Source organism: Carassius carassius, chromosome 1 (assembly GCF_963082965.1).
Source record: "Carassius carassius chromosome 1, fCarCar2.1, whole genome shotgun sequence".
NCBI classification, from domain to species: Eukaryota; Metazoa; Chordata; class Actinopteri; order Cypriniformes; family Cyprinidae; genus Carassius; species Carassius carassius.
The window spans coordinates 39,297,679-39,358,626 of NC_081755.1; the positions used below are offsets into that span (position 1 = coordinate 39,297,679).

At 37.5% G+C, this 60,948-nt stretch overlaps 2 protein-coding genes, 1 long non-coding RNA gene and 1 other non-coding gene across 9 annotated transcripts in view; 2 read left to right on the top strand and 2 right to left on the bottom strand.

The window, feature by feature from the left end:
- Positions 1–17,008, bottom strand: part of LOC132149737 (axin-1) — a 47,582-nt gene extending 30,574 nt beyond the window's left edge. The window contains exons 1-2 of one of the 5 annotated variants that reach the window (XM_059559161.1): positions 16,818–17,008; positions 10,244–11,215 (exon numbers count right to left, since the gene is read on the bottom strand). In XM_059559161.1, the coding sequence (XP_059415144.1) occupies positions 10,244–11,121 (878 nt within the window). In that variant the 5' untranslated portion in view covers positions 11,122–11,215; positions 16,818–17,008. Of the gene's footprint in view, positions 1–10,243; positions 11,216–12,147; positions 12,931–13,157; positions 13,627–16,817 lie in introns of those variants that run through there. The other 4 variants (XM_059559167.1, XM_059559151.1, XM_059559146.1 and 1 more) reach the window with 4 other exon arrangements.
- Positions 17,009–35,588: 18,580 nt separating this feature from the next.
- On the top strand, positions 35,589–35,660 carry trnat-cgu (transfer RNA threonine (anticodon CGU)). Its single transcript has one exon. It is a non-coding gene; the product is annotated as a tRNA-Thr (tRNA).
- Positions 35,661–36,939: 1,279 nt separating this feature from the next.
- LOC132149770 (uncharacterized) lies at positions 36,940–53,755 on the top strand. Of its 2 annotated transcripts, none has more exons than XR_009435058.1 (2): positions 36,940–37,526; positions 52,919–53,755. It is a non-coding gene; the product is annotated as an uncharacterized LOC132149770 (long non-coding RNA). The 2 variants fall into 2 exon arrangements; XR_009435059.1 differs by lacking the exon at positions 36,940–37,526 and adding an exon at positions 49,862–51,941.
- A 2,785-nt stretch (positions 53,756–56,540) lies between these two features.
- Positions 56,541–59,291, bottom strand: LOC132122081 (phospholipase A2-like). Its single transcript, XM_059532002.1, has 4 exons — positions 59,031–59,291; positions 57,914–58,082; positions 57,288–57,394; positions 56,541–56,858 (listed from the first exon to the last, which is right to left on the bottom strand). The coding sequence occupies exons 1-4, from the start codon at positions 59,065–59,067 to the stop codon at positions 56,710–56,712; spliced, it is 462 nt and encodes a 153-aa protein (XP_059387985.1). The 5' UTR covers positions 59,068–59,291; the 3' UTR covers positions 56,541–56,709.
- Positions 59,292–60,948: the final 1,657 nt, after the last annotated feature.

The window sequence follows — 60,948 nt, forward strand, 5'->3', positions numbered from 1 at the left end:
TGTTCACTGCTCTGTGTGTGTGCATTTCGGATGGGTTAAATGCAGAGCACAAATTCTGAGTATGGGTCACCATACTTGGCTGAATGTCACTTCACTTCACTTCAACGTTGAAAGCTCAGCCAAGATGAAGGAACAGCTGATCATAGCTGTATATGGATTGCCATTTTGAAATAAATTTAGTAGCAGAGCTGTGCTGCAAATCTATTTATCCTTTGCTGAAATTTCCGCGTCTTCATGGAGAGAACGCGTCGCCTCAGGAGCGCTTCTGCCCAAAGGCTTTGGAAAGAAGGAGAAAGCGGCGCGCATAGCCTTTTCCACGCGTTATTAGGCGCAATATGTGAATGGCCCCTTAAACATTCATTAATTATTTTTTGTTTGCATACACCTTCAAATATGCCGTGGAGAATCACAGAAAGTGACCAAATTAGGTTTTATTGTGAACTTTTTTTGGGGGGGGAAATTCGAATATTTTTATTTATCGAATAATTAGAGCAGAACGAATATTCGAATGTTCGACTCTCCGTGCACACCCTTAGTTTTGAGACTCCTCTCTCTGCGTGAGCCCTGAACACCAGAACACAGAGGTGCTGAAGTGGGCTCTTACACATCCTTTTCTGTTTGTTTAAACTGCCATTTGTTTTTGTTCGTTGAGGTGCAGGAGGAACTTTAAGGAAAACTTTGCAAACGAGAGGTCGGTTCAGTGTTCCTGTGTGTGAGATGCGGCTCTCTCTCCACGTGCGCAGAGAGCACAGCGCGCGAGTAACCAGCTACTCAGTTAAGCTTTTGCGTGTCTTGTGTTTGACTGCTTTAAAGTCTTTTGAATGGTTACATTTGCAAGTGGCAAGGCTTAATAACACGTGAAAATGATACACTTTCGTGTCGACTCGCAGCAGCGTTCTGTCAACTGTCCTGAGATCGTCTATTAAAGGTGGGATATTTTTTCCTATTGAAAGAACGATCATAGCTCACTATCAGCAGTTATTTTATCTATGTTCGTAACATTTCTTACATATTGCTCTGTGTAAGAGATAAAGATTAAAGGTAAACAGTACCAGAGTGAATGCGTGTGTGAATTAGTCATACCGTCTCCATATTATTGTGAAGCTGGGGGTTGTAAATAGCCTAGTTCCTTCAAAAGTAGAAAAATATGCTATAATAAGTTTGGAGATTCTAAGATACTTTAGTGATAAATCACAGGACAGTGCTGACAACTGCGTTCCTGCGCGCGTGATCTTCACAGCTATGAGTTTTCGTGCCACAATGCAGCTGCGCGAACATGGTAGGTCGATATAATACTACACATCCGATCGTCTAATCGCTTGAACGTCCAAACCATAAAACAAATACAACTGAAAGTTTAGTGAAGACTCAAGGCTCACCGCTCGCGCGCCATGACTATGTGTTGAACCGGCGTTCACCTCCATGTTTTGCTTTTATGCCACTGACTGGCAGAATCATGTGGCTACACACGTGTAACGATAAAAACGATAAAAAAAGGAGGCGGGAAACGGCGGACGATCAACTGAAACTTTAATACTCAAAATAAACAAAATAGCGCAACAGCCCCTCGCGGACGACTGTTGCGCACAAATAAAAAGCAAACACAAAATAAAGTCCAGGCCTGGTCCTCTCTCGTCCTTCACTGTGGTCGCTCCAGTTTTATATCCTTCCATCTCCTTCGTGGGACTCGAGACTGGTGGGTCGAACAGGTGTCACTCATGTCCAATCACTCCACCAGCCTCGCTCCTATTCCCACGTCTCTCGGCCCCGCCCCACTCGTCACAACACGCTTTTAAGGGGGAAGTATTAACAGGAAATAACCGAAATAACCGACATGGGAAAATAACGTCGGTTAGAGGTTCTAAATTTCGGTTTCGATTACTTTGATTAATTGTTCAGCCTTAGTACAATGGCCAATTTGTTAGACATACATCGCCCAACTCTAATCGATGCATCGAGAAAACGAGTGAACCATTACAACCCTAAAAGAAGGTGCACTTGAAATTGAAAAAAAAAAAAAAAAACATTTCTTATGGCAGCTAATATAATGAATTAAAAAAAACTTTTGGCTTTTTCATTGAAGTGTTCAAAAGCACAGTACTTTTTCTGTGGTACTGAAAATGACATTAAGAATACGAATTTCTACGTCCCCTACACTATTTTAATATAAATGTAAGCATTCGCTGCTTCCCTCAGACTGAATTTACCCAGCTAACACACATCATGCCAACTGAGGCATGTAACAGAATCCAGGATGGCTAATATGAGCATGACACACAGATGATGAAAACAAGAGCAACAAAAAAAAAAAAAAACAATCTGTCAACCTTGCGATGCGGATTCCTTCCTGGAAGAACAGGTATGACACAAATTGAAATTCATTACTGCACGCATGTAATTTTTGAGCGACTACAAAAAGGAGCAGGAAGTGTTTTGAAATATGGTATTTTCTCTCTGTTTATACAAAGCTTGTTTATTGTGTGCCACTTGGGAACAGCTAGGCTCTGCTTGAACCTCTCACAAACCGAGACAGAAACATCTCTTTATGACCAGCCTAAGCAGAGGGACAGAAAGAAACAGACAGCGGCAGATAGAACAAGAAAAATAGAGAATATGATAGAGGAGGGGGGAGAAAAGAGAGATAGCGTGAGAGAGAGAGACCCAGGCTCTCTGCAGTCTCCAGTGATTATTCCTCGCTCTCAACCCATCCACGGTCTTCTAATGATACAAGCAGCAGCCATGTCAATATTCACCATATAAGAGAATACCCAGAAACCTTCAGAGACGATCCTGAGCCTTCAGCAGCTCTCTCCACAGGCCCAGCATTCACCATTCCATTTGATTCTTCACAAAACAAAGGCTCCAAAACAGGCAGGGGGCAACTGGAATCTCTGAATCATTACTGCGATTCAAAACGAATCGATCTGCTGCACTTCCCCCCAATAACATACACATGCCAACATCCAACTGAGCTAACACATTAATTACTGTGACATCTCCTGTGAAAAACAAACAAAGAAAAGCAAGCCCTCGCTAGAGTAAGAAATAAAAAGCACAGGCACGTTAGGATTTAACTGGCAGCCCATTACCACTTAAAAATCCTTGCATCCAAAGCAACTCCACTGGGACAAAAGCACGATGCACATTTGAAAGTAGCCATTACCTAGATGCAGGTAACATTGGTGTGCCCAAGATTTGTGCACCTCCCCACATTCAGAATAATTATGAGCTCTCTGTCATCCAATTTTACATGTGATCACAGCTGACTCCAGACTCCTACAGATTAATTAAACCCTCAAAGGCAGCTCTGCGCTCCAGAGCACAGGGAAAAGAGATTCACATTACACTCTACCTCAAAGAGAAAAACACTGACTGGCTACTGAACGACTATTATATCATGCCTTATTATTTAATACGGTCTTAACATTTAATAAGTTGCTATTTCTCTCTCAACATACAAAGAAATCCATACTTCATGCTCGCATAAAAACATCAACAGTGTGGAAAGATTTTAGCCTTCCACTTTACCATTTCATCTTGATACCAGAACTAGACAGAGTAAAATCATCCTCAACACATAAATTAACAAGAACTTTAGCTATGGTGGCCCTATTAATCATTGTAATTTAGACAATTAGATTTACCAATAGGAGTGCACCAATTCTACATTTTTAAACAACATGAACAAGTCAGTAAACATTTTCTTATGCAGTTCAAAAGATTTGAGTTGACAAAAAAAAAAATCTAAGAAATTAATACTTTTATTCAGCGAGGATGTGTTAAATTGATCAAAAGTGACAGGCAAGACTTGTATTTCAAATAAATGCTGTTCTTTCGACCTTTCTATTAATCACGGAATCCTGAAAATTCCAGTTTCTGCCAGAATGTTACAGTGTTTTAAACATTATAAGAACTTTTCTTGAGCACTATATGGGCATATTAAAATGATTTTTGAAAGATCATGACAACTAAGACTGCAGTAGGCCTAATGATGCAGATTACTTATTTCTAATTCATTCTTAAAATAAAGCTTTGCCATTACAGTAATAAATTATGTTACAATATATTAACAGAAAACAGTTGTAATAATTTGAAAATATTATTTTTACTGTATTATAAAAAAAAATGCAAGCCTTGGTGAGCATAAGATACTTGAAAAAAAACATCTTACTGACCCCAAACTATCGAATTAGAGTAAGACTGTAAGCAAAAGATAGATGACATTACAAATCTACATTAGTTTGAAAAACTCCAGGTGATTTAACATCATATAGTATAAAAAATTTAGATCTGAGCATTGGATTTCCTTATGAGTATTAGAGTTTAACGGTTTTTGTTAAAAGATAATCTACATAAATTATCAAGTAGCCTACAATTAAATACTAACTAAAAGGCCAATATATATTTCAGGTTAATATCTCCAAAATTTGCACAGAAAATTGTAATATATATATATATATATTAGGGGTGGCACGGTTCGCTGAAAAAAAAAAACCGTACCATTCGGTTCACCACGCACGGTTCGGCACACGCTGGGACCGCGGTTCAACTTAAATCCAAAGCATCTGTAATATGGTTAATATATGTTTTCTATTGGTTGTAATATATGTAGCACTTAATACGTTTCTGTTGATGGATGCACATTCTGGATTCCCAGACATTACAACCGATGAAAAAAAAAAAACCCTGGACAAACCATTCACTCTTGACTAATGTGAATGAATATGAGCAGTCATTTATTCTGTCATCACCCAGGTGCTGAAAGCGCACGCGCGCACAGATGAGACCTGAACAGCACACGTTAATATGTATTTAAACTAAACTCATTTAAGCTTTGTCAGCTTAAACATTTATGAGGCAAAGACACGAGAATTGTGAATGCGCTCACCCGAAGCACGAAAACCCACGCTTCAGAACGCACGCAAATGTAAGATCTCTCTGAAGTATTGTGTTTAAATGGACAAATTCAGACAAAAAAATCTCAAAATGCCCGTCTTGGTAAGTATCCTACAGCAGACATAGCCGGCTGAACGCAGGCCACTGTATCAGTGTATTCTCTTAAAGTGACAGTCTTTATATTAACAGAAACAGCAACAACAAAGAAATCACTCACTGCTCTTGATTAAAAAGATTTTATAACTTTAATAAAAGAATTATCTTTAATTTATATAGTCCAATATGCAATGCTGTTTTACAGGGGTAAAAAACATTTTCATACGTATTCCTGCTGGAATAAATTCCTCTTCTAGCATTACATTTACATTTACATTTAATCATTTAGCAGACGCTTTTATCCAAAGCGACTTACAAATGAGAACAATAGAAGCAGTCAGGTCAACAAGAGAACAACAACAGTATACAAGTGCCATGACCAAGTTAGTTAGTCTAGTATAGAACGCATAGGTAAGGTTTTTTTTATTTTTTTATTAGATTATTAGATTTATATTTTGACCACCACTCTTGGTAAAGCCTAGGATTTATTTCTAGACTTAAGAATACACATAGGCAGTCAGTGTGGCTTTATTACCAAACTAACTGTCAGTACATTTCCACACGGAGAAACTTCTGAATTCCCTCACTACCTTTTTTTCTGCAAGCAAATCAAAGACATATGACTCCTGCAAAATTTACATGCATGAGACCCCAAAGCATTTACCTGTAAGGCTATTTAAAAAATAAACGTGATGTCTTTCTGTAATTCCAGCCAAAGACTTCATGTAGGCCTAATGAAAAAATAATTTGAACACAAATGCCTCACAATGGCATTGCTCCCGCTAATTAAAAACACATCAGGTCCAGAGGCAATGGAACATACATTGAGCTGGGTGGAGAGTTTAGGGTGTTTCTGCGGTTTAACAATATCAATCTGTCATCGAATCTCCCCTTTGTCAGGTTAAAGCTTGTTAAAAGAGGTACCTTTTAACAACGTTCAAAAATTAAAATGCTACGCAAAGCCCTCCGCACGCTAAACAAACTGTCGGGAGAAGACGCGAGTCAAAAGGAGGAGAGGAAGAAGATGCAGCAAAACAATCTCAAAGAGAGGCGCATTTCCTTTCAGAACCCTCCTGGGGATGTTTCTCATCTTTATACCTCACCTGAACATCTAAAGCGCCAAGGTTTTGGACAGAACAGGGTTACTGCACCATCAACAGATGTCAAGGTTTGTCTCAGACAGTTGAGAGAAAACTGGGTCAACTTCTAGGGGTAGATTTCTGCAATTTTCAATCTCTTTGCGGGAGGAGTGCCAGCAGTGAGCACAGTGCAGTTGAGCACATCAGAGCACAATGTATGCTTGAGCATTTTACAGAGGCTAAATCAGGCTGTGTAAATTCTCCTCCCGCTCCTCCATGCCCACTTCGAATTTAAGCTTTAGCACCGAGAGAGGAAAAACATGCACTAATACAGAAGTTCACGTTAAGAAAATGATACTTCAGATTCTGATTGGACGATCTGCATTCAAAGCTGCTGTTAAAATGCCCTTTGAAATTGATATACACCACAGGTTGTGAATGGTCAATGGACTAATTGTTTATTCTGATTCGTGATTATTGACAAACTAGTGATATTGCCATTTGACTTAGGGCTGGGCGATATATAGAATATTAGCGATACTATCGGAATAATTTTGACGACGATGTACAATTTGAATATATCGGGAATATCGAATATTTCAAATTCAAGCATACTTTCCCAAAAGAACGCGCCGAATGTCCAAAAAAGGAACCTGTAACTGCTGACTGCTCTACGCCCCTCTACTACGAGAGCTGTAATGATAGCGGTTGCCAGATAACAAGAGTTTAAATCTCCGAATCAGAGCTCCACTGTTACAAGGATACATTTTCTTTCCGGTGTTTGCTTATTTTAAACAATCTGGCAACCATGCGCACGTGCTCACTCCTCATTGCGGAAGAGCCGCTGACGATAATCTGAAAACACTAACAAACTGGAATTGAGCGATCTAATTAAAGCGTCGTTCAGCCGGTCTGTGTTCTGTCGTGAGATCTCAACTGTATTGTTTGCATTTGTGATCGCAAAATGAATGCACTTACTCGACCGCTGATGTTTGAATAGAGAAACATAGGCTATGGCCATTTGGAATTACTATTGGGGAATTTCACTGATATGTTTACCAGTTTCCATAATATAGACAGAGAGAATGCAAAAGTCTTTGGTATTCATTTATATATATATTTATATATAAGAAATAGCTATGTGCTTCAGCAACTAGCTCCCCATCTAAGAGGGTTTTTAGTGTCAGTAGGAACAGTTTCATGCCACAGAGCTTCTCTTAAAACCACAGACAGTTGACAGACTTGTGTTCTTAGCTTAAAAACTTGTTAAAAAATTAAAATAAAATACTTATCCCAGTTGCATAGTTTAAATTGTGAATTGCATGCACTAAAAAGTTGACAGAATGCACTTTCTGTAACTGTTACTTAATTTGCACTGCTTCAGTTACATATAGGCCTACATGTATTCATTAATAAAAAGCAGTAAGTGATCTCTTGGTATAGATTTTTTAACTGCTTAAATTAGCTGTTTAATCTAAATGGTTTTTTTTTTAATGGGCAAAAGAAAATCATGTTTTATTTTTTATTATTTAAATGCAAAGCATTTTGACAATATCGAGATATAATTTTTTTTTGTATATCGCCCAGCCCTAATTTGACTTTTATAAAAGTTCAAAGTAAATACACTTGCGCCAGTGTTTCTGGTGGCCTCAACAAATATCTTAGAGGGACTGCAGATGACTTACAATTTAAAATAGGAAAAACAACCATTAACCAAAACATCTCAAAATCAATATTTCTTATTTAATTCATTTCGAAATTTTTCTTCAAATGAGGAACCAAATGGTCCTAAAAAAAAAAAAGGTGATTTCTGAACATTGAAAAGTAATGTATGTTAACAAAAATCTTCATGGATCTTCTTTTTTAGGAAATGTATGTGCATTTTGATAGATATGCCAAGCTCTAAAATATTTTTAGCTGGTATTAATGTAGAAAAATATTTTTTTTTCCAAGTAATTCTTAGTAAATTACAAATAACTGAAAAAAAAAAAAAAAATCAAATCACAGGACCTTTGAATATTGTTGTGAATGATGAGGGTCCTGAAGGCAAAAAGTTTGAGGGCCACAAATTTAAACACATTAAAAGTTAACTCAGACTAAAAATCACACCAATCCAGTTTTTCGAAGGTATGGTTCAGTCATTATTTACTCACCCTGACGTCATTTCAAAACCTGCGTCACTTACTTCTACAGATCACAAAAGATTTTTGTTCAACTCAAAATATCTTCTTTTGAGTTCCCCAGAAGAAAGTAATGATACGAGGGTGATTAAATGATTTAGAAGAAGACTATTAGACTAACAAAGACAGAACATTTAACAGATGTGGTATAGAGCTTAGATCGGGCCCAACAAATCAAGCCCGACCCTACCCGAGCACGTTGTGTCCGAGCCCGGCCCGGCCCGACACGTTCACTGTAATTATGAGCCCGAGCCCGATTTAAACCCGACCATTTTTAATATGTGGGGCGTTATAACCAGGGGCGGCGCCCGATTTTTTGCTTTTTTTTTTACCGCAGGTGCTGCTGTGCTAGATCATTTAGGCTACGGGGGAGCTGCGCAGTTATATATATATATATATATATATATATATATATATATATATATATATATATATATATATATATATATATATATATATATATATATATATATATATATATATATATATATATATGCGTGCCGCATTTAATCCACGAGACAAAGCCAACACATATGGTCACTCCCCACGACTAGTTTAAAATGTTTCCATACCTCCGATTTTCCTCCAAACTTGCTCAAAGTTAATTCTCCTGTTTTAATTTTTTTCTTTGCTTTTTTCCATGTTGCACTTATTCTACTGAATAGTACAGCACGCACAGCAGGTGTGATGCGTCACGCATGCGGGACTGCGAGTGGACGAGACACTGCGCATGACACGTGACGTGCTTTATCAAGGGCCCGACCCGGCCCGAGGATGGTGGCGGAAAATATCGGCCCGGTCGAGCCCGGGCTCGGGCAGAGAATCTAAGCTCTAATGTGGTAACATGCATTTAACCCTACAAATATTCGATTATACACACCACGTAATGTATACATGTGAGACAAATAAAGCTTGCAGCTTTAATGCACAAAAAGCTGCTGTCGCTTGAATATAACGGTGCTAAAGTAAAACGTGACCTTACTACAGTAATAGCTTATGAACGCCTCATACCTGGAGTGGCTTATTGCTTTTGATATGTCATTGTGAAAGCACCTGTCGATATTTGCTTTTAAATCTAGGATGAAAAGCTTTGTAATCTTCAGCAGAGTCTGTTCAAAGGCCCACATGCACCACTTTCTATTCCAGCAGGACAAGGATTAAAGTATTTAGCAGTCACATCTCTAAATCCCATTTTGCTCATATGCAGGGACTCGAGGCTCTGATGCATCAAGTGATTTGCTGTAATTTTCACAGCATGGCTTAAAAGCCATGTCTCACCAAATGAAATGATGTCGGTGCGATGCACAATACGAATGAGAAAGGACACGTGTGCTAAAAGAGCACAACAGGCCATCACAACCGGTGGCGAGGAATGCCTCGGGAATGTCAGAGCACAAAAAATTCATTACAAAACACAATACCTGAAGCATACATTCCAGTGCGCTCGCTCGGCGCGCAAACCATGGGTGGCATGAGATAGAGATCTGAAAACATTCAGATACAAACCAAATCTATACACAGCTGTGGGCTTCAAAGTGCATTAGATCAGATACGCAAAACGTCCCTGAACGCATCAGCTCAATCTATGCCACAAAACTTTGTTGGAGCGTGTGCATTCTTTCTTTCTCACAAAATATTCCATGCCGTTTCCTCCTTTGTGCACATTCTAAAGAGAATCCATGTTGTGGTTCTCGTGAAGAAACCTTTATTCTGCTGCGAAGCCTGCCATTCAAGAGACACCTGCATGGAGAACACAAAGAGGACCCACTTGCACCAACTCGCAGTAGGCAAAGACAACGCTGCGACCCACTATCTGTCTTGCTAACTCAGTCGCAGCTACTTAAAGGTTTCTGCCTATACTGCATTCCTCTCATCTCCTGTGGAAGGATGTGCTTAACTCCGATTCCCTTTTTATCTTTTTCTTCTGCACCGGGAGGGGGGAAGGGGGATGGAAGAAGAGAGAGAGAAGCATTTCAAAGCTGCAGGATTTACCTGTACTCACGGTTGTCCTGATATCTCTTACTGTTGGCCACCCGCTGAGGCACGGTTTCCATGAGCAGCTTCTGGGTCAGCCTGTTGCTGGGAGTGGGGTCGCTTTCGTGGTTCTGCCCCTGTTCCTGGTCGCAACGCCATTCCTCGTCTTCGTTCAGAGTTGGCAGGTAGCCCGGCAGGGCTTTGCCGTTGCCTGACACCGAGCTCTGGTCGCTGAACAGTTTGGGACTTTCTCCGCCCGTCCTGGTGTATTCCAAGTATATGTCGGACTTTAAAAACAAAGGGTAGGTGTTTTCTTCCATCATAGTCTGAATTTCGGTTTGCGCCTGGTCGAACATGGCGGGATCGATGTGAAGCTTCATCACACAGTCCTTGATGAAGCTCTTTGTGGCCGGTTTGATCTGCCGGGACACGATGCCGTTGTTATCCAAGATGTACTTTTTGTAAATGGCTTTGGCGAGCTTCAGCATCTTCTCATTGCCTTCGTTGGCCTCCTGCTTGCGGAAGCCGCTGCAGGCGAACCAGAAGTCCAGCATGTCGGCGCACTCCTCCTGTTTGAGGAAAGTCCTGAACAAGTGGATGCCATCTTGGTCGTCTAAGAGCGAGTGCAAGGACTCCGCCCACTTCAGGTAGGGGGGCGTCGGGGAAGCGCTACCCTCGGGCTCGTAGCCCAGGTCCAGGTCGGGTCTTCTGGGCGTAGCTATGGAGGTCTCGTTCTTGAGGCTCTCACTCTTAGACGAGTAAAAGCTGTGGCTGTATTGCCGTCCATCGCTGGACACCAGATCGCCCTCCTCCCCGGGGACCGGGGGTCTGGGGGCATCCTCAGTGAAGCTGCTGCCCACATCTGGCGGATAACAGGCCATCTCTTTTACGCTCATGCTCACAGTGTCCCTGCACCCTGTCCCAGTACAGCCCACAAGGCAGAAAGTTTATATCCAGACTTCTATTAATGCCACTGCGAAAGAATTCCTCCTATAAGAGAAAAGAGAGAGAAAGAGGCATGGGAAAAACCATTCAAAAACACTCAACACAATAAGCTTAAAAACAATGTGTAAAACAGTGCTGCCGATATGTTCAAGAACCAAATAACTGATGCAAAGACTTCTACCTTAATGTGTCTAACATTTCATACAAAAAAAAAATCCATAAGACAATAGCATTTTAAACAGGGCCAACAGAGTGCAACCAGTAACAAACTGATTTTAAATCATATTTCACTTTGACATACTGTAGCAGATGTATCAAGCAAAACAATCATTTTTGTACCACCACTTGTAACAAGAAGCAAAATAAGCATTTTCCCAATTTAAAACCTGTGCACTGCATAAAAGAATTGGACAAGGAGGTTATTTTATTTGGTTACACTTTATTTGAGGTGTCCTTGTTACAGTGAAGGCTAATTATACATGCAAGAACGGAGTAATATTCATGAACTGCATGTACTTATTATATGGTTAGTTATATGGTTAGGGCTTGGCTTGGGGTTACTTGCATGTAATTATGCATAGTTAATTGTAATTATAATAGTAAGAAAATGTAACGTGTAACAAAGAAAAATTAAAACGAAGTGTTACCTTTAATTTGAACAGTTACAACAGACAAATAATAATAAACAACATGTATTCATTATTAAGTTAGATGCTTGCAACTATGCATAATTTACTGTTAGTAAATGTAAAGTGTGACAAGGACACTGTTAAATAAGTAACGTTACTAAACATTTTCAATTAATGATACATCCCAATAATGGCTCGGTAAACCTTTTGGGCCATCTGTACAATCCAGGTTTAAATTAAACACTGCAGTGCTCTAAAATCCCATCAATCTTCCAGTGGCCTCAGGCATCTATCTTAAAGAGAGCAAAAAAATGGCAGCCATCATGGCACAAACACTCTTGAACTCACCGGTGACACGCTTTACGACACCAACCATAAACCCAACACTTTCAAGTTCCGACCTTAGAACCTGTGACTGACCGCCTGCCAACTAGACTTCGTCTGATGTTCTTGATAAGCGAGCTAAGGCAGAAAGAAACCTTGAGCTCTCCCAGTCAATAACTTGAACTTCAATGGCGATGAGCTAGCAGGCTAATCCAGCACAAGACGCCAATTCACAAATATTTAACGCGCACTGACGCCGTTAACTTAAAAACAAAACACCACAGGGGGTTAACCCGAGGAGCCTACTAACTAGCTACAAAACAAAACGCCACGATAAGTTAGAAACATAAATAGAGCGAACATCAACCGCTTCAAAGAACGCGACGCGCGAGGAGAGGAAGTACGTGCGGCGCGAGACCTTCCCAAACAAGTGAGCATAGACGGCCAGAAACACTTTCACCATCTTTGAGTGCCCTAGCCGATGTTTGCACCGAGCTTGTTTTGTGGATTCGACTCAACTAGTGCGAGAACACGTTGTCACAGCCATCTTTAACCACTACAAACGTCAATATATCAAATCATCCCACTTACGCACGGGAAAAAGAAAAAAGCGGCCATCTAAAAACGGCTCGCGCTCGATGCGTTTTTCCTTCGCTGACGACATTACAACACCCCTTTCGCTGCCCTCGCGCTTTCTGCTTTGAAGTGAGCCCCACATTCATCGCATTCATGTCTCGGCCTCAGCAGCAGCAGCAGGAGCGGATGGGGGAGGGGGGAAGTAAGAAACAAACTCCATACACACACACAGCCAGGCCCTTCCGCAGCCCAGGGACTAGTGTGCAACTTTGCAACACTGATTTTCGCACTCCACCACGCCGATAACACGCTTCACAAACGCGCACACGACCTCGCAGAGGATTGGGACGCGAGCGGCGAGAAAGCGACGGTGCATTTCATCTCTCCGCTACCGCAAACCCCCATTACACCCGAAGCCAGGAGGAGGAAAAGAAAAGTGTACCGTACTGTAACGTTACCTGTGAGAACCTACTTTCCGTTTCCGAGCGCATCGGGAAGAGCGTTGTATGCGGCGGGATGCGAATCGTGTCATCGATGCGGAGCTCGGAGTTTAAAAATAACAAAGAAAACAGTCGCTTCTCCACCTCTCCATTGCTGTCTCTCACACTCCTGAGCCCGTGTGCGAGTGAGAGTGTGTGTGTGTGAGAGAGAGAGAGAGATGTGCAGCGCCGCGCATGGACAGAAATCAGACTGCCGCCTGGAGAAGAAGAAAAAGATGAAGGCGAGGAAACCCTGGAGTGTGAGGAGCGCCTTCGCGAAGTCATTGACACTCACTACGCGGTGAAGGTTCGCTCAGAAACACGTTTAGACCATTTAGAGGCGATCAGCGCAACGAGGAGAATGATTAAAATGACATATGCATGAGGAGATGAGCTAAAAGTCTTCTGGAAAATGATGTTTTACTTTACATTGAGCAGGTCGCCCCCTCACGGACGCCGCCATGTTGACGTCACATGACCAGGCGTGTCATACAGCTCACCTGCTACTAGTTCTGCTTATAATATTGTTTAATTTGCACTTTATGATCTAAACCAAACAAGCATACTCTAATAATATAAAAACAAACTGTTGGAAGATGCACTGGTAGTGCTCTGTCAGGGGTGTTTTCTAGCCTTTCATCAGTGAAAATAAAAGTGTGGCCATATTTGGATGCTCTTTTTTTAATAGTGTTTTGGGTATAAATGGATATGAATCACTTTTCCCCAGCTCTTCACAAGTTGTCGATGCAATAAAGAACTGCTTTGTTGTTGACAAATGATAGAAGACATTTTCGAGTTTTGTTTCCTATCTGTTTTATTTTTCTCCTGTAAAATATCCCGTTATTTCTTGCGATGTTAGAAACCGCTGCAAGCGATTCAGTGAATGAGTAAACTGTCCTAATGAATAAAACTGAATCGCAAACCATTTTTAGAGCCTGTTTGACCTATTAGATCAAAACAGTGATTCATTCACTCATTCTGACTCTAAACTGCTTTGTCGGTGTAGGGTAATCATTATATAAGCATTTATCAATAATGTTTCTGGGGCACAGTGGTATTTTAAAAAGGCCAGGACAATTTTACAGACATTGTATTTAATCCTAAAGCAAAACACATAATGCGTAATTCAAAATACGGGTAAAACTCATGCATACTTCATATTTACACAGCAAACAGACCTTTAAATATTACATTGAAGCTGTGAGGCATAGAAGTACACTGGATTGGACTGTTATTCAACAACTTTTTTTTTTTTTACTTGTGAGTTTTAAAAATGATGTGTGATCTAGGACCTTTATACAAGGCATGGCACTGTAAAGACTGCTAGTGTTACAATGCAAGTATATAATGCACCCCCTTTTTATCCAGATAAAATTCAATATGGCATCTATAAGTTTATTGAGTCCTATTTTTACGGCTTTTTCTTAAAGTCTCAATATTAGAATGAAGCCTGAGTCAACAGCGTAGTCTTAAGTGATCAGCATGTGTGAAATCCACTAATTATAAAACATAAAAAAAATATCCAAACAAGCAATCATTCCCTGCTATAGTGATGAAACATAAGCAATGACCTCCGGCTTCAGTATATACAGACCAAGGATAAACAGCAGGACATCAAGCACAGAGTGCAAAATCACAACAGTCACAGCTGCCACACTGCAAAACGCCTCCAGAACCACCAACATGCAAAAAAAATCTTAAGAGTGAATGCAAGAATGTGCACAGTGCAAGACAAAAAAACACAGATGAAAAAGAACAAAACAAAAAAGAACTAAACAGCAATGCGAAGAGGCTTATCTAAACCGATAGGTCAAACCAAAACCACACTAAATGCTAACAAAACATACTGAGTGCACCTCTATTCATTTTGTAAGCATTCTGCACACGTGTCAGTCCGTTTGATTTAGACTCAGTAGTGTGCACACAGTCACTGTGGACTATAACCTTGAGGAAATTATCTCAGTTTTCTATCTGCAGTGTCATTGACACACATTTCATGGCTCTGCCGTGACAGCTTGGACATGCTATCTGTTTTTAATTCCTTCCAGCTATCAAGGTGCTGTAATCGAACCAAGTTTTTGAGAAGTTTGCCAGGTGTAAGTTAATCCCTTCCTTGTATGGTAGGTTCCTTTTGTGTGCAATGCACAAATATTATTTGCACATAAAGTTCTTCTTTAAATTTCAATGTAACATACCGAAAAATATATTACATTAAACCAAATCCTCAGCCTGAGCTTAGCACAATAAAACATGAGGAACCTGAGACCGAAAAAAGCCTCTGCATCTCTCTCAGAGAGAAAAGAGATTAGAATCAAGGTACATTTCCGATTGTATATCTCTCCATCTGACAAAAGATGAAAGCAATGTGGTAAAAGAAAGAATGCATGAGATTTAAACACCGTTCTTTTCTTTCAGTCATGCAGCAGGAAGTATGTGTCTTTATAATCCTGCTCAAGAATGGTTTTAAAGTCTTATAAACCGTACAGACATTACTGGAAATACAAATAACCCCTGTCCCATTTTTAGCCTATTGAAGGCTAAGAGCAGGAAATGTGTCATCAGACTGGACACAGACAGTTGAACATTGCACATCAGAGAGTCAAAACCTCTATGCAGAATGATATGCAGAAGATAATTCTGGATTTATGAGTTACTTCGGTGAAGGAATTCATGTCTTATGACTTAAAGCACCTGCCGTTGAAAAAATTAGCAGGCCTTAAAGACGAATTTTACTTTGTATGCACTGAACCTCTGAAGTTATGACTCAACACCTGGATATAATCTGGCATGTAATCTCATGGGTTCATTGCAATAAGATCAAAGGCTTTTGGAAATTGAAGTCCTGTTCCTCCTTTTTATGACTTTATTTGATTAGCTCATCTGAAAAAACGAAAGAGTGGGTTATGAAGAACCATGACTTTAATGACATATTACAAATTGCTCGTGGGAAATCAAGACTGGGTGTAGTTAGGCATTCGTCTCGGAATTTGACACACCTTAACTTTTTACAAAAGAACATTAAATGAATATTTGTCATGGTCTGCCTAGCCAAGGTCACCAAAAATTTGCTAAGAAGTTTTCATGACCATGCCAAATGAAACCTTAATTTGCTTTTTGAGTTGTGTACAATATTCAATAAAGTTATGTTTTATGCTCACTAAGTCTGCATTTACAGTTAAAACCATAATATGGAACCGTAATAATAAATGTAATTTATTCTTGATGTCATATGATTCTTCAGAAATCATTCTGATATGCTTATTTACTGTTCACGAAACATTTCTCTGTCATTAACAATGTTTAAAACAGTGTGCTGCTTAATATTTTTGTGGAAACTGTGATACATTCTTTTCAGAATAATTTTTTTTAATAAGTTTTGTAGCTCTTTAAATGCCACTATTTGATTTATAAAGTTTTATAACTTTAGAAATATCATTACTGTCACTTTTAACAAATTTAACATGTCCTTGCTGAAAAAAAACTATTACAAAATATCTATTATATATATATATATATATATATATATATATATGTATGTATGTATGTATGTGTACATATAGCCATTCATAACTATATATCTGCACTCAGTAAGTTTTGTTCCCATATGTCAGTTAGTTATTATGAATAAAAATGCATTACCTGAGGAAATCGGACGTTTCTGTCTTGTGTTTTCTGTCTTCCCCCAGCTCTCCCTCCACTGACAGAAGATTCCATTTCAGTACCATTGACTGTATCAAGTTCCAGTAAAAACGGCATCCTCCTCTTTTTCAGAGAAACCAAGGTGATTGTCCACAAAAAATCGGTCCATTCCAGGTTATCAACTGTGTCCATTAGAATCTGAAACACAGGTATGAAAAAAACTGTAATATCAAATATTTTTCAACAGAAATTTCCAACAATGTACTTCTTTAATTTTCTATTTTGGTTTATTTACACACACACACACACACACACACACACACACACACACACACACACCCAGTATATAAACCTTCCCCCTCAAACACTCTGTACTTTTCTATCATTTTTCTACTCTATCTACTTGTTTTGTATATATATAATGTGGAGGATTTCTATGTTTTCCAGTCAACAGACTATGCATGGACAAGTGAATACTGGGCCAGTGCTCAAATCAGATGGCATCAGCAGCTGCAAACTCAGATCTATCCTTGCCCTTCCTGAGGCCTGGCTTTGATTACTGGGCCCCCCACCACGAGCCAACACATGGCCATGAGCGCATACCAACTCAGTGCACAACCTCTGAGCAACCACTTGGAAACAATCAAGAGGTAAATAGCATGAAATAGAGGTGTTTGGAAACGGTTTGGAGAGATCGTGCAGATTAGGAGAGTATTTAGTAATTGCTCAAAGCCAGATTATTCTTGCCTTTGGAACTTTCACAAAGGGCGTTACAGTCGGAGGCGAGCAGGAATCATTGCCACAGAAAGTCATTTGGGAAACTGTAACCAGAGGTCGGAGTCACTTGGGTGAATGTCAGATTGTTTTATCGTTGTTCTTCTACGTATAGTGAAAGTCACAGTCCCGGAGGAAACTGTTGGAATCAGTTGACAGCTGTGTTTGGGAGCTTCTTTCATGAGTTTTGATGGAGGTTGTGACTTCTGCCACTCTGCTACCTGTTGAGTGGCCTTGGACTCAAAGACAAATGACATGACAGGTGCACTTCCAGCTTAAGTACCTGCTCCACTACAAAGCAGCTGTGGTGATTGCTGGTAGGTTGCACAAGACAAAGAAAACAATAGCAAGTCTGCTCTGAATTACACTATGTTTACTCATATTTTCCAGTTCTGCTCTCACCAGTGCAAAGCACAGCTTGTCCGAGGCTATCAAATAAACCCATTATCTTTTGAAGAATACTCAAATAAACTCAGGAAACTGTTACAGCTGCAAGGTCAGAATGAAGCACTTAAGGCATACATTTGGGATGTTTCCCAAGATGGATTTAGATCAATTAGATGCAGGCATGTGAAGAAAAAGAAATAGGTATAAATATAATGATAAACCAGTGCAACACCTGCAATTTGTTAATTCACAATGCACTCTTTGTAATGTTATCAGTAAATTTATGTTTTGACTATTAAGGTTTTTGTTAATATTTTCAATTCTACTTTATTTTTAGTTTTTTATCTATTTAGACTATATCTATAGTTTATTTTTATTTTATAATTAATGTTATTACACACACACACACACACACACACATATTTATTTATAAACACACACACACATACATATATATATATATATATATATATATATATATATATATATATATATAAATTTTCCTTAGTTTTAGTTGTTTCAATCACTCAACGTCAACCTGACGAAAATGTTTATTAAATGTTAAATGAGAAATTTTGCCTTTGGCAGCTGGCTTAAATAAAAGTCGTTTACACTTAAAGCAAAATCAGTTAATGTTTTTATTTTACATTTTTATGAATTTAGTTTTAGTGTACATTTTAGTTAACAATAATAATCCGGATGCAAATATAATTAAATTTTCTACTATCTACCATCATAATGCATAGTTAACTAAGGTGAATAAAACTTTGAAGTGAATTTAAATGTCTTAATTTAGTATAAAATTACTTATATCTCTTCCTTAATAGTTAGATATGTTTTGTTGTTTTTGGACTTGATTTGGTAACAAAATTACAATAAAATAAGTATTGTAATATTAAGGCTAGCATGTGGGTTCAGTCAGTGTTAGGCAGAAATCGTCACGTAACCTTGAAAAAAAAAAGAACAAAAAATTATATATATATATATATATATATATATATATATATATATGATTAACTTTTTATTTTACACAACAGTTGTATTTTAGTTGCTGTATTACAATAAAACAGTCCTAGCATTGTAGTAAATTAATCATATTTTTCATAAGTTGTGTGTCTTATGTATGATCAAAATAGGTATTTTCCACATGGCTGCCCCAATTTGATAATATGACTATGAATTTAACATTAGTCTATGATTGATAAGACATGACTGAGATATTTGAGGCAACAATTTAAAGCTTTAGGCTTATCAATTTCAAAATAAATGGGCAAAAGCTAAGAAGTGCTATCGTTTTCCCCCTTTTTTCACTATCATTGCACATATTTTGCAATATACAGTATTATTAAACATTACATTGCATTTTTTGAAAGTACATTTGTTTCGCAAAAACCTACTGGCATTACAAAAAGTAGTTTGATGGGCCTCCAGCTGAACACTGTAGATTCCAAAGGTTTTCAGGTCTGACTATGTCTCTTGTCTATATCAGCGAGAGTAATTCTCAGCTTCAAGGACTTCCCGCACCATAAACGCAACTCGGAAACTTTGTGGTACGTGACACACAGCATGATAGCAGGCCCATAAAAGTAATTACCTATGATTTTTAGCATTGCCAATGACATCAAAAACATTCTTCAAATGTCCCTTACATCAACATGTGACTTCCTGTAATCTCACGAATCTCAGTTCTCTCTGCAGGAAGTAATATTCAGTAAATAAATACATAAAGCAGGTTTATGTTTACATCTTTGTTGTTTAACATCTGAGATGTTAGATATAGTAAATTGGTTCAGCGTTGTCCAGAAATATTACAATAAATAAAAATCAGCTATAGTGCTGGGTAGATTACTTACAAACTGTTGTCCTTTACTGATTACAGATCGCATGATGAAAACTGTAGTTAGTAACATCATCTAAATGACTCAGTTTAGGTAATGTATTTGCACTATTTTTTTTATAGTTTTTAATTACCTTTTACCCTAACTTGTTTAAACCCTACCATTACTTTTCCCACAAAAAAAAAATAAAAAATAATCGTAAGCATGGATCACAAAATTATTTACATGGCCATTGTGTCTTCTGAATATTGTCACAGCTAAATGTAATGGCACACAGCAGTACTTTTGGAAAGGAAAGATTAAAAGAGAGAAAGAAGAATTAGAGAGAATCAATAAATTATGAATCATTTACTGCTTTTAAAAGAATATGTAATCATGTAATCCATAAAAAGTAACTGTAATCTGATTATGAGCATTTTAAAATATAATATAATCCAGTTATGAGTACTCGTAATCTTTTTGATTATGTAATCCAGATTACAAGCAATCAGTTACTACCCAGCATTGGCTATACCATACCATAAAATCATATGTGTACACTGAGGGCTAAATGTGATATAGATATGTGAGATAAAATATTACTGCATTGTGTTCATTCTAAGAGTTGTACAAGTTGCTAAAACCTTTTTTTTTTCTTTGCATGTTTTAACAGAAAACATATTACCAAGCAGAGCTTTCCAACAACATTTGGAAATGGTCAACGACACAAGGTAAAACCTCTCCTTTGACTGTCTATAAACAAAGATTAGATTGCAAAATCACAACACTTCGAGAACAGAGTAAAATAGACATACATTTACAGTCGTGTTAAAATCCTCATTATGTGAGCAGGTATACCGAATAGGAAAATGAAGCATGACAGTAAATGTGGCAGGAAACAGATAAGTTCTTGGCCTGCGGTCATTCATGTTCATTAAATCACCTCTGACTAAAACATGTGGTGGCTCCCATCCCATTGCGGCATCTTACATCTGGTGGGCTAAGCAGGATAAGCCAAGTCAAGCCCACAGCGCTCTTCCATGAACCTATTGTTTGTGACCGTCCCATCTGCTCAAATTCGGCAGTATCAAGCGCAGGAGCAGATGAGTGGGCATCTGCAGGGACCCCCGCTGTAAACATCACAGAAGGAACTCTTCATTTGAACCAAAAATGAATTGCACCTCAGAAAATGGAGGTTTAATTTACTAATGATAAGAAAAAAAATGTGCTTGCCAAATTACTTCTTCTTTCTTCTATCTTTTGGGAAACCCGTATTTAAAGTAACATTTATAGTCAGATGCTTGATGTATGATGGGAATCTCCGCACATACTGCAAAACCAATTGTTTTTAAGCTACTAAAACATTTTCAGAGTCAGTAAACTGGTTTGAATAGATCCGTATCATTTCCCATTAGTATTTACCTTAAAAAAAAAAAAGGAAAATAAGTGAATACAGTATTCATTTGCATAGATTTCATGGCATCTGATCTTCATGGCCGGTGACACTGATGACTGTAACACAATAACTATTAGTCTATAAACTACACAATAGACATTCCAGTCTCTCAGCTGCATGTCACCAGGCCCGGCGTAACCATTTCAGTTGCTGTGACAGACTAATATGTGGCTCAAGCCTTCAATAAAAAGGCGATGACAGCCACGTTAGGTGTATGAGGATTTGAAGAAAAGGAGTTCAGCAGGTGTTCCCTCAGCTATGAATCAATTTGAGACTCTAGTTACTATTTCTGATTCTAGCAAACTGTATACAAAAAATTTACTATGCCTATTCTGTTTAGTGCACTGTAAAAAACATTTTTTGCAAGTTTCTGGAGTAGGTTTTGAAGATACTATTGCAGTCTTTCTCCCTTGTATGTGTTGTTTGTCTCTCTCTCTCTCTCTCTCTCTCTCTCTCTATTATTTCTGAAATTTAATAGCAATTTCTTTGTGAAAACTGTTCAAAGTAAATCCTTTTTTAGTGGAGTTTTTAGTTTTAGAGTGATGAAAGAATTTACCCAATGAAATTAAAGGTAAAACCAGCAAGTCTAACCACAGTAGGAACTTTTAATGACTTAGAAGCAAGTGAAATGTCATTAGTCAAAACTAATAGATGTGCCAAAGTGTTACCTTTTTAGAAATCAGACAGATGTTCGATTTGTGTAAATTACAACTTCTAAGTGGGTCATTTGCAATGAAAACATGGTGAAACAAAGAAGAAACATTATGATTGAAAAATGAATGATCATTCTGTTGTCATGAAACAAGTCCTCTTGACAGGAGAAAGAAACCCCATTTCTGGCCAGCATTCCTCTGTGTTGGTTTTTGTTACAGCTGCCAGTGCAAATTTACCCCTCCTCGTAGGCTGTGCTTGAAATAGGCTTATCTTTTGAGGGGCCTGATCAGTTGACAATAGCCCATTTAGATGTTAAAGCTGAGTGCTGCTCTTCTCATTTCTACAAAAGATAATTATTCCTTCAAATAAGTTACTTCAAGGCTCCTTTTAGCACTTCTGTAAAAAGTGGAATAATAAGGCTTTGAATTATGGGGGGAAAAACTGAGATTTTAGAGATACAACTGACAATAGACAAAGAAGCACATGCCTGAAATGGTTGGGCTGGGAGCACTACGAAACAAAGACGACGAGGGTCTGGTCGAGAAAAGCTGATTTATATTTGAATGATTGGGACATCAAAAAGGGAAAATGTCTTTGGTGTATTGATAAGCTGCTCTTTTTAGCGCTCGCATGTCTTGGGAGAAAGGTGGTATCTAAAGGCTGTCAGAATGCACTCTGGAGTCCTGCTGATATCTTTTGTCATAGCTGAATAAATCGTGACTAACAAGGCCAAGAGTGGATTAGCCACAGAGGATTAAACAGGTTGTTGCTTGAGGTTTGTCTAACACAAAACTACTGATTACTGTTTCCATACGAAAACATGCACGGAATACTACATTTGGGTGCTTTAGCCTGTTTCACTGGCAAACAATGTGCCGCTAATGACACACATCAAATGGGCGAAAGATTCAGATCGCTAACAAATGCACAGTCAGAGAAGCTTAAAAGCTTGTTACTATCGCAAATGCTACGAGCTAGAAATGCACAGCAAGCGGTCGCAACAATTGAAGCGTAGTCTTTGAAAGCGAGAGGGCCATGAGAGACGCAAGCCTACGAGACGTAAATAATAAAGACAGTGACAATAACCGCTACGTGGAGGAAGAAGAAACCGCCGCTATTATCAACGGCACACAATTGATGCACATGCCATCTTCACGATTACCTCAGTGTGCGCAAGAACAATTTTTTAGCCGTTCTTCAGTGTAGACTTTCCTCAGCGGACCGTGTCTCGCACTACGCAATCTGCGGCATCGCCCGGACGCCATCTTTAAGCACAACTGGGTTTAGTTGGCGATGGTTCTCTCCCCTCCATCTTTCTTTATCTTCTAGCTTTCCACCCAGCCCCCTCTTGGTTTGTTATGAGGGCTCTTCTTTTGACAACATATCATGGTATCGACAGGTTCACGGACAGCTCGGTCGGGAATCAGCGAGAACATGGAGCTCTTGCTGCTGCGCTTCACCCAATGTGGATTATCTGACCAAGCTTGATTATCTTTAAACGTATCCGCAGAGGACAAATATTCATCCCAGATCTGAGGCCTTTGATCTGATGAAGGCCCGATTTGAAAGCCCCCTCCAAAGAGCCCTTTAGAGACAGCGTTCTCTCAGATGTTCCAAGTAATGAGATTTAGAGTGCTATGATTAATCTAGGCCAATTTCATACACACACAGACACACAGACGAAAAACAAAAAACAAAGACATGGACATATGCATACTCGGACTGATCGAATGAAGTTTGCGCGACGATTCCTCCCATCTGCAAAAAATGTACGAAAAGCGAACAACAGCCCAGCTGGAGATCTTTAATCGCGCTTTGGAAAAAAAAATTCTGAAGAGGCTTCAACAATCATATTGAAAACTACGGCCACGTCGTTTCTTCTCGCTTTCATTTGGCCAACGTTTACCGTCCAGACTATTATTCCAGGACGAGCAGCGTTTATTTGTGCTGGTAATGCTAATCTCGTTGACTACCATCTCTGACATATTTTACGGAGTCTACTCCAAGAACAATAATGTGAGTTAAGTCTCAAAATGGTTGATGCTCTCACCTGCCTCTCCTGCTGGGTGTCTCCTCCGCTGTGATTTCTGCGGTCCGCCATGACTGGGCGCAGTCGCCTACTTGCCACCACGGAGTACTTTCTTATACTCATGAATCTCTTTCTGTTTTTTACTACTGTGTTGCTGAAAGATGTGCATCTTTACTTTATGTTGCAGCTTCAGCTCTGCAAGCTGATTGGTGGACGCATGGACCAGATGATAGACCTCGGAACCCTATTGTAACTATGGCAACAGACCCCACAGGCATGAGTGATTTGCTCCTAATTGCAAAGTAAACATTAGAAATGCAACTGGATATTATTGCAAAGTGTGACAAACCTTGGGGTGGTGATTACAGAAATGCAATAAGCTTTGAAAGGAAAACAAAGCGGAGTGCTGTCCGATATGCTCCCTATTCTGAGCAGGATGAAAAGGGAAGCACAAAGACCACAGAGTAGCGGTTCTTTTCAAACAGCTATGCACAGTTTTCAGCGCTTCACGCCAATGCTATTTGATGTTTGGGAGCATTTCATTCATCGTCAGACAACAACAACAACAGACCGGTGATGGGAAAAATGCACAAATATTCATAGCAAGGCGAGATTAACAAAATCGGTGTAGACAGATGAGAGTGCTGGAAAGGAAAACGTGGAGAGCACGAAAGATGATATTGCCTTTGTTGGGTAATGTTATCAGCTGCTTACCTTTCATATGGATTTCACACTTGCTTGTCTAGTAGCGGCCAGGGTCAGACCCAGCAAACCCTTCCCACAATGACCGATTTTCCATTCAAACCATCCTGGCGAGGATCCTTGGTATTGCCTGCCACTTGCATTTGCATTGGCGCCGCCACTCTTAAACAAATTTACCACACACACTTTGTCTTGTTTTCAGGACTTCACATTATGCTGTCTTTGGGCTCGCATCGGCTAGCGGTGGACTCTTATTGAAAAGACAGTTTTGATTCTGCATGCCACACGTTCAGGAACAGCGATGTGACTAGTGAGAAAAGAAAGTCACTACAAAATAGCAGCTGGCCATTAGTCTCAGTGGCCCTTAGCACCCTGCACAGGCTCATATGTTTGTGTGTGTGTGGGGGGGGGGACTCAGGTGGGGGTTTTCTTGACTGAGGGAGACCGCAGATATATTTAATGAGTCATTCTCATTGTTTATAATTAAAAAAAAACTACTGGAGAAACTATTCATTTAAAAACTTACGTTTAACTTATTATTTTACATATTTAAAGGAAAGAGCACAAATATAGCTAATTAGAAGATGTATTGAAATAATAAATGCATTTAATCAACTTTGGATAAATAAATAAATATACTATCCTTCAAAAGTTAGGGGTCAGTAAGATGTTTTTGAAAGAAATCAATACTTTTATTCAGCAAGGATTCATTAAACTGATCAAAAGTCACAGTAAAAAAATTCATAATGTAGCAAAAGATTTCAATTTTAAATAAATGTTCTTTTTAATGTTTTTGTTCATCACAAAGTCCTGAAAAAATGCATCTTTGTTTCCACAAAAGTATTAAGCAGTAACTATTTTTAACATTGATAATATTAATATATCAGCATAATAGAATATGCTAGAATAGAATAGAATAAAATATGAAGGATCATGTGACACTGAAGACTAAAGACATTGCTGTTGAAAATTCAGCTTTGCCATCACAGAAATAAATGACATTTTAAAATATTTTAAAATAGAAACCAGCTCTTTTAAGTGTTAATAATATTTCACAATATTACTGTCTTAGTGTATCTTTGATAAAAATAAATGTAGCTTTGGTGAGAATAAGAGACCTCTTTTAAAAAACAATTTAAAAATCTTACCAACCCCAAACTTTTGAATGCCTGTACCTTTGAATTCACCTTTTGATTTTTTGACCACACTTTTCAGCAGGCTTCTAAAAAGAAAACTGCAACATGTTATTACAATACTGCTATAAAAATTACAATAACTTTGATAATATCAGGTATGCAACACACAGAAAAAAACAGATAACATTTGTTTTGTCAGCATTATCAATGTCTTCAAAGAATGTCTAGTATAGTTATTTTAATCGAGTAATTTATTAAGTAAATAGATGAGATATTCTAATCAAAGTACTGGCGGCTGCTGCAGAGGGACATATCTTTTGCTGATGAAAGACTTTTCGCCTTCAGCAGTGAAAGGGCACATAATAAACAAGGGCAGTACATCATTAAAATACTGCACACCACATACAGAGCATAACAACAAAACAGTTTTGTTTGGCTCATAATAAACAATACAGCCATATTGTAGCTGAGGTGGATGTATCGGTAATTATAGATTAGATTGATGTATTATTCAGAAGAGAATTCTCTTCTGAATAATACAAGCGATTCAACCATTTTTACCGCCATTATAGTTGACACAAAAATGATTGTGATAAACAAAATGTTAAATGTAGACGAACTGATGTTGTGAGTGCACATTTTAGCCCAAAATGACTGGTAAAACAGATAAGAGTAAGACAACAGAAAAGTGTCAAATGATAGTAAGGTATTCATTTCAAGGACTGAAACAGACTGGAAATGTCAGGAGGAGTGGCTTAGAAGTGTCAGCAAAAACAGAGCGAAATATCCTGAGGCTTTGAAGGTGTGTCAAAAGCATATCCAGTGTCTTGCTGGTAAAATAAGGGCAGCTAACAGTTCATATCGCTTTAATGTTACACTCCTCAAATAGAGCTAACATTAGCATAGCCACTGGCACTACATTTTAAAATCAAACGTACACTGACTGAACTGCACCAGCGAAGAAAAAAAAGGACATTAAATTCCAATAAAATATAACAGCCGAAGATAAATCCACAGAATCATCGGTTCTAGATCTCTGTTATCCTCCTGGAGCACTGCACGTCACATGCTGAAATCTATTTTCTTTGTAAGGCAGATAGTCTGTCATTTTATCCTCAGGATCATCTATCAGAATTGTCTTGCAAGAGCTAGCGAGAAAGGCTTTTCTCACCTCAAACAGTGAACTGCTTCACCTAACATAATTCACAGCTGGAAGACATTCTCAGAATTCCCTGTTCTCACCAAGACGGTATGAACAGACTTTTTTAGTCGACTGTTGCATGAATAAAAAAAGCCTCATTAAGGGATATTGAGACTCAGGGATGGTTATACGATTGCAGTGCTGCATTGATTTGAAGATCAATGGAGAGCAAAGGTGTTCAGAGGACTGAATCAATTCTGCATAACAATACAATCCAACACCTCAAAGATCGCTCCATCCCCCAGTGACACACACTCACTGCTGGTGTAAGATAAGATGAGACATAGCATGCTGATTTTGATATTTGATTAACACAAATCAAATCCCACCTCATAAATGACAAAGCGATAGTTCCAGCCATGTTGCAAAATGTCATACTTTAGTATGAGCACACACAATAAATGTGACAAAATCAATTCTGAAATTAGTTAACCAAACAACCAAATTCAATTACAGCATAGCCTTCTCATTGTCTCCAAAAATCATTCATATTATTTCTAAATTGTCATAACTATAATAACTAAATTTATGAAAGGTACTTGAAATTCTCTGTCAATTCATTTTCTATTCATAATTTCAGTTAATTAAAAAGAAAATGAAGAGAAGCATAATATTACAAAATGTTGATAGCTCCATGTATTTTTTTTAGAAAGAAAAGCATGCAAATAAAGCATACAAAAATAAATAAATAAATACATTTTACAAAAGTATGTTTTGGCACATCAATATACAAAATAAAATTATGCTGATAATACCACTAAACCAAAAATGCTAATGTTGCGATGTGTATTTATTCTATTGTCCCTTTGTCAAAAATTAACACTGTGAATGTTTTGCTTTATGTGCTAATTATTAACTTTTTCTTTTTTATATATATAACAGGAAGCTCTTTCTAAGATCTACTTCCTTTCAAATACTGTATACGCGGAAGCTCTGGTTTTAATGTTTTAAAATCCCAACTATTATAATAATAATAATATTTATTATTATAATGTAATGTATTTTATTATTTATGTTAATAAACATTACATATTTGCTCAGTGTAGAAAGGTTCAAGGATGGAAAGGAAGAGGATGAGGGGTCGGCTTGACTGCTGACGCTTTTATTAACAAAATAACTTATCAGAACGGTGTCTCTCACACCGGCAACAACAAACTAAATAACACTTCCGGGTTGCGGCTTCCGTCTCGTTCGGTCGTCAGCAGTCCTTCTCTCTCTACTACTCCGGTTTCCCCTGGCGCTAAATACTCTCTCCACGCCAATTACTGAAACAAGAGACTGGTGTTGATTACTTCCGTTCAACCCGCTCACTCACCGTTCGTCTCCCGACTCTCTCTCCCGCTGCAGGCTTCACTAAACCACGCCTCCGCCTCCACATACCCCCCACCGCCCGACTAAGACCGGGGAGCCATCCGGCCTGCAGCCTCCAACCCCCCCATTTCTGGAGAGGAAGTCGGCCGCAGCCATCTGAACACCCGGTCTGTGGATCACTTTGAACTTAAAAGGCTGTAGAGCCAGATACCACAGAGTGATCCGCGCGTTGGTATCTTTCATGCGGTGGAGCCATTGCAGGGGGGCGTGGTCCGAACAGAGGGTGAACTCCCGTCCCAGGAGATAGTAGCGGAGGGTGAGGACGGCCCACCTGATGGCAAGGCATTCTTTCTCAATGGTGCTGTACTTAGTCTCTCTCCTAGAGAGCTTGCGACTAATGTACAGCACCGGCCGTTCCTCTCCCTCGATCTTCTGAGACAGGACTGCCCCCAGCCCCCTGTCCGACGCGTCTGTCTGCAACAGAAAAGGGAGAGAGAAATTAGGAGCGTGTAACAACGGCCCACCACATAGAGCAGCCTTCACTTGGGTAAAGGCCTGCTGACACTGCTCCGTCCACTGGACTGTATTTGGTGCCTCCTTTTTAGTAAGGTCAGTCTGAGGCTGGTGAGGTCCGAATAATTAGGCACAAACCATCTATAATATCCCGCCAGCCCCAGGAACTGTCTCACCTCCTTTTTGGTCTTAGGATGCGGACAGGTCGCAACCGCGGCTGTCTTGTCAATTTCGGGACGCACCTGTCCATGACCAAAGTGGAAGCCCAGATACCTTACCTCCACACGCCCAACCGCACACTTCTTCGGGTTGGCATTGAGTCCAGCCCCTCTCAGCGACCTCAAGACCGCCCTCAAATGCTGCATATGCCGCTGCCAATCATTACTAAATATAATGATATCGTCCAAGTAGGCAGCCACATATGCAGCATGGAGTCGCAGGATCTTGTCCATGAGCCGCTGAAAGGTGGCCGGGGCCCCGAACAACACGAACGGAAGGATAACAAATTGGTGTAAACCTAACAGCGTTGTGAAAGCTGTCTTTTCTTTGGATAAAGGAGACAAGGGGATCTGCCAATATCCCTTTGTTAGGTCCAACGTCGAATAAAAACGAGCCGCGCCGAGCCGCTCAAGCAACTCGTCAACCCGCGGCATTGGATACGTGTCGAATTTCAACACAGCATTCACTTTGCGGTTATCCACACAGAAACGGACTGAGCCGTCCATTTTCGGAACCAAAACTATCGGGCTCGCCCAGTTACTGTTGGATTCTTCTATTACCCCCATTTCAAGCATGGCGCCTAATTTAGCCTGAACTACCTTTTTCTTATGCTCAGGCAAGTGATACGGCCGGCTGCGAACTACCACGCCCGGCTCCGTCTCGATATGGTGCTGAATCAGGTTGGTACGGTCGGGTAGGGGCGAGAACACATCGGCAAATTCAGCCTGCAATCTTTTTACGTCAGTGAGCTGGGACAGCGAGAGGTGATCTCCACCTGGGGCCAGGGTGAGGGATTGCCTATTCGCTCTGAAATCTCAGTCAAGGGCTCAGCACGCTCAGATTTCAGCAACAAAAATGAGCTCTTCTTGCATTCTTCCCACCCCCATCTCTGTACAGCTCTCCCCCTCCCACCTCTGGCTGTCTCTCCCGGAGACTCTTGTTTATTCCTCCCCTCAGGCTGTAAGATTGGAGCCCGGGCCTGCCATGAAAGAGCGCACACCAAACAAGAGAAGATTAAAGGACAGGGAGATATAAGGAGTGCATCTGACCAAACCATCTGTGCTACTCAAAACCATTTTTTTTAACCTACACTTACATGCAGAGGTGTAAGAACTGCAGTGCAAGTAACCACATATAGGAAGCAGCAACATAAATACAAACCATGAGGGTTTATTTATGGATTCAGACATAGAGGCTGCAAAGTATACAATGAGTTCAGCGAGAACAAACTAGACATACGATTGACCCACACAGAACCTTCTGAGAAATTCCACAAAACCAACATAAAATCCAGTGTAGCTCTTCCCCCAGTTTACACGAGATCTACTGCAATGGACGAATAACAAATACTGCAGATTTATGCAGTTGTATTTAGGCATACAAATTTATGAGCTTCACTGTGCTGAACGGAAAATGCAAATAACATAATTCTGGAAGGACAGAATCTAGAATATTCTTCAAAATCTGTTGAACTTTTTTTTTTTTTTGTCTTATAGAAGAAAGTACGGAATTCACTGTTGAGGTTGTTTAGAAAAGAAAAGAGACCAGAAAAAACAATAGACAAATCATACTCATACATCATATCAAAATAAAAAATAAGGCCCTTAAGTTTGTGCAAAATAAAAGTGTGTGCAAAATAGTCTCTGAAAGGAATGTTGTGGACTTTTAACGCATAGGATTTTCTTTACGTATACACACCGACACACACACACATATGTAACTTTTTTGGAACCACTACAAGTGTCACGTTTTGTTGTCCTTTCATGTGACACCCCTAAATTATGTTGTTGTTTTTTTCTTAAAGGTGCCATAGAATGCATTGATACAATATTTTCAATTGTTCTCTGATCTCACCAGAGTGTGTATGCAACGTTTTATCTTAAAATACCCCACAGATAATTTTTATAGCTTCTTAAAATTGCCACTTTTAGGGTATGAATCAAAACACTCTGTTTATGTGTATGTCCCCTTTAAATGAAAATGAATCATTTCAAACTGCATAATTTCTTAACAATGTATTTGTATATGCAGTACTAGAACTAACCACTAGGTGTCAGTAGTGTTCCACTTACCAGTAGAGTGTGTAGATTACGAATCAGAAATCGCGGTTTCCGTCCTGAAAATTAGGGAAAAATAATAATAAAAAAGTTACAAAACCGTTTCTTTATTGGATCAAGAAAAATTACAGTTAACGTTACGTGTTTTAATGACCAATTGTAATACCCAAGTTAAAATGGACCAACATAATTTTACCTCAGAATGTAACTTGGATCACCTCAAATTAACCAACAGGGATATGTACAATTACAAAAAGAGGAATTTGCAAATATATAATCGTTCTAATCCAAAAAAATTGAAATTCAACATTAGATTGAAAAAACAACGAATAAAAGCACATTAATGCTTACTTTTGGTTTAGCACCAGTTGTCAGATGACCTTACTTTTTGAATTTCAAAGCAACAGCTAGCTCCATCCTGTTGTGAAGGTCGCTTGTTGGACAGGTATCTCTATAGGTTTTATAAAGTGTCCTCAAAGTAGAAATAAATAAATTAAAGGATGGCGGTAGTTATATCTTCAGTCTTTTGTAATAAACAGAATTATTCTTCCGTTTTCGCGGTTGCGTTTTTTTTTTTTTTGCCATCACCTTTACGTCACTCACGTAACATCACTTAACGCCACTCGTTGCCAGCGCACGTTTAAAAACACTGTATTTCATTCAGTTTAAATTTATGTGTTAAATATTTATTATTGAATATGATATAATATTATTATTATTATACAAATAATAATAATAATAATATAATAAATATTATATATATTAAATGTTTGTTGAATCTATTTATGTATTATATAGTAAACTTTAATATATTTTAATCTATTTAATTTTAATTAATTAACTATATTTAATTTATAGATCTAATGCAGATGTAAACTGCTGTTTCTGTCAATGCTTCAGTGAAAAATACCACTCAAATAAATAAATAAATCCATGATTTCACATTATGGTACTTTAATTTGGCCTATGTTTTTAATCATTTAAATAATGCATTATTTTAACAACTACATTTTTCAGAAGAGTGGGCTACATGCGATATTTAAATCAGAAATCAAAGGATTGCTTTGTCATGTTTATGTGTATTTAAAAAAAAAGTTATGTCGATTTCCTAAACCTGTTCTACGAGTACAGACGTCCGAGAAAATCCTTAGCCCGACGGTCAAATGTTAAACCTCATATCTACGTCCAAGGGACGTCCTAGTTCGAGGTCCAGATACAAACCGGATTTGCACGTCGAGTTTAAGTTTAAGTTTATTCACAAATACCACTACCAGCAAAAATACAGCGGGGGTACAGAATACGAATTTGGTATAGTGAAATGGGTCCCCCAAAGAACCTAAGAAAGCTTATAGGTGGGGGCCCATAGTTTATATATATAAAAAAAAAAAGATTATTTTTTTTTAGTAGACATCCAGATATGGTCCAGACAGATCGACGCAATTTAGACTTGATCTGCATGTCGGATAGACGTCTCATGTTTGTTGGGTCCTTTCCAGTGTTGCCAAGACTGCGGTTTTCCCAATGAATTGTGCTACTTTAACACTGTCGCCGTGGGTAGCTTTTCATGTCCGCGGGAGGGTTTTGTTGTGACAACTAGGCAACCCTGCTCTCTTCTCTGAGTTATGCTTACTTTGTCTGGAGTCTGGATGTTCGCGCACGAAGCGTTGGTATCATACCTCTTTCAGAAGCAGCTCCAGCGCTGAACTGACCCTCATTTGTGAGGCAATCTGAGTAAAATGTTAGCGCAAAGAATAGGTATTTTCCGGGTTTTTTTCTGGGACATTTCCTTCAAAAATGAAAGTTAACCATGCGCCGTGTCCTCAGTGGTCTATGTTCATTGGTGCAACCCAAAACAGACATTTTTCATGGCTCTTTGATGCTGACATTGTATCTCCAGCAACTACAGCAAGAGAACAGTAGCCTAATGACTGGACCACAGCTTCTCACTCAGGACTGTGTATATGCTAATAGCACAGTGACAGAGAGCGTCACAAATTGCCGGGACTTTCACCGACTATGTCGTCATTGTCTGGAACTGCTTGTGTAGAGACTATTTTTGATTTTTTTTTAAATTATAAAACAATGAGTGAGTGGATATTTACCATTATGGGATGTTTTTTTCACACACTGTGGCCACACTGTTCAAACACCTTCTAAAAGTGATTTTTGAATTCTATGGCACCTTTAAAAAATGTAGGCTATGCTAAATCATGGAAAATGATGCAGATGTGTCTTGCAAACCGCTGATGACAGGTTAGCTTTGAAAATGGCAAAGTCATTAATTGACAGAAAAAGGCTGAAAGATCTCTTTAAGAACCATTTTAAATAATTAAATATGATTTTTCTCCTATAATAACTCCTTTTTATTGAATGTTTTTTAAATCATTTTCAGTGTTCTTAAATGCAGTAATTACATTATATTTCTGATGTTTTTAAAGAAAACTTGTACAGTTATAAAGTGTCATGAAAATAAGTATAAAATGTGATATGTTTTTGAGACAGAAAGAATTGAGGGAGAGAAATTAGTGGAAGAGATAGGACATGGAAATATAGAGAGAAATTTTATAGAGATCCATGCAGAAGGAGGAGATCCTAAGAGAATATAAGAATATATAAGATATATATATATATATATATATATATATATATATATATATATATATATATATATATATATATATATATATATATATATATATATATACAGTACAGACCAAAAGTTTGGAAACATTACTATTTTTAATGTTTTTAAAGGAAGTTTCTTCTGCTCATCAAGCCTGTATTTATTTGATCAAAAATACAGAAAAAATAATAATATTGTGATATATTATTACAATTTAAAATAATTGTTTTTAAATTTATTATACTTTAAATTATCATTTATTTCTGTGATGCAAAGCTGAATTTTTAGGATCATTATCACATGATCCTTTAGAAATCATTCTAATATGATGATTCATTATCAAAGTTGGAAACAGTTCTGCTGCTTAATATTTTTTCAGAACATGTGATACTTTTTTAAGATACTTTGATGAATAAAAAAAAAAGAAGCTATGTTTTTAAAATATAAATATTTTGTAATAACAATATACACTACTGGTCAGTAATTTGGGGTCAGTAATTTTTTTTCTTTCTTTTTTTTAAATAAAATCAATACTTCTATTGAGCAAGGATGTGTTAAATTGATAAAAAGTGATAGTAAAGACAATATATTATTAGAATATATATTATTAGATTTTTTTTTTATTTTGAATAAATGCAGTTATTTTTAACCTTTTATTCATCAAATATATTAGACAGCAGAACTGTCTCCAACACCCATAATAAATCAGAATATTAGAATGATTTCTAAATGATCATGTGATAGACTGGATGTTACATGTGACACTGAAGGCTGGAGTAATGATGCTGAAAATTCAGCTTTGCATCACAGGAATAAATTATTTTTTTAAAAGTATATTCAAATAGAAAACTATTATTTTAAGTTGTAATATTACTGTTTTTTATGTATTTTTGATCAAATAAATGCAGGCTTGATGAGCAGAAGAAACTTCTTTCAAAAACATTAAAAATAGTAATGTTTCCAAACTTTTGGTCTGTACTGTATATATATATATATATATATATATATACATTTTTTCAATTGTTTTGCTTCAATGACAGGTTCAATTTATTTTTTTAATAAAGATCTAAAGGATTAGCAAATCAGATTTATTTTCACAGCAGAGTCAGGTTGGGGTTCCAGTTATGCATATTTTTATAATTTTGAGTGAGCTGCATATAAACCAGCCACATACATTCTTGTAAATAGAATTTAGCAATGAGGAACAGATTTCTGATTAAGATGATCATGCAAAACTCATTATTTTGAACACATGGACTGTTTATTCTGATACAAAGTAAAAGCAAATCCTAGTGTAAAAGCAATTCAGTCCAAAGCCAGGGTTATATTTAGTGCAGATATGTTAGCCAAGGTACACATCACTGCATTTGGAATCCTTCCATTACTTTTCACATACATTATCAGATCTAGATAGAAGCTCAGTTTATATTGTGAGCATGGAAATCATGACAGTGCACCAACAAACTCTCCTATGCTTTTTATTACAAGTAAAGCCACGATTCAACAGCCTCCCCTGGTGGATGCAATGATTCACATGCAACGAGAATGATCTAGATGCGCTTTGAGCCTTTGAAAGTCCAAACCATTGGCCTCAAACTCAATTCCTGGAGGGCCACAGTTTTGCTCTGCACCGTTTTTGTATGCATGGTATTTATTGTATCTAAACAAGACATGTTCTACATCTTCCTTGATTTGACATCTTGTGCGTAATCAAATACTCTTCCCTATTATCAGTCCAGTATGACCCAATCTCAGCCTCCTTTAAGTATACCACTTCTTCTCGCCTGTTTGCTAAATTTCACCTCTTGATCTTCAATACAAAGCCAGATTATCTCTGGCGACTGTCCTCTGGTGAATCTTTATAATAAAGGAAACTGTGTCTTGAGAGCGCAGGCGCGGTGGCCAAGTGGTAAGGCGTCGGTCTCGTAAACCGAAGATCGCGGGTTCGAACCCCGCCCGTGCCTTTTAAATCCATTACATTCCAACACGCACTCACGATACATGGACTTGGTAAACTAAACGAATAGCAAAATGTTGCGCGGTTTGGTTTATCTTAAAACATTACACCGAGATACACTCGGAATGGGCATAATAAGATTAGTCTCTACCGGGGTCATCAGATCAGCTGCCGGAGACATAACGCTTGCTCCAGCCCTCATCAAACACACCTGATCGCTTTAAAAATATCAGGCAGTTGTGGTGGAGCAGACTGGACACCACCAGAAGCGCAAATATCACGAGAGATCTCACTAATAGTCAGTGAACGTTATATGACTGATTGGGTGTATTTGTTAATATTGGTAGTCTACATGAAATAACTATAGTTAGACTAATAAAGTGTGCAATAATATCTCTATAATGCAATTCGTCTTTGCATTTCCTTCTAAAAAGATTTGCTTCCATTTAACGAGCTAAAAGAGCTAAAGTTTAAATATGGAAGGCTGAAACACTCGATTTCTTTCTTTTTCTTTTATTATTCATATTTCTTAGCTTTTAGATTATTTTAAAATTGTGTAAGTTTTATATTTCTAACATTATCCGTGAATCAGTAGGCTACAAACTGATATTAATTAGAACAATTAATAAGCAAAGTCAGTTCATTACGATCGTATGATCGTCTTTTATTTTACCTGCATTTAATTAATGATAATAATTTAAAAAAAAACAAATCTAACTCTAAATAGAAAAAAGAGAGCAGTTATTAGATAAAGAATATCACCTCATAATGTGGTGGAATGTGTATTAAAAATAAAAAATCTTGTAGAACGTGATGAATAAGTTAATTTTATTTCATTTATTTTTTTCACTTCTATATGACATTTTCATAAATGTTGCGTTATTCAACAACCTACAACACATCTGTCGAATTCAAATCTTTATTAATATAAACTAAATCTATTATAAAACGGCAAGTATGAGTAATAAACATAGACTGCGTAATAAATCATTGACATGAAGCACAGCCTCTTGTCTTTGAAACCGGAAGCGCGGTTGTCTGCTGTGTGACGTCACTGTAATTTCCTCTTTAGCAAAAGGCAACGTCACAATCTCAGCAACAGAGGGCGACAGAGAGCAACAAATCAGTGCAGCAATCCTACAGGTTTGATTGCAGATTCATAAATCGCATGTTTTAATGTATTTAAAGGCCCCAAATCTATCACACTTGTGACGTTCAGCGCAGAAAAGAGCGATATAGAACAATCTAAAACTAAATCATTAATACAATTTAGGTCCTCAGTTCAACTAACATGACATCCCAGTAAAAAAAAACAACAACCTTAAACTAAATGGATGGATGCTATGACGAAAAGGCCATTTAACCGACAAAACAGTGAAAATAAGTAAACTCCGCCATAACGACTCGGGGGTTTCTAAGAACGTCCCTTCCTAGTTTCTATATTTGGAAATGACTTCTAGGAAAATAGAAACTGCCAGCTCCGTATCCAGTTCCACGTGTTTAACTTCGCTCCCTTTTAAAGCAAAAGCCAAGCATCGGGCAGCAGCGCCCTCGCACGTGAGCGATTTTTCATTCTGCCACCCATTGATGATCATTAATAGACTGGAGAATGTAGAGAAATCTAGCGCACAATTGGCGCGTGTTGCTGGGAATGGCATCTTCCCCTGCACGGCCCCTGCTCAGTGCTTACTGCTTACCTAGTAGCGTGACCATGAAGCAATGCACGAGCAGTGAGATCTTAACATGCACAGAGTCAGTCTGCTGCTCATCTCACCAGCGGGAGCACGTACAGCGTGCACTTAAACAAAAAATATCTGATTCTCATCAGCCACATGTTTCTTTCAACCCCACGGCGCGTCTTTATTCATTCGAGGTAAGTTTCCAGCGATATCGAATCGATACGCGTTTGCGCGTGCTTTCAAACGCAGGTGTGATCGGAATCAGAACACTTATTGATTCCACTGATGATGATGATGATGATGATGATGATGGTGATGTCATAATAGGCTTTCTGCGAAACGTTACAACGGGAATATGCGGTAGAATTTAACACGGACATGTAGAGATCGCCAACGGGATGCGTCTTTTAAAGCATCGGCATAAAATTTTAGGTCCATATTGCTGCTTTTCGCAGATGTTGCTTCCCGACAGAGGCAGACAGATTGTGTCTGAAAGAGTACCTGAACTCTCTGGGGAGTCGAACACACTGTCTGGGATTCAATTGACGCCCAGTTGTCTCCTGACAAACAACACTTAATAATTCGGACAGCGTTTTAATAAAGCCTTGCTCAAATCATACGCTTGAAAAGTTCATGTGATCGCTTTTGTGGCCACTGTGATATGTTATTGCATGTGTTTTTTTTCATTGAAGACATGGCTAAAGAAGGTCACTTGAGGTGATAGAAACATCAAATTAATGAACGTGCAGTGCATATGGCTATTCAGTTAAATTTAAGTTTATTTGTATATAGCACTATTAAAAATAGGCTACCTATTGTCTTGCATTTTAACAAAAAAATGCATGTTTCAGTGTTATAATCAGGAAGTATTCTTTAATCATTAGTCAAAGTAATGTCTAATGGCAGTTATACCTAGCTATAAGAAGATGTGTTTGGGGAAAAAAAAAAAAATTTTGGTTAGTAGGCCTATTAGTCATATGCTCAGAGACTGCTTTAGCCTATATCAAATTACAGTGGAATTCTTTAGTCGTAATTGGGGTAAATGTATTTGGCCATAATTGCTTATTATTATCTGTCAGTGTTTGAATATGCACCGTGATTTCAGTGACGGGACTTTGGGGGCAAGATGAGTATTGATCTCAATCCAACTGGCCCGTAAAGTCCCGCTTCTGGGACTCACTCTAACAGCGTGAAAAGAATACAAAAAGTTAAACTTAAAGTAGTTATTTCTCAATAAACTTTATCAGTAACAGGTACTTAATTTAATATGATCTTGTTGACGTTTGTGCCGGATGATTGTGAGGCAAATGGTTTTATTGCAAAAATGTTGTGCAATAAACTTCAATTATACACTGTTTTTACAGCAATTGCATAAAAAAAAATCTGGTTCCCCAAAGAACCTTTCAGTAAACACAAAAGAGCTGTTATTTTATTAGGGGAAAGAATGGAATGGTTCCATGGATGATAGAGGTTCTTTGTGAAATCATGAATGCCAATATATATAAAAAAAATCTTGGCACAGCTTCAGTCCATTTTCTTTTGCAACCGAGTGTTGATTTTGAGACAGCACTGCGTTGCAAAAGAATATGATCTGAAACTGTGCTAAAGTTTCTGAATGTAATGCTGCAGGGAGAATGAGGGGCTTTTGGGGGCACTTGTGTTTCAGTTTCACCATCATAATGCCCCTAAAAATCCTTATTGCTCTTGCACTGATCACCATTTATGTTTTAGCTATTCGCATGCATATGTTATGAATGCATAGTCTGCTTTTATTGCTGAATTTAGCTTTTGGCATAGAAAGGAGTTATGCATTCCAAGGACTGACCACCACAGTCTGCCTACACTTACAATAAAATGACATTGCTAATACCACCAGTTCCATTCATTTGTGAATATCACACATTATGTTTGGTGCTCAATTATGTTGTGCTGCACCAAAGGCAGCTCACTAAATGCCTTAAGCATCTGCTGGATCCACTCAAGCAAGCATTCTGTCATCCAGCTGATGGTGGCAACAATCCGCGTTAATTCTCAGTCTCCATTTTACATCATGCACAGTTTGATCTTGCTGAAACATATAGAACAGGCCCATCCCCCGAGGGCCGCTCAAATAGCCAGACAAAATAGACAAGTAAGCACTAAAGGAATTTCGACAGTCCGAGTACATTCACAGCTCTATTGAAGTTGTTGTGAAGTATGCTGGTCATGAATGGTTCTATAGGAGTTTGACACTCTACATGGGCCATTCACGCCAGTCATGATTTAATTATAACATGCTGCTCAAAGCTATTGCTGACAAAAATGAATGAAGATTGGAGTAATATAGGCTGCTATGTGCTTTATGTAAACAATACAGGTATTTTCCTGATACAGATAAATCTAAGAAATGATCAGCAGGAAAAAAGCAATAGAAACTTTCGCTAGTGTGTTTCGGTGTTCTTTTAGTGCACTCTAAAACATGTCATGCCATGTTATTATAAGAACAAGGGGTCTATTGCTAGTTGAGGGAACGGGATGTGATTCCAAGAATGTGAAGAGCCTAATGCCACATGTTAGCAGGGGATAGTTTTGTTACGACTTGCCAAAGTGCAATACTTTAGATTATTGTGTAGTAAACTTTCACATTCTCTGTGTCTATTTTTTGCCTTATGGTTCATAATCGCTACAGTAACATTACATTTACAGGCCTTTTGGCTTGCATTCTGGCCTGTACCTCTTTAAAATGGGCACTGGGCACAAGTCCTGCTGGAATTAGCTGTGGTGCTTTCTTTTTTCTGTGGCTCTGTTACGGCTCAACTCAACTGGTAATAGGAGAAAGGGAGAGTTTCAGATGGAAAAGTAATTATTGACACCCCACACAGCCAACAGTTCATCTTTCCTCCCTGAACTCACGTCACTTCGCATGACAGAGTTGTGGTGCCTGCATGTACTGGAATAGATTCTAGTGACACACATTTGTGTATGTTAATATTTATTGATATAAATTGGAATTCAAACAGTGTGAGCAAAAGCCACACTAAACAACAACAAAAAAAACCCTACTTTAAAAATAAGATAACTCCCACTCCACAAATTTGACACTTTAAAGCATAGTGTTGTGTTTCCTGCAAAGTCAATGAATACAAAGTTCTTGCTTATTGTTGCTTTTGACGTCATTAATGCCTCTGAATCAGTTTTAAAGAATGCACTGGAGAATCATTTGTGCTGAGTTGGCAGTTCACATTAACAGTTTTACATGAAATGGTTTGGGTTGTCAAAAACCCCATGTAGAATCTTGCCCCGACAAAAAGAGTCCTCACCCTCCTTAGAGGAATAGTTCACCCAAAAATGAACATATGGTGAAAATGTTCTCTCTCTATTCAGGATGAGATTGTATCTTCATTGAAATTGAAGATGAGATTCAATTAAATTGAATGTAGCATTACATTACCTGCTCAACATCTGCTGTGAATGGGTGCTGTCAGAATGCATTTTCACTATGTTAATCGAAAAATGTAGATTTTCACAATATGTTAATCAGTGTACTGGAGTCATGTGGATTACTTGTGGATTATTGTGATGTTTTTATCATTAGACGGCCCCCATTTACAGCAGAGGATCTACTGGTAAACAAGTGATGGAATGCTAAGTTTCTTCAAATCCTTTCTGATGTTTGGTCATGTTTTATTTATTGTACACATAATAGAAGTTAGCAGTAAAGTCAGTGGAGCTGTCATCACTGTCAGTGTACATTATTTGATAACACAAGAAAAGCCAATTATTTCTAATTATAAACTAAACTGTTAGATTAGCTTAATATTAAAAGACCAAAAACTGATTAAACAATCTTATCATTTGCTCAAACAAGCGAACCTACAAGAGATGGGTTGGAGCATAATGTAAGAGAACTCACAGCTTGTGCCTCCTGAGTGTCACTCCATGATTTTCTGTTATGCTTATCTTGCATGTCACGGTCGCAGACAGACAAATCAAACAAAAACCCTACTTTGGAAGCAGGCAGCAAAAAGTGTTTCTCTCTTCGGTAAACATCTTCACCCTTTCCTCAGGGTAAAGCCGCAGGCTTATACCACTGTGAGGTTTAGACAAATTGAACTGAATCCATTGGGAAATAAACTTGATGAGCTGAGAATGCAATTATTACAGTTTAAAAACTAATGTAAACAACCAAATCATCAGTATGGCTCACAATAGGCCAGTAAAACACATTTTTATACAGTTCATACAGTGCATTGCATAGGCCCTTATTCAGAGAAGCAATTCATGCACACCGCTTTCTTAAAAAAAGACCTTTCATAAACAAGAAGAAACACTTAATTTGCATGGTAGGTAACACACAGTTTAATTTGACCATTGCGGTGCTTGTAAATGCTGATAGGTATATCTTAAATGTCAAGACGTACCCATGCAATAATTCTTCTGCTAGAAACACCATCCCGTGCAATGATTCTCACGGGTATCAGCAGGGTAAGATATATACGATAAAATTACACGTGACAAGTCCCCCTTGCGCAAAGCAAGAGGAATATGTTTACCGTTTCTTGCCCTACGGTTATATTTGGAAATCAAGAGAAAGTTTGAACAGAAGAGTGCATGTCATTAGAGAGCATCAAACGTCACCTTGCTGCTTCTGCCATGAGAGTATATCTATATCTGACACAGATAAATCCACAGCTTAAGCCTTTCAACTTCACTTTGATGTAATTTCACAGATTTTCTCAAATATTGCTAACTCATAGATATCTTTAAACAAAAGTTTGGTTTTAACATTTAAAAAAAATGTGTTATATAATATTTCCTACATTTTCTTTAATTTACAGATACTGTGATTGCAGCACCATGTGAAAGCAGTAGTTTTTGTTTACTGATGCCATTGTGGAGTTCATTCGCTGTAGTCATGATTTATTTATTCTGTGAGCGAATGTGTCCACTGTTTAGTAATGGGGGGGCTACCAAGATAAATCATGTAGTGGTCGGCTAGTCATATGATCTCAATCATGCCCTCATGAGACAGTCTTCTCTGTGTAAAATAAAATTGCTTTTATTTGGCTGCTGATATGGCTGTAGTCTTCATGAGTGGACATCATTTAAAACATATTTTTCCAAAGTAGATTGGCAGACAGACAGACATTGATCCTTTTTGAGAAACGGTAGTGCATTAGCTAAAACACAGTCAAACCGCATAATAGACAAAGAGAAGAGTCCACATCTAAAAGGGGTCATATGATGTTGCTAAAAAGAACATTATTTTGTGTATTTGGCGTAATGAAATGTGTTTATGCAGTTTAAGGTTAAAAAAACACAGTATTTTCCATATAATGTACATTACTGTTTCTCCTCCACGTCCCGCCTTCTGAAAAGCGTTGATTTTTACAAAACTCATCATTCTGAAAAAGCGAGGTGTGCTCTGATTGGCCAGTTATCCAGTGTCGTGATTGGCTGAATACCTCAAGTGTGTGATGTAAATGTTCAGAAATTTAGCATTAGAGGGAGTGTCAGGCATGTTTAGAAACCAAATAATTTAAGTAATTTGTGGATTAGTGCTTACTGGAGATACAAATCGCTTCAAACGATTCAGTTCGATTTGAACTGGTTCGACCGGTTCACTAAGAAGATCCGGTTAAATAGAACGATTCTTTCGCAATCCGGACATCACTAGACGAGATAAAACACATTACAAACTAGGCATTTGTTGCATCCAGTGGGAGCATAATTACTGATTATAATGACTTATACTATCTTTTTACGCGTCGCTTATTGCACCACATGAAAACATACTTACAGACTGTGTGTCAGAAACACAAGACTGTCCTTGCAATGTTGTAACTGTGCCACTTTATGGAAACATTGCAGGCTACTGGTTCTGGAAACAGTCCTCCATAAACTGCACAGCACACATCTGAATATCTGCGTTGAACTGTTCTGGAACAGTGTTGTAAATACAACTTAACCACTGACTTCTGTGTCCTCGTTTGGAAGACCAAAAAAAGTAGTTTCGCTTTCACAACAAAACACACAGCGTCTCCACATTATGGCGGCAGCGGCAACAGCGAGAAAAAAAGTTACGACTTCTTTCTTTGTGTGAACATTTGGGTGGTGTTATGCAAATCTTTCCACATCGTGATGAATGTGGAGGCATGTTAGAACGAGCCGTTTTAGGAGGGCGTCAACAAGTCTTAATCTCTTTGAATTTGAGACTTTAGTCTTTGCCACTTTACAGATCTTCTTTAGGCACAAAGAGCTTGTAACAGAGAAATGAACATTTTTAATTGCATCATATGACCCCTTTAAGATACACAATTTATATATATAGGCTAATATTAATTTCTTAAGGTGCTAAAATGGAAGACAATAAACACGGACTCTGCTTTAATCTAAAATTTTCAAACATTACCTTCGAATTGTCAGACTGACTTCCAGGAAATTACCACTGTTCACTTAATCAACATCTTTCTGGTGCATCCTTAAAACACCATTAATCACTAAAATACAGGTAAACTGTGTGATGTCAATTATCAGAAATGACCTTTAAACACTGTGTCATTGTCTTCATCTGCATGGCTGATGAGAAGTGCTGCCCAATATGGTATCTGTCCAATTTGACAAACATTGTGATAGCCATTAGAGGCCTATTCCTCGTTTTTGCCATTAAAAACGGCACAATAGTATCCGACTGCAGATCTCCAGCACTTATGAATGAAAAAAAAAGTGGGATCTCTTTTTAAAAAGCGTGAAAGGGATGATGGTAAAAAATTGCCAGTCTACCACGTTTGCGGACAATAACAGTCTGTTTATTATAAGTGTGAGCTGTAATTTTCTCATCTGCTGCTTCGAGGTATGGAAGCACATGGGTAGCAATATTCAATTTGGAATGTAATATGCAAAATGACAATGCAATATGTAAAATGGCAATGCATTTCTGTATTTACATTTTCATTTTCCAATACATTTGTGCAACGTTTGGTGCAAAATGAAAATGAAAATTAAATAACATAATTTTCATTTGCCATTTCATACACCAGTTTAATATGTAAAATGAAAATTAATTTTAATGCTTTATAAGTTGCAAAATTAAAATTAAAATGTATTACAGAAATTATTAGATATGTATAACATGTTCAAGCAAAAACTGTGGCAAAATTATCATTTAAATGCTATTTTTCTTAAATGCATTAACACTCACAGTCAAGACACTTACGATTGCATTTTCATTCAGTGTCCCGCAATGAATGTAGCAAAATTCAATGTGCATATTGAAAATGCATTCCGAGCCGATCACGTGTCCGCCCCCTCCCGCCATGTCAATCACTGCGTGAACAAGGCGGGGCTTGCAGAAGGTCAGAGACTCAAATCTCAAGAAGATTCAAGTGAGAGAACATGGACAAGACCGTTGGTCCGTGTACGTTTTGATCATTTCGGTTTATGGCTTCAATATTTCATTTGCACTTGTGGGCGGGGCTGAAACGCTGCTTTCATTTGATTGGTCGAATCGCTCCAGCTTCAGCTCGGTCTTTTCATTCTTTCAGGCAGAATAAGAGTCAGTGTGAGTGAAGCACTGTAATGTCTGAAACTACACTCACTGTTAATTAGCATAATATTTGAATCAGATGATGCTGGGCACATAATTCGTGCTGCTGCGACTTGCAAGAGACCCCGTTAAATTATTTCTAGGTTATAGTATTGTATAAATATTGTCCCTCTGATAAATACAGTGCAAATAGTTCTGTCTCTTTGGATAAAAGTGAAGTGGAAATAATAATCAATAATAGACTGAACAGTTCCATGTCTGTAACATTTACCACTCTCATATTTTAAGTCATAAGGCACTAGGTATGTGTGTGTGACATTAATAAATAATTGTAAAAATTAATATCGTTACATTTCTGAAATAAAAATAGTACAATTAGCTCTGTGCTGCTCAGTGCTCCTGTAGCCTACCCCAGAGCGCCCTCTCGCGGCTGTAGACGGTAATGTTTTCTCTTGGTTCTGAATAAATGCGAATTATATGTTTTTTTCCTCGTCATGACGTATTTTTGGACTGATGCAACTTATACCGAAAAATACGGGTAACATTATTATTATTATTTATTATGAGAGTAACTGACACAGACGGTTTTTTGCACTGTTTTTATCAGTGGGACAATATTTATACAATACTATAACCTAGAAATAATTTAACGGGGTCTCTTGCAAGTCGCAGCAGCACGAATTATGTGGCCAGCATCATCTGATTCAAATATTATGCTAATTAACAGTGAGCGGTGGTTTCAGACATTACAGTGCTTCACTCGCACTGACTCTTATTCTGCCTGAAAGAATGGAAAGACCGAGCTGAAGCTGGAGCGATTTGACCAATAAGATGAAAGCAGCGTTTCAGCGCCGCCCACAAGTGCAAATGAAATATTGAAGCCATAAACCGAAATGATCAAAACGTTCACGGACCAACTGTCTTGTCCATGTTCTCTCACTTGAATCCTCTTCTTGAGATTTGAGTCTCTGACCTTCTGCAAGCCCCGCCTTGTTCACGCAGTGATTGACATGGCGCGGGGGGGGGGGGGGGGGGGGGGCGGAGACGTGATCGGCTCGGAATGCATTTTCAATGTGCACATTGAATTTTGCTACATTCATTGCGGGACACTGAATGAAAATGCAATCGTAAGTGTCTTGACTGTGAGTGTTAATGCATTTAAGAAAAATAGCATTTAGATGATAATTTTGCCACAGTTTTTGCTTGAACATGTTATACATATCTAATCATTTCTGTAATACATTTTTATTTTAATTTTGCAACTTATAAAACGTTAAAATTAGTATTCATTTTACATATTAAAACTGGTGTATGAAATGCCAAATGAAAATTATGTAATTTAATTTTCATTTTCATTTTGCACCAAATTTTGCACAAATGTCTTGGAAAATGTAAATGTAAATACAGAAATGCATTGCCATTTTACATATTGCATTGTCATTTTGCATATTACATTGCAAATTGAATATCGCTACCCATGTGCTTCCATATCGAGGAGAGTTTACCCCAAAATGAAAACGTTATCATTTACTCACCCTCATGTCATTCAAAACCTGTATGAGTTTATTTCTTCCGCTATAAACAAAAGAAGATATTTTTAAGATTGTTGGTTCCATAGACATGAGTATATGGTGACAGAGTTTTCATTTTTGGGTGAACTATAACTTTAAATGCTTGAACTCTTTAAATTCTGATTGGCTGTCAATGTTTTTATTGTATATCAGCTGGAGAAGAAATGTTTTAAGAGTATCCCAACCATATCACTCCTCTGTATCATTATAGTTGTAGTGTGGTCTTTGCAATTCTTATAGAATTATGATTATTGAAACATTATTTTAGCAGTCATGCTTGGTGTGAACAGGTCTTTACTGTAAACAGCACAGTGAGGATGAGTGAACCACCTAGACGATTCAATTGTGTATGAACAGTGACACTGCCATCTCTCTACTGAGAAACATAGCTTTGCCATTGTTAACAACATTTCTGCATAGTGGTACTTCTTCAGTGTTTTTATTGTATTGACCAATGTTGTCAGCAAGCCCAGAAGTACAGAGTTTGCCACCACAGCAGAGATATCATGACGGTTAACAGTACAAAACTTTAAAGACCTGGGATTACAAAATAATGATCTCCCTGCAAACATGCTATGGAAGATGTCTTGCCATCTGGTGCTCATTTAAAAGAGATTACAGACCTGACAATGCTGGTTTTGTTGTTTTGATTTGCCAGTGGGCTCAGTAATGGATCATGCTCTTGGACTTTCTACACTGTCTTTGTGGTTATCACGAGCACATCACACACTGCCTACATGCTCCTGTGAGACAGTAAAGTGGCTTCTGACTGCTGTTGCAAACATCTTATTTCTCAACACTCTAAAAAATGAAGGTTCCAAAGGGGCATTTGGCAGCGATTGCATAAAGAAAATTTTTATGGATTCCAAAAGAACCTTTTAGTAGACCGTTTTTAAAAGTGTGTGAAGTGGGTTTTTAATAATCTAAAGAATTTTTTTCACTATGTTGTCCATTGGAATACATACCTACATACAGTATTTCAAAGGGAAATGTTCCATGGATGTTAAAAGTTCTTCATGGAACCAATAAATAACAATTTTTTCAAGAGTGTGTACGGTAACTTTTATTCACAGTGGATCATGGATGCAATATCGATATTAAAGGAGTGTAGTACAATCTACAGCATTCATGGCATGTTGATTACCATTTTTGTTTAAAAAAATAGGTTACACTGATACTTGGAAGATGTAAATAATTTTTTTTATATTGACCTAGGAAACACTGATATAAATTATTTTGTAGTAAATACTACATAAAAACAATTGTAATTTCTATGTTAAATAATTTAAGGCAAGAATTAAAAAAAATTAAGTAAATTCCATGTTAGTACTTAATTTAAGCTTAGTATATTTACTTGGAACTGTTTGTTGTTATAAGGATTATTCAAGTAAATATCAAAGTTCTGATCCCATATTTCCCATAATGCACTTAGGCATGAATAATTTAAAATGTTTAATTTTTCACTGTTTTCAAGTTGTATTTACACTGTTTTTTGTTTGCTTTTGATGGTAAGTTTAGTAACCTCGGTGTTCATTTGGGTATTAATTATATTGAATGGACATCTCTTAAAAGGATAACAATCTGTCTATTTGCTTACTTACAGATTTGATTTAATTCAATACTTACGATTTACTTAAAATATATGTATGCAATCCTTGCAAAAGAAAGAAAAATTAAGTGAATCTTACTTATTGTTTTTCAGTGCACTAAATTACTGTTATTTAACAGCACACCTTTTTACAGTGATGAGCACTATTTCAGTAAAATTTATAAATAACCAGTCAATCAAATTTACCGGGAACTCCCGAGCAAACTTAACTTAAACATTTCTGTTTAAATCTAATAATAATTATGTTTAGGCTTTTACTTGTCAGATTTTTGTAAATTAACTAGCCTTTTCTGAGTGAGAATTGTTTCCAAGCTTTTTTCAAGTAAATCCTACTCCACATTTTCTTCAGTGTAGTCCACCAAAAAACCTAAAAATAAACATTCGGTCATCATTCACTCAACCATATTTAGTTCAAAAACTGCATGACTGACTTTTCTCTGTGGAACATGAAAGAACACATTTTGAGAAATATCGCATTGTTGGTTTTTTGCCCAATGTGGAGTGGAGGTCAATGAGGACTAAAACAGTTTGGTTCCCAACATTCTTCAAAATATCTTCTATGTCCTACAGAAGAAAGAAAGTAATATGTTTATGAAAAGACATGAGGCTGAGTAAATGATAACTTTCCTTTTAACTTGAGCTATTCTTTTAAAGACATTTCATAATGCGGCGGTGGACCGAGCTCCTCACCTTCCAATGTTACATAAAGAAGCACATGTCAACAGTGCAAGTTATCTATTGAGAGGCGTTTTTTTTTCTCTTGATGTATTAAAGAGATCAGAGGGGGTGAGGAAAATGCTGACTGGCTCTATTGTCAGTGAATGCCTTGAAAGACTTAAGTTTTATGATCCATGCATCCTCTTCCTGCAGGGGTATTACAGCGTGGCAAACCATTAGTCTGCATTCTTTGTATCTGTAATGCTCCTGTTGTGTGGGAGAGGAGTGTAGCCACGCTGTCATGAGTCATGGGGTCAGGGAGAAGCAAGACACACACACACACACACACACACACACACACATACATTAGACGAAGCTCCCTAGCAGCTCAGCTCTTAACTGAAACCACATGCCACCCCCTCACAGCCAAACCTATTGAATGAACGTCTTATTTTCAATAAAAGCTGAGCCCAGCTTCATGCATTAAGGTGACTGGCAGTCATCTGATATTCATTTGCTAGCATGTTTGTCTCATCGCTGCCATTTTTCTTGTCTGCGTTCACAGTGAGGAGCTGTTGTAAGTCTTTGGGTTTTGGGGGAAACTTGCTGCGATTATTCCCTAGTGCAAGTCCTTGAAGATTTACTTCCTGTGTGCTCTTGTGGCTGCTGTGTCTTGGGCCTTTTTCAAGGGGAAATGAGAAAGGAAAGCCAGTGCACATGGCTTTTATTTCTGAGTTACATCCTCAGTGTTTCTGCCCACCGAATGGATTTATAGGTTCAGAGTGAAGGACAAGATGCACATAAATCACATGACAGTATGTGCAACATCTGTAAAGACAGAGGGCAGTTTTGGATCAGTGGCAGCGCTTCCCTCCCTATCTTTCATTTACATGTTTATATATGACAAGGCCAGGGAAGAGTTTTTAGACTGAAACAGATGAGACAGGTTACGACTTGAGTCACTGCTCCCAGAGAAACTGCCAGTTGATTCAGAAAAAAGATTCACTGTATGCTACAAGTACAGACGTTTCTCTCATCGGTCAAATCAAACGAAATTATCAATTACAGATCCATGTCATTATCTATCTATCTATCTATCTATCTATCTGTCTATCTGTCTGTCTGTCTGTCTGTCTGTCTGTCTGTCTGTCTGTCTGTCTGTCTGTCTGTCTGTCTGTCTAGATAGCTAGCTGTCTGACAATCTCATTTGTACACATTGATTATCGAATACTACTGGAATCAGTATATTTACAGTAATTATGAAATGCAACTAAATCATAAAAAATAGCTAATAAAAAACTACAGTAAAGTAAAACTTCAACTACATCGCTGCTTCAGCTTCTTAACTGGCTTAATGTAAAAGGCTAAATAAAGGATTGATAACTGTAAACATCTGAAAACATGGTTTGGAAAATAGGTACAAGGGACCATAAACTGTCTGAAAAAGAGATGAGGAAATATTATCTCCATAGATAATCTAATCTAATGTTCCACCTAATACATTTTATGTGGAATATACATAAACATGGAATATTGTTGGCCAGTTTCCATAAAACTAAGCATTATAAAGTAGTTGTTTCAAATGATAGTTAGATCATTGCAATAAAATGAATAACAGCCATCTTAGATGTGTAAATTGCATTTTGAAACGGTAATACTTGGATGTTGTGTTGTCAACAGTTGATTTTGGTTCAATAAACAAAGTATCTCTGCTTTATGTGCATATATTAGAAAAAATGACATGTTGCATTGGTGCCAAGGTGATTGTGTAATAGATAACTGAAATAGATACATGTCATAGATATAGGGACATTATTATTCAAAAATGCTTTTATACAAAATAATAAAATGGTATTAGTCCATTGCAAATCTTTATAACACCTTAGTAGAGGCCAATTCTCTCTCATTATTATTAATAGTAGTAGTAGTAGTACTTATAAAGCAAATATTCTGTCAGAGCATATTCTACATCCCTAAACTTTACAGCTACCTTACTAACTATGAATAAGCAGCAAATTAGGAGTTTGAGGCAAATGTTGCAATTAATGGTTTATTAATAGCAAAAATTGGACCTTAAAATAAAGTGTGTCAAAAATCTCATTAATAAAAACCAGTAACAATTCACTGTTCCTTTTGTGACAGATTTTTTATGTCAGTAAAATCAAGCAGTTCTGAATGCCCACCTCGGGCTTTCTAGGGTTTTTGATGAAGAACTTGTTTCCAAAGGCAACAGCTAAGTCATTTGTGGGAAAGGAGCAACAGTTAATTGAATAAACGCGCATTTAGTAAATGAACTGGAATCTCTAAACTGGCAGTAGCATGTTGGATCAGTAGCACACCAAAACAAACATTCATTCATACAGGCCATCCAAACAGTCTTGATGTTTGAACAAACTGGATGGAAAAACCCATGAAAAAAATTACAATCATTCTTGACATGTTGACTTTACTGGCAAATATTCGCAGAAAACCAGAAATGCTAATGCTAAATGTCATGAGACTGCAGGTCAGCTTATACAACACCATCTACACTCATAGCTATGTTACTTGAATTCAAAGGTTCTGGGACGAAAAAAAATAAAAAAGGCTAGAGATTATTTTCTTGTGCCAGTCGCCAGGTAGGAGACAGTGAGAGGAGCTCCATATGCTAGCGGTGATCTCCAGAGATTTCAATTAGATCCATCTCTCAGGGTGTTAAAGCCACAGCAATATGCTATCTGGTTACACCAATTAAGCCACGGTCAGCCTTATCATCTGATCACAATGCTTTCTACACAGCCAAAAGTGGAGTTTAAAGCCCTTGACTGGAAAGACATGAGGAAGGTTTTTTTTTTTTTTTTGGATGAGTAGCTATAATGCCAAGCTCTAAATAAACCTGCTTATACAACTTGTAGAGCTGTTCAACTTAAACCTTGAAAGTAATTATATGGCTTGCTATTACGAAGGTGATCATCTAGGCTGGATTACACATGGGAACAAAATTATACAGTACTTTCTGAAGAGAAGCAATTACACCCCTGGTGAAATGTTAGTTATGTTACTATGTTTTATTAACCGTCTTAAAGGCAAAGAAGTTGGTCACCACTCATGCACTGCATGGATGTTTCTAAATTTCCCATTTATTTTCTGTGTTTGATGACATTATTACTAACAAAACCTTTGTTTATTGTATTAAATGTTCAGAAGAAGCCTCTGGAGACCTTCCTGTTCCCTTTTCCCAGCAGCTATTTGTTAAATGTGTTTAAAGGTGCCGATTGTAATATTTCTTACTAGTTTTCCACTAAACAGTCAATTGACTCCATCTGTTCATGACAATTGTATGTCTTTCTTTCCCTTGAGTTGTTCTGGGAACTTGTAGACAAGCCCTAAAAATGCATTAGGACACTGGAGAAAGTCATTTAAAAATGAACTTTGTTGCATTGCATAAGAAAACATAAAATTGTGTGGCTTGTTAAAAAAATAGATGGCTCAAACACACAAGGGTTTCAAAATGAAACCTACTTATTCCGTTTTGATACTTTTAAAAGTGCAACATTATGTCTGTAATGTTAATGTAGTTAGTTATTTTGTGTGAACTTGATAGGAAATGACTTCATTCACTACTTCATCTGACTACTGTTGGAGTTGTTTTTTTTGTTGTTGTTTTTTTAATGATTACATTTATTCAGCAAGGATGCATTAATTGATCAAAAGTAGGAGTAAAGACATTTATAATGTTACAAAAGGACTAAATTTAAACATTTATAATGTTTAAATGCACGCTGTTCTTTTGAACTTTCTAATTATCAAGTTTCCACAAAAATATAAAGCAGTGAAACGGATTTCAACATAAGAAATGTTTCCTGAGCATCAAATTGGCATATTAGAATGATTTCTGAAGTCATGTGACACAGAGAATAGAGTAAAGATGATGAAAGTTGAGAGATTTATTTTTTTCTATCATAATTTGTTTGCAAATGAAACTCTGCTTGATATTCCCATTATCTAATAATTTCATATTAAAAACATTTAGGGGTGCCTTAAAATGCCCTAGAACACTGTCTTAAATTGTTTTGGACTGCTAAAGTTCTTAGACTGATTGACAAATATCCATTTTCCAAGTAGTGAAGGTATCATGGTTTCTAAGATTAAGCATTTTATATTCCTTTTCATCATTAATTTATGTTCACCCTAGACCTATATACAACCCTGAAGGATTGAAGTTACAGTTGTTTTGTATTACAGCTTCCAGCAACCAGCTGCACTTCATGGCTAAAGATAAAGAAAACCCCATGCGCAAGGAGTTAATAAGTCAAACAAGTAAGAGCATTGTCTACAATTTCAAGATGCTCTCGAAGGAAGTAAACAAGCAGACGTGAAATTAAGAGCCGTCTTCTTTCCCTCCTTCCATGTGACTGCAGAGGCATATGACTTCCATAACTTCATCGCTCATTAACCACCGATGGTAGGACACAATTGAGCGAGTGTTTGTGGAACTTGCCCTAGATATCCAGATCTCAGTCCTTGGCTCTGGCTGTTGGGCAGATCTTCTCCTGTTTCAGATATCTTCACCCTGCCTGACAACAGACCGTGAGGAGCTTCACATGAGAGTCCCGTGTAAGGAGTGAACTATGGGATAGAAAGGCCAGTTATGTCCACTTAAATCCCTTAACAAGCACCACAGCAAACAATAGGCAGATTAGCATTTACAGTGACGGTATTATTAAATTACCTCATCTACACATGAGCCAACAATTGAGTTACTTTTATAAATTTGTGCAGACAGTATATGTAAGAACCGCGTATTCTTTGTTCATTAATGATTTTGTGCACCACATTTTGTAAGGTCCTGAATAGAGCTAGCACTGGTTTGACCAAAAAAAAAAAACATATTCAGAAGTATCTTTCATATTCCCTATTAGCATTAAAGCTATGCATGCTAGATATTGTCTGGGCTTGTCATTATCTCGTTTAAAAAGCAATGTATTTATAAAATATATAATTAAAATGTTGATTATATTATGTTGTGTATTTTAAAATAACGCTGATAACTCTCAAACAATAAAGTAAAAACGATCAAAATTATATTGTTGTCTGTGGTTCGTGTGTAAATAAAAATTGGTGGTATGTTACCACCTAGTGGTGTATTTCATGCAACCAGCAGACCGATGTCTAGTTTCATTCAGCGTATACATTCATAGAAAAGACAACAAGCTCTATTAATGATCCTGATGTCATTTCTGTGTAATGCTGGGAATGAAAGCGAGGACAACCATTAGACCTAGAGAAAGGACGAACACCATTTATGAGGAGACTTTTAAGGACACGAGGTGGGAGCTGGACTAGAAAAGACAACACAATCTTTGCCAGCTTCAGAATTCCCATCATTCCCTGGATATTAACACATTCATTTTAGGTAAAGGAAATTGCACACCAGACCAGCTATGGTCATATTCAAAGCTCCGAATTATCCATTTATCATGTTCTGTGTGCATGTTAATTTAAACCGGTGTAATAGGCTACATCTTTAAGGTTGCTTAGAAATTCTTCTAGGCATAAACTGTGAATTAAAACTTACTATCTTTCTTTTGGGACTTAAAAAGTAATAAGAGTTTGAAAGTATTCAGATTAGGTGTATGAAGGTATAAATCATTGTGTACACCAACCGACTGTTTGTGTTGTTTGTGATTTACTGGATAAGAGGTTGTTTTTTTTTTTTTTTTTTTTTTTTTTTTTTTTTTTTTAATATTCTTGTTTTAAGCATAGACAGTAAAAGAAAGGTTCTAAGTCATTTTATGTCATAAAGCAACTGTTTGTAGTTTTTGCGATGCTGGAGCCCCCTACAGTTAAGTAAGTGGAAATTCCTGTCGTAAATACAGCACTGTCGTAATTCGAGTGGATTGCTTACAGCATTTGTTCCATCAATAAATAATTTCAACCTTTTTGTGTCTCCATTCACCAAACTTATACTCTGAACAGATGTTTGGGGCAGGGGAAGGATCAGAAGCCATTCGCCTTATTATAAACTTATCATCAGAATTATTTTGAAACTAGCCTAGTTCAAATACATGTCCTACTGGGCCTAACTTAAGTTAAAGTGCCCAATCAATATGAAATCTGTGATATTTATTCATTCAGTCAATCATTCATTGATCCTTCATTTGTAGCAGGGCTACAGTTTGATGTCTGATAAAACTGAGATTTTACAATAAATGTATTTTTAATATTAAAGGGAAGAATGAAAAGAACTTTGTTTGAAGCATATCAGGGGCTTTACTATGTCTCTTTTTGAAGCAATTGACAGCAAAATTTTGAAAGAAATAGTACAGCACCTTAAATCGTAAACCTGCTGTCTTGACACACTTCCCACATCCTTTTTTTCAAAAGTGTGCTTAACTGTTTAGAAGCAGCTCTCTTAGAAGTGGTGAACGCCTCACTTCTTTCTGGGACTTTTCTAAAATCCCTGAAAACTGCAGTTGTTAAGCCCTTTCAGAAAAAAGTAATCTTGATAACACCACATGGAGCAACTATAGACCAATATCATATCTTACTTTTATAGGCAAGATTATTGAAAAGATAGATTTTAATCAGCTGAACAACTACTTAAACTCAAATTGATACCTGGACAATTTTCAATCTGGTTTCTGATAGCATCACAGCAGATACAGCTCTCATTAAGATAATAAATAATATTCACTTTAATTCTGATTCTGGCAAAATATCAGTACTGGTATTACTAGATATTAATGCTGCATTGAAACTTGCTCATAACATACTTCTATAGAGAGACTGTAAAACTGGGTCGGGCTTTCTGGAATGGCCTCTCAGTTGGTTCGGGTCATACTTAGAAGGGAGAGGTTATTATGTGAGTGTATGAAAGCATAAGTCTAAGTGGATAATAATAATAATAATAATTCATTACATTTATATAGCGCTTTTCTAGGCACTCAAAGCACTTACATTGTCAGGGGGTATCTCTTCATCCACCACCAGTGTGCAGCATCTACCTGGATGTCCATGTCATGCAGAGTCCCACAAGGCTCAATTCTTTCACCGCTTTTGTTTAGCCTGTATATGCTCCCACCAAGTCAATGAAAAATAACCAAATTGCCTATCACAGCTATGTTGGTGATGATACGTAGATTTACCTAGCCTTATAGCCAATGACAACAGCCCCATTGACTCCCTCTGCCAATGCATTGATGAAATTAACAGTTGGATGTGCCAACATTTTCTTCAGTTAAACAAGGAGAAAACTAAAGTCATTGCATTTGGAAACAAAGTTGAAGTTCTCAAGGTGAATGCATACCTTGACTCTAGGTGTTTAATAACTAAAAATCAAGTCAAGAATCTGTGTGTGTTTCTGAAGTCACACATTAGTTTCAGTAGTAATGTCAAAAAAGTAACTAAATCGGCATACCATCATCTCAAAAACTTTGCAAGAATTAGATGTTTTGTTTCCAGCCAAGACTTGGAGAAACTTGTTCATGCCTTTATCACCAGCAGGGTGGACTATTGTAATGGTCTCCTCACCGGCCTTCCCAAAAAGACCATCAGACCGCTGCAGCTCATCCAGAACGCTGCTGCCATGATTCTGACTAGAACCAGAAATTCTGAGCATAGCAAACCAGTCCTCAGGTCCTTACACTGGCTTCCAGTTATATCTAGGATTGATTTTAAGTATTTTTTTATAAATCACTCAGTGGCCATAGTATGCCTGTACCTATTATTTGTGACATATTTGTCTAAACTGACTTTAATAAATCTTGAGAAATTCTAGCGTGACAAGTAGCCCCTCTGACCAAAGTGGTGGAGTGCTATTCACAAAAAAACTGTGCCATATCTAAAAAAATAAGCAATACTGTGATTATTTTTCACATATTTTAATCCATTCACTTTTGAAAGTCAACTATGTAAATATAAAAGACAAATTTATGTAGAAAATGGAAATGATTTGAACAATATAAAGTCTATAATAAGCATCAAACATACAATACAAGCTCAAAAAGATTTGTTTACCAAATTTTATACTGGCATTAGTAAATGTTGCAGGTAGGATGAACACATCCACAGAGGAAATCTGGCCACAGAGCATATTTCTGGTTGTACGGTGCCTTTCGGAGGCATTTGGCTGCTTCCCTGTCACATCGGCAGAGGATTTTCGCACATCTGTCATTAAGTGTATCTGTGTTGAAGACATAAACATAAACTGTTGTCTGTGTAAAATGAGTAGTTTGAATACAGAGCAAAGGAAACCATACTTTAACCATGCATTATGCCTCTTCAGCAATATACTGAGTGTTTCCTACAGCACGTTATGGTGTTTACTGCAGAAACAAGATCTAAAAATATTGTGTGGTTTGGTAAAAAACACTGCCTCTTTTTAGCCTGCAGTCTCCCATCTGTTATAATACACACCCAGTATTATTACTACTTCCTGAAGCTAGCGTAAAAGACCAAGCAAAACATTCATAGTCATATTTTTTTCCACATTTTTACTTTCCCTTTTACTGGATTTTTCTCTTTCTTATTTGACCCCAGGCTGTTTTAATGTAAAAAGTGATTCTAAAAGAATATAGATATGCCAGTTTAATATCTAAAAACCACATCATACCACAGTCAACCTCCTCTTCTTCACACGTCCACTGATACCTGTCCATTTTTGTCTGACAGCCCGCAAATTCTGCATCCCCATAACAGCAGTCATGTTTGTGGCAACACCTAAAGAAGAACAAATGACCTTGAGACTATCTGTAATGAAACGCCTTCGAGAACCTAGCCCAGTTCTGTCTGGTTTTGAATTTTGTCATTATGTAACATATAATTCAAGTAGACTTGCAGAAATACAATGTGATCTCATACATGGAGGGCCGCTGAGAATGTCAGCCAGATAAACTGCTGACTTTGTATGATTAGACTGAGCAATCCCTCTGTGGAATATGGTGTAATAATATTGTTTATTCGTTTTCATCCCGTTGTCTACTTCAGACGAGCTCTTTCACTGGGAACGGCCATATTGGTCTCTGCATCCTAAACTGAGGTTAAGGGGAATTGTAATTTTGTGTGTGGGAGAGCTGGGAGTAAGCCTCTTCCAGATGTCTGAGGGAATGCCACAGAAAGGGACACACTTTGACTAAAATGCATGAAGTAAATTTAACAAGAAAAAGCGAACTGAAAAACAATATTTGTTGCTTCTGTTTTACAGAACTTTATATATTTGTTGGTAATGTAGTGTCTTACCAGTCCGCTCTGTCTCTGGGCCACCCTTGACCCCCGAGACCACAGTAACATCCATACATCGCATAAGTTAAAGCTGATCGTCCCGTGCTGCACTTGATCACGCCGGCTAGTTCCAGCAAACCCCTTTTGCTCCGCAAAGACCTCTGTGGCTGCAGGGAAGCCATACTGACTGAAAAGAGTCAAATGGTGAATTTTGTCAAGGCTTTTCATTGACATATTATATTTAGTTCTTTACTAGATATTTAACATTATGCTGTTCTCTGTTGAAAAATAGTTTGCCACTTATAATGCTGTGTTATAATACAATATTCCATTTTGCATTTATGTAAGTTATTGTAACGCTTACATTTACATACGTTATTATATCTAAGTCTCACGATACAACCTCAAATTTATTGTCCAGAGTTTCCCAAGGAAAGAATAGGGCCATTTTTCACCAATGCAGTGTCAGATTCCACTGATGAAGTGTTAGATTCCAGTTGTGTGGGGTCTAAATGATGACTGTTTCGCTCTTAGTCATAAGAATATATATTTTAATGATTTGCTTGAATTACTCTGGTAATTTATATCTGCTGTAAATTTTCATTTTGTAAAATTTTCATTTGAGTTTGGTTAACATGCAAATATTCTACTTTCTACTTCAAAATATTATTTTTTATTATTGTATTACTTGTCATATCTTTGTAATTATTTATGAAATTTCCTAGAAATTTCTAAGTGATTTTTTTTTCCAAGTAACTTGTCAGCCTACTTTTATCCACTCTGCCCTACATGCATAAAATAATATTAAATAAATAAATAAAGCAAGCTTAGGTTTAAACTTTAAAATAAACATTCACAACTGTGCAAGTTCGAAAAGTTTTTAATATATTAGAATTAATTGTTACAAGCTATGAGTAAATGCATGCATTCTAAAAATTCTAAATGCATTACTCAAAGTAGCTTTTAATTATTATTTTTATTTTTTATAAATGAATGAACTATATATAGCCTAGTATTCACACAAACACTACATGTCTAGTAGTGCACTAATCGTTTTTAATTTAATAAAAATGTCGATGTGATATAAGAAAGCAGTGTGAGAGTGAATAGTCAAATGAGAAGTGAGCAGCCTCACCTGTAAATAGCAGGAATGTGTGATACAGCGCAGTCATTGTGCTCACAGGTAACAGTCCAGTCTCTGCTCAGTCTCGGATAAACAGACTTCCTCAGTGCTGGGCTTTATTTAGATACTGAGTAATCTCAGGACATCACTCCTACTGTAATCCTCACACTCTCTCACTCCTGCAGGCTGCTGTTTCCTCAGGGTTAAAATTACGTTAAAAGTTAAGGTCTGGGAGTGTTGGATAATGTAGCCCCTCTGATGACTGGTTTGGTGTTCAGCTTGGGACCGCCCTATGAGGGCTGGTTAGCTTTTCCATTCTAACAGCTTGAGCTGGATCAGCTGCCAACTGGGAGGTCATGATCGAACACGCCAGCACACTGTGCTCTCTGGCACTTGTGTCAAAACTGAGTTATACACATTCTTATTTTGTGACAACTTATTCATTATTTGATGGGTTCTGTACATTTGGGGACTTTTTATTTAGAAAACATAAAGGTTCTATCTTACAAAGTCGAACTCTAAATTGGTCCTATCTGGTTCTATCTGTGAGCCAATCAGCACTTCAAATGCACACAAGAGGAGCAATCAGGTTCATCTTTCTTTGTCATGTGCAGGTCTGCTCACTGACAGCAAGAAGAATGTCTGTTTTCTGATTTTTTAATTTTTGTAAAAAGTGTGCAGGGTCGCAAGCGACAGGAGGTAGGACTATGTAACAGTGTAAGTATATTTTTTTTCTGTGCAACAATAAACAATAATTAAAGGGGTCATATGACGTTGCTAAAAAGAACATTATTTTGTGTATTTGGTTTAATGAAATGTGTTTATGCGGTTTAAGGTTTAATTACTGTACATTACTGTTGCTCCTCTATGCCCGGCCTTTCCCAAACCCTTCGGTTTTTACAAAGCTAATCATTCTGAAAAGCGAGGTGTGCTCTGATTGGCCAGCTATTGAGTGCATTGTGATTGGCCGAATACCTCAAGAGTGTAACCTGAAATGTTACGCCCCTCATTATACTGTGGTGCAGTCTCCCAGCACGATGAGACAAAACCAATAAAACCCATTACAAACGAGGCATTTGTTGCATCCAGTGGGCACATAATTACTGATTATAATGACTTATGCTGTCTTTTTACGGGTTTCATATTGCATAAACATAAAACAATGTCTATTTTTGTGATCAGAGGAACGACAAACAACCCTGCTCAAAACTCACGTTTGAATCATCAGTGGCAAATCCTTTAAATATGAAAACATACTTACAGACTGTGAGTCAGAAGCGCCAGACTGTCCTTGTAAAAGTTGTAACTGTCCCACTTTATAGAAACAGCCTTTGAGCACAGATGCATTGCAGGCAACTGGTTCTGGAAACAGTCCTCCATAAACTGCGCACAGTGCGCAGCACACATCTGAAAATTTGGGTTGAACTGTTCTGGAACAGTGTTGTAAATACAACTTAACCAATGACTTCTTGTTGTGTCTTCCTTTGGAAAGACAAAGAAAGTATTTTTGCTTTCCCAATGAAACATAAAGCATCTCAACAACATGGCGACAGCGGCAGTAACTATTGCAGTGAAAATAAAAGTAACACCTTCTTTCTTTGCATGAACATTTGGGCGGTGTTAAGGAAATCTTCCCACATCATGACGTAGACGTGGGGGCGTGTTTAAACAAGCCATTTTAGGAGGACGTGGAAGACTCTTAACTTTCATAAAGAATATCTCTTTGGATTTGTGACTTTAGTCTTTGAAACTTTACAGATCTTCTTTATGCACCAAGAGCTTTTAACACTCCAAAGAGAAAAATGTTAAATCACTTCATATGACCCCTTTAAGTATCTTTAACATCTAAAGAATCATATTTTTTGCCTGCACTTAACCAACTAACACTAGCACTTTTCCTTTTCTTGTCTTTTCATTTATAAAAACAAAA

Bases quoted from the DNA above. Each gene is read 5' to 3' on its own strand.
- LOC132122081 (XM_059532002.1), bottom strand. From the start codon at position 59,067: ATGACTGCGCTGTATCACACATTCCTGCTATTTACAG. The intron at 57,395-57,913 runs GTAAGACACTAC...GTTCTTCTTTAG, and splicing joins CCCAGAGACAGAGCGGACTG to GTGTTGCCACAAACATGACT. The intron at 56,859-57,287 runs GTATGATGTGGT...TCTTCAACACAG, and splicing joins AGAAGAGGAGGTTGACTGTG to ATACACTTAATGACAGATGT.